At 47.6% G+C, this 71,461-nt stretch overlaps 2 protein-coding genes and 1 pseudogene across 6 annotated transcripts in view; 1 reads left to right on the forward strand and 2 right to left on the reverse strand.

Annotated features, from left to right (window-relative positions):
- Window positions 1-1,598: 1,598 nt before the first annotated feature.
- LOC308425032 (solute carrier family 22 member 4) lies at window positions 1,599-45,523 on the reverse strand (the record flags this gene model as incomplete). Of its 2 annotated transcripts, none has more annotated exons than XM_080922217.1 (10): window positions 1,599-1,722; window positions 4,493-4,628; window positions 6,505-6,687; window positions 8,083-8,297; window positions 9,679-9,773; window positions 13,207-13,333; window positions 14,505-14,676; window positions 21,477-21,631; window positions 23,619-23,722; window positions 45,131-45,523. In XM_080922217.1, the coding sequence occupies 10 exons, from the start codon at window positions 45,521-45,523 to the stop codon at window positions 1,647-1,649; spliced, it is 1,656 nt and encodes a 551-aa protein (XP_080778343.1). In that variant the 3' UTR covers window positions 1,599-1,646. The 2 variants fall into 2 exon arrangements, with proteins under 2 accessions (XP_080778343.1, XP_080778342.1); XM_080922216.1 differs by having other exon boundaries at window positions 9,679-9,779.
- Window positions 28,125-28,704, forward strand: LOC308426234 (large ribosomal subunit protein eL13-like; annotated as a pseudogene). The gene has a single exon. The product of its transcript is annotated as a large ribosomal subunit protein eL13-like (transcript).
- Window positions 45,524-63,062: 17,539 nt separating the features above from the next.
- PDLIM4 (PDZ and LIM domain 4) overlaps window positions 63,063-71,461 on the reverse strand; it is a 13,884-nt gene continuing 5,485 nt past the window's right edge. For 2 of the 3 annotated variants that reach the window (XM_080923135.1, XM_080923136.1), the window contains exons 3-7: window positions 67,954-68,032; window positions 64,224-64,405; window positions 63,887-64,050; window positions 63,484-63,601; window positions 63,063-63,365 (exon numbers count right to left, since the gene is read on the reverse strand). In XM_080923135.1, the coding sequence (XP_080779261.1) occupies window positions 63,161-63,365; window positions 63,484-63,601; window positions 63,887-64,050; window positions 64,224-64,405; window positions 67,954-68,032 (748 nt within the window). In that variant the 3' untranslated portion in view covers window positions 63,063-63,160. The remainder of the gene's footprint in view (window positions 63,366-63,483; window positions 63,602-63,886; window positions 64,051-64,223; window positions 64,406-67,953; window positions 68,033-71,461) is intronic. The other variant, XM_080923137.1, reaches the window with a different exon arrangement.

The following is a 71,461-nucleotide window of genomic DNA, read 5'->3' on the forward strand; positions in this document are numbered from 1 at the left end:
GTGTTTCACTCTGGGGATGGGCTTGGAGACACTCCTCCTAGCTGCCTGAGGATGCTCAGTTTGTTCCTGGCTTTTTTTGGATGAAGATGTAAAACTCTCAGCTCCTCCTGCACCATGCCTACCTGGATGCTGCCATGCTTCTGCCTTGATACTGGACTGAACCTCTGAACCTGTAAACCAGCCTCAATTAAATGTTTTTATTTATAAGACTTGCCTTGGTCATGGTGTTTGTTCATAGCAATAAAACCCTAACTAAGACAGAAAGCACTGATGTGCATTTAATTCTTATTAAAACTCACTAATTCTGCCCTTCCCCCCAAAAAAACTCACTAATTCCTGTCTTTCATACCATGTCTTGGAACTTCAGTGTGTATTTTGCCGGGCATTTCAGTTGAATCTAGTGAAGTCCACATTTAAATACGCAGCAGCTACTTCTAGTTTGTGGCTGCCTTGGTGGATGGTATTATTTTAAAGCCTTTGAAATTTGGGTTGTTACTAATAAGTTGAACATTACATGACACTCCTATCTTATGAAAGTGCATTTCAATGTTTTTTGTTGTTTTCTCCCATGGGCTTTTCTTTCTTTCGTTCTTTCTTTCTTCCTTTCTTTCTTCCTTTCTTTCTTCCTTCCTTTCTTTCTTTCTTTCTTTTCTTTCTTTTTGCAGTTTTGAGGATTTAGCCCAGGGTCTATGCATGTCAGTTTGCTTTTTTAAAAAAAACCAAAATAACATTTATGATTATATTTAACAAAGGCTGTATATCTAGCCTCCTCAAGTTTTGATATCACAACCTCATTCTCCATCATCACTTTGCTGACTGAGCCATCTTCCCAAATCTAGAGAGTTCTTTGCCTGCTGGTGTTATGTGACACAGTGTAGGGTCTGCAGATCATCAGTGGACTAACAGCACATCTACTTGATGTGGCTTTCAGACTCTCTAACACATCAAAGACTCATCAAAGACTCAGGACCCGCAGTCCAGATGATCACTTAGCTACAGCCCCATATGAGTTCAATTAAAAAGCTGCTCTTACTTTAAATGTGCTGGATCTTCTCTATACACACACACACACACACACACACACACACACACACACACACACACACACATCACATCACATATACACCACATATACACCACACACACACAAGCCCTGTTATCATCTAATAGTCATGATAATACAATGAATTTTATTTGGATAGCATTTATACATTCGGAGATGTTTGTTAATCTTCATGTGGATTTTGCCAATCCTTGGGTAACACATTTTCAAAAAGATGTTACCAATCTATTTCACTGAATAGTTAGCAATATAAGACCTTTTAGAAGTGTTTGTTCTTAAAAAACAAGACCATTTGGAAGAGTGGCCCAGAATTTATGAGATCTTGTGTTTTTCTCCACAAGTCTAGTTTAGTGCTCCCTGTTTCTATTAGTCCCTTTCAGCAGGAAAGGCGTTTGTTTTGTTCAGACAGGTTGCTTGTGGTAAGGCTGGACTCACTCTCCTGACATAGCCAAGGATGACCTGGAATTCCGGATCCTCCTGTCCCCATCCCTAGATGGAGAGCTGGGATTATGGGCTTGCTCCACCACCCCTGCTCATCGTACACCGTCTGGTTTCCAGTTTGCCAAGTGCCTTGGAAACCTTGTTAGAGTGCAGTTATTAGAACCTTGGGATTTTCTTCTCTGTCCACTGAGACTGTTGATTTTTTCCCACATCTGAACCTGAAAAGAAAGCAACCACTGAAGAAAATTAAACAGTGGGAACTCCCCTCCCTCAAACACCAAACTGACATCTGGAAACACTTCCCCATTCAACCAATGAAAAAGCATGTGAACTCTAATTAAAGAACCTCACATGTGCAGACCTTGTATTTTATGATTTCAAGAGACTAATCAAGCTACTTTCTTGATTAAACACAAAGCTTAAATTTAAGATCTTCAGTTTCCCTGAAGAAAGAATAAAGGGGTAGCAGGAAGCTCATAACGATATGAGTTGAAAGAAAAGAATTGTAATGATTAGGTAAACTTTTTTGTTGTTGTTTTTCAAGACAGGTTTTCTCTGTGTAGCCCTGGTTGTCCTGGAACTCATTCTGTAGACCAGGCTAGCCTGGAAATCAGTGATCTGCCTGTCTCTGCATCCTAATTGCTGGAATTAAAGGTTTGTGGCAGCACTACTCAGTGATTAGATAAATTCCTATCAAGGCACCTTTGTTATGGCTAGCCACAGCTAACACTTTATTTAATAGAACCCCCCAGACAGCCATGTGAAATATTCCCACGTAATAAATCGGAAAAGTGAGGGTTGAGAAAACTTAATATATTCCCCCAACTTTGTGCCCTAAGTTGGAAATTTAAAGCCAGGTCAGTGCAGCTCAGAATCTCAAATTCTTCATTGTGCCACAGAGGTTTTAAACTCGTCCAACTGGGTTGTCAAAGATGTTTGGTCTTTGCCTCTGGTACAGAGCTCTGAACTCTCCTGTGGCTTCCTGGGCGACAGAGGGCAACATGTTGCTTTGGTTCTTGGAGGTGGCTCTTAGCTAGCTTGAGCATGGGCACTGGTTGCCAGAAGGAAAAATCCTTGATCTAGGAGGCACAGGGCTTCATGGCTCTGCTTGCCCAACCTCTGCAGAGAACGGGGTAGGGATAGAGTTAATGACCAATCAAGTCCACCAGATGGAGAATCTGCAGTGTGGTTGGAATCTTCTGAATCGCTGACGTCTCACTGTCAGGAGAGTAGTGCACCCCAACCCACAGGAGCAGATGCCCCACACTTAGGGTCCTCCAGCACACACGCCTGCCCAGATCCTCCCTAAGGCTGTGCTGACAGCAAGGGAAGGGTTTCCTTAGGGTCTTGGAAGCTTTCTAGCTGACTGAGCACATGGATCGGAGCTGTGGGGACCCTGGCTTGGTGGCCAGGTAAGACAGGAGGGAGAGTGCCTTATGACTGAAAGGTCTGGGATTGGGCTCTTACACCTGCGGGATCTGATGCTAACTGTTGTGTCAGAATTGAACCAGATCGTAGGACAGCCAGAGGGTCTCCAAAAGATGAAAAACACATGAATCGCATAGTCCCCAAAAGACAATCTGGATTTAAAAAATTTGTGTGCGCGCTTGCGTATGTGTGTACGTGCATGAATGTGTATGTGGGTACATGGTTGGGGACATTCACCATTGCTCTTCAGCTTAGATTTTGAGGTATCTTCTATCCTGGAGCTCAATGACGTAATCAGATTGGCTGGGCAGCAACCCAATCAGGGTTGGCCTGCCACCACGTTTCTGATACTAGATTATAGATGAAATACTGGATCATACACAGATGCTCGGGAGCTGTAGCATTAAATAAACTCTGTCTAAGATGCTCCTGGTCATGACATTTAATCACAGCAAAAGAAAAGCGTTTAATACAGAGGATAGATTGAGGACATCAGTTCTCTCCTTCCACTCTGTGTGAATACACACAGGACTGGAACTCGAGTGCTCAGACTTGGTGGTAAGTGTCCCACTGAGCACCTCACAGGCTCCTGTATTTACACCGACGGATGAGTGCTTTGTTTTGCATGCATATGTTGGATACTTACCTTTTTATCTTCTTTAAGTAAATTTTCCTTTCCTTTGCTGGAAAGCCCCTTTCCCCACAGACTGCAGAAAGCTGGTGTCCTATCAGCCTATGTCCACATTCCTGCCGCAGATGTTTGCCCTGGCTTATGGACATTTGACTTTGGTTTTGTTACTGTGTTTTTGTTTGTTGGTTGGTTTGTTTGGAACTGGTTCTCACTATGGAGGATGGCCTTGAACTTTCGATCTGTATCCTTTTCCTTGCTCAGTCCACATTAAAAAAAATTGTTGTTCTTGTAGATTCATGATTTTGTATTTTAAGTCCTATCTTTTTCTTTCCAGAATTTACTTTTATGCTTTTTAGAAGTATTCGATTTTTTCTTCATTCAAAACTATCTAGCTGAATATTCCAACAGCTTTGAGTCCTCCCATTGATTAGTTTTACATGTACATGTATGTGTGTGTGCATGTGTGCACACACGGATGGATGAATTAACATTGAGGGTTCGTTATGTGACTCAGGCTGGTCTTGACCTCCTGGACTCATGTGGACCCCCTCCCTACCTTACCCTGTCTTATAGTTTGGGATACAGGTGTGTGTCCTGCTCTGCCCAGTGGATTTTAAGTTTATACGTTTTGTGTGTGTGTGTGTGTGTGTGTGTGTATGTGTGTGTGTGTGTGAGCGTGTCTGGCTTTTAAAAATCATATTTTGAATTCTCTTCTTTTCTCAGGCTTCATCCTCAGCTCTGTCTTGCTCCACTGCTGCCTGTTCCTACACTGTGGCTGAGGTGCTCCAACTGGCACTGACCAACGGTTTTCTCTAGCACCCCCTCCCCCATCTCCACTCAGTGCTTTTTCTTTTCATATCATGGTGGTTATCCCCCTGCATTTATTCTTCCCAACATTCTTAATTTCCTCCAATCATTTTGCTGCTTACCCTCTCACTTTCTGCATCTGCTCCAAGTTTTCCGGTAGAGTCACCCCAAAACTTTCAGGGAAGAAAAGCGTGACGATTCCAATGAGGACAGTCAGACTGCCCATGAGGATGTAGGGCAGGAGTCTGTTATAAGCGCCTGTAAAATACCAGACGTGAGAACATCAGTTAGATGCAAGCATGCTCCTGGGAGACAGTTTATCAAAGTGCAGACAGGCTATGACAGCAGGTTTAACCCAAGCGTTTCAGAAGAAAGCAAGGCAGCAAAATACCCAAAATACTCCACTGGAGCCCAAGGGGTTTCCCAGACGTCTGCCGTTATCTAGGTCTGGTTGTCATCAGCATGCTCTTAGTTCTAAGCCACTGCCCAGCCGTGCATGGCACGCTCCCTAGATAGACGTCTTCACCATCAGAGCTTCCTTAGGTGAGGACTTGGATGGGTGGTGAGAGGTAGCAGGGGATGGCTTTGAACATCTAATTCTCTCACCCTCGCCTCTAGGACTCCATCCGAGGTTAAAGCCCTGCTGGGGATCAAACCCAGGACTTTGTGCTTCTTCGTAGGCAAGGATTGTACTGACTGAGCCACACACAGCTCTTTTCTACTTCTCTGCATGGGGGCTACTGAGATAGAGGAATAAAACCCCTCATCTGCTTCTTTGCCCACAGAGAGGGGAGAAAAACAAACACCCATCCGTGTAGTTTTTGTTCAGTTTTTGTTTTTGCTTTTGGCCGTTAGGGTAAATACGGCTCTTGCAGCTTTTCAGTGGCCCTAATAGGAACAGCTTCTTACACTCAGTGCTCTTTCTTGAGCTCTGCTTCTTGGGCACCGGTACTGGGTCCAGCACTAGGTCATCTAAGCGTAGCTGAGAAGTGTAAGGAAAAATGGCTTCACCGTATGCTCAGGGATGTTGTACTCGGAACAGCAGTGTGGGGTGAATTAAGGTTAGGAAGATAGGTTTCATTCACTGTGTAGATTTATAGTGCATTCTTTCTGAGAGTTTATCTGTAGGCTGTGTGTGTGTGTGTGTGTGTGTGTGTGTGTGTGTGTATCTGAACTCATAGGTAACCGACGTGAGCAAGAAAAATAAGGAGGCATGTCAATGCCAGTCACATCTTAACAGAGGCTGGGCTCAGAACACTGAACAACATCCCACTAAAAGTTCCTTGGCATATTATTCCAGCATGATATACTATACAGAAACTAAAAATTTTTGCCTTGCAAAAAAAACATCCAAGTGTAAGTGATTACCCAGGGAAATATTGATAAAATGTATTCAGAAGGCTAACTCCTAACAGTATAAAAAACTCATACCCTCCACTGAATTACTGGGGAGGACTCAACAGCACCCACTGAATCCCATTCATCCTGTCTGCCTCTGCCTTCACAGCCCTCCCACAGTCAGGGTCCACCAAAAATAAAGAATCCTAACTCATGTCTGATAGTCAGAACCTCTGCTCTTTGCATCCCATTGCCTGCTTCCTGCCCGCACTGAGTTCAGGCCTGGAGAGATGGCTCAGCAGTTAAGACCTCTTGTCGCTCTTACAAAGAGTCTAAGTTCCATTTGCAGTACTCATATGGCCGCTCATCCTTTCCTTCACTGGCAATCAGACACTCTCCGTGGACACCAGGTACAAAAGTGCTACCCTTACATTCAGAAAAAGCTATCTTAACACATAAGATGAAAATTTTGTTCAATCTAACGAGAGAGAGGTGGGGGGAAGGGGATTAAACAGAGACACAGCAGGAAGACCCTTACTTTACTACTACAGTCCAAGGTGGTCACTGAGAATCATCATGGAAAGAAACCGGGCTGTGAGCTGCAATGTGCCTGCAGCGAGGCTGTAAAACTGAGCAGCCAGACTGTGGTTCAGCTACAGCGTGAGCAGCACAAGACCCAAACCAACTCCTCCGAAGAAGGCCCTGCTCACACACACAACATACATAAACCCACATGCAGGATGCACATAAATAAAAAAGCAAAACAAACTAAGGACGGAACAAATATGCATCTCACCCAGGTAAACGAAATAGGGGGCGATGATGCTGCCCACACGCGAGGCCATGGAGGTGATGCCCACAGCCATGTTCCTGACCAGGGTTGGGTAGAGCTCCGCAGTGAAAACATACAGCATGGAGAACGCAGAGGTGACCCCAAATTTCCCCAGCATCACCAGGCCAATGGACACAAAGTTGTAATCTGGAAAAGAGGCTCATGTCAGACAGGGTGCTCCTAGAATCAACACTTAACTCTTTTACTGTTTTTTTGCTGCCGTCTGATGGTTCCCACATAAAATACTACTGGATAAGATGATGGAAGGCGAAGGGGGGCCTCGGACTTTGACTACTCTCATTTTGGATTATGAATGCATCCTGGGATCTCTGTCCATGTGCTTTTATTTGTTAAAACGGTTTCCTAGTGAGTTGTTAGATATTAAATACAGTTAAATTTAGTCTATAAAAAGAGAGCCCAGTTCTTTCCCTCCTCATTTCTATTATTAAGAAATATAGTTCTAGTTGGGCTCAGTAACAAATGCTTTAAAAACCGTTTTCTTTTCCTTTGGTGTGGTGTGCACATATATTTGCTGCATGTGTGTAGCAATGAAAGATCAGAATTACAGAGGAATCATCGTGATTGGCAGTGTTTATGTGGGTTCTGGGATCTGAACTCTGGTCCTCATGCATTTTAATTATTGAGCCATTCCTCCACCCCCACCCTCCCCACACACCCCCGTGTATGCTAATAATCCCACTGGCTGAGACAGGAGAATTACAGATTCAAGGCTATGAATTGAGTTCAGAATGGGTCACTTAGCAAGATCTTGCCTCTACATAAAAATAAAGGTTCGGAGATATGGCTCCATGGTAGAGTGCTCTGCTAGTGCAAGACCCTGGGTTTAAGCCTCAGAACTGCAGAGGTTAAAAAGTTAAAGACAAAACCAAGCAGCACTGCTTGCATGTTACAATGTATCAAAAATATATCAACACGTAGTTTAACAAAAGCAGAAAGTTAGACACACTAAGAGAAAGGAAATACATTATTTTTAGTATTAGAGATTTTTGTCATTGTTTAGTCTTACTGCACCACCCCTACATTTATTTGTTTGTTTGTTTATTTATTTATGTGGCGAAAGTGTGTTTGTAAGAGGAAGAGATGCTGGAGACAGTCTTCTTCCTCTGTGTGGGTTCCAAGATGGAAGTCAGGTTCTCCTGCTTGGTCAAAAGCACTTCTACCCACTTCGAACCATTCTGTTGTCTTACTGTTTTTGTTTGTGTTTTGAGACAGTGATCCATGAAGCCTGAGCTGGCCTCAAGTTAGCTATGCAGCTGAGACTGGCTTTGAACTGGTCCTCCTGACTCTACCTCCCAAGTGCTGAGATTATAGGGACGGGCCGCCATACCCTGCTGGGACAGTTGTTGGGAACATGTCACTGTCAGCTGTTGTCTGCCTATTTGACTGATGAACGTTTGGTGATGTCAAGGATGTGTTATGGGGAATGGTGACTCATGTGAGGGTGGTCACCCATTCTGATACTCTTGGTCATGAAGGCATCTAGGTTTTCTGGGATGTTGTTAGCCTGGCCTAACTTCTTACCTTCAGGTACCACTTGGACCAAGAGAAGCACACCTCCTCCCAAGAACAGCACGCCAGCTATGATATATCTCCGAGGCAGGGTCCGCAGTAGCAGCCAGGCTGTGAAATAGGCTGGAACTTCAATCAGGCCAGAGAGGAAGCAGTTCAGGTAGACGTCTCCATGTAAATTAGGAACATTGAGAGACAGAGCAAAGTAACCCACTGAGGTTAGCATCCTGAAAGACAGACCAATGATAAAATCATAGAAAGATGGCCCATGGCTCTCTAAACTCCCTCTTAGTACCTGCATGAGTCTGGTGGCTACCATGACAGACGTCTTAGGGTTTTGCTGCTGTGAGCAGACACCATGACCAAGGCAACTCTTAGGAAAGACAACATTTAATTGGGGCTGGCTTACAGGTTCAGAGGTTCAGTCCATTATGGTCAAGGCAAGAGCATAGCAGCATCCAGGCAGGCATGGTGCAGGAGGAGCTGAGAGTTGTACACCTTCATCTGCAGGCTGCTAGTGGAAGACTGACTTCCAGGCAGCTAGGGTGAGTGTCTTAAAGCCCACACACACAGTGACACACCTACTCCAACAAGGCTACACCTCCAAATAGTGCCACTCCCTGGGCCGAGCATATTCAAACCATGACAACAGACATGGATTCCAAGCACTCGGTCTCTTCAGAAAGTGACCACTTTCTCAATAAACCACTAGTCAACAGTAAGATGCCCCTCCCTGGGAGGACATCTGAGTACGGCTGAAGAACACACATCTCTGAAGAAGGCTTTCAGAAACATGCTGGGCCTCTGTCTACCAGACCAGGTGGGAGCCCAGGACTAATCCAAAACACGAAGAAGCAAACTTTGTCACTGCAGAGATTCGGTGGCATTATTGGCTCCCCATTGCCATTGGCTACCATACACTGGAGGAGTGATATGTTCAGACAGCTGAGAAGGAAGACATCTGTCAGAGGCTGTGGTCCAGGATATTTCACACTAATACTTTTCTAATTACAAAACCCATGGTTCTAAAATATAGTCTGCCAGTTCTGGTACGCAGTCTCTCCCTCTCTCCCTTTCCCCTTCCCCCTCTCCTTTCCCTCCCCCCTCTGTGTTTTGGGGTGTTGTGAGTATATTCGTGCACGCATGTGCATTGTGTATTGTTATCTCTGGAACAGGTAAGTTGTTATTATTTTTCCTTCCTATCTCTTTGAAGATTTGTTACTAAATCTAGTTAATAAAGTCAGATCATGACTTCTGTGTCTTAAAATCATGTGTTCATTTGCTGCTGGGCGGGTTACACTAACTCCAGTGGTCAGTTCCAGAGAGCAGAGACTGAACACTTCCGCTTTGGTCCTCAGGGGCATCTGTAGCCTCAACACTTTCCATGGTGGGGCCCCTACACTGCAGACTTACTATTAGCATGTAAAATTCCCCCTATTTGGTCTTGACAATCTATCAGTTATAGACATCTCTGACGACGTTAGAATTGCACAATTCTTCTTTTGCTGTAGGGGAAACCTGGGCTTTGTCACATCCCTGCGAAGTAGAGAAAACCAGCTGCACACTTGTGTGTCACATGCCTGTGTTCCCTGATCACTCACTGCTTACCAGAGCATCACAGACATCACTGTTATTGTGGCAATGTTCCGAGTCTTGAACAGGTCCAGAATGAAGACTTTCTGCTGCTTCAAGGAGTTCAGCTCCTGAAGCTAAAATAACATATATGAAAGAAGATAAAGAGGCAGGCAGGAAGTACCTATGGGAAAAACCTTGGGCGTATAACTTATTTTTAAAATTTTATTTTAATTTAAATTATTATCATTAACGTTACTATTATTATTTCTATTATTATTTTAAGACAGGGTCTCACGTTATCTCAGGCTGGCCTTTAACTCACTATGTCGATAAATATGATCTTGATTTTCATATTATCCTTCATCACCCTGTGCTGGGATTACTGATACACATCACTCTGTGCTGGGATTACTGACACGAATCACCCTGTGCTGGGATTACTGACACGAATCACCCTGTGCTGGGATTACTGACACGAATCACCCTGTGCTGGGATTACTGACACGCATCATTCTGTGCTGGGATTACTGACACGAATCACTCTGTCAGGTCTGATGCTGGGTCTGAAGCTCTGTGTGTGTGGTGAGCACTCCATGCACTGAATTACATCCTAGCCCATTCACACAACTCTTACAGAACATTTGATACTTTCAAGTCCAGAAATCAAGGGCTGTAAGGACATCTCCTCATCTGGGTCTTACATTCTTTTTGCTCTCTCTTCCATGTTGTGTCCTCGAGTATCTAATGCCTTAAAATGTTGAATATAGCCCATTTTAGACAGAAGCCTTCAAAATAAATGGCATCTACACAGCTGATGATTGCTGACCAGCTTTTTCTTCACTCAACCTTAACATGGGTAGCCACTGAGCTGGGGTCCTTAAAGCCTATTGAGTTGAGAGGGCCATGCAGATTCATAGTGTTTGGGGGGGGTGAGAGGAGAGAGAAAAGAGAAGAGAAAGAAAAGGAGGAGAGGAGGAGAGGGGGAGGGAGGAGAGAAAGGAGAGATAGAGATAGATAAAGATAGATAGATAGATAGATAGAGAGAGAGAGAGAGAGAGAGAGAGAGAGAGAGAGAGAGAGAGAGTTTTAAGGGCCCTGGGCCTTGTGTATGCTAGGCAAATACTCTTCCACATTCCAAGCCATTCTTGTCTGTTTCTGGAATCAGGCATGGTGATACCTGCCTATAAACCCAGGTGGAGGCAGAATTGGGAGTTGAAGACCAGCCTTAGGTACATAGGAAGTTCAAAGCCGGCCTCAGTGACCTAGGGAGTACAGAGCCAGCCTTAGCTACATAGGGAGTTCAGGGACAGCTTGAGCTACACGAGACCCTGTCCTAAAACAGCAAACAAGAAAAATAACACATCAGGCTCAGGGTAGCTAAGGACTCGGGCAAATTACTGTTTGTCTCCTCTTGTAAGATGTACTTGGGAGTTAGGGAAGTTAAATGATTTCTAAAAAACAGCATCATAAATGCTCAGTATATCTTAACTGTCATTATTATCACTGCATCATGGGAAAGAAAGGCTCCCCCTCCACGGTTAATGGTAATCGTGCCTCCACCATCAGTCTTCACTTCCCCACAGATATTTATGTACCATGAGCTATGAATTTAGTCAGCTAGGCTGACTAAAGTTGAGCTAAAAACAATATAAGGCTGTGATGTGGTGACTCTTCTGGGGGTAAAGTAGCAGTCATGTGACCCTGTGCCATGTGTGCTGTAGTGAGAAAGGTGCTTCAGTTGGGAGGAAGTAAGCTGGTCCTTTGTAGTGGGTTGTCCTTGAGTGTCAGCGTCAGCCTCTCGGTTAATTAGGCCTGTGTTTGCACAGCTCTCAGCTGTGATGCTCCCCCCTCCCATTTTCATGTATGTGTGATGTGTGGAGTGTGTGATGCTCCCCCCTCCCATTTCCATGTATGTGTGGAGTGTGTGTGTTGTGTACATGTGCAGGCCCAAGGTTGATGCTAGGAACTGTCTTCAATCGCTTCAGTCTCATTTGCTGAAACCGGTTCTCTCAACCAAACCCAGGGCCTCTAACATGGCTCATACTGCTAGCCTGATTGTTCTGGGCATTCCATGTTTGGTGGTTTGGATGAGAATGGCCCCCACAGAGTCATATATTCGAATACTTAGCCTCCAGCTGCTGGAACTGCTTGGGAAGGATTAGAAAGCAAGGCTTTGATGGTGAAGGTGTGTCACTGGGGGCAGGTTTGAGGTTTCAAAGGACAGACTCTTTCCAGGGTGCTCTCGCTCTCTCTCTCTCTCTCTCTCTCTCTCTCTCTCTCTCTCTCTCTCTCTCTGCCTCCTAATGGTGGATCAACACGTGAGTTCTCGGCTGTTCCTGATGTTATGCATTTACTCTGCTGCCCCCAGACTAACCCTCTGAAACCAGTAAGATCAAAAAAATGATTTAAGTTGCCTTGGTCATGGTATTTTGTCACAGAGCAATGGAAAAGTAACTAGTACACCCTGTCTCCATCCTTCAGGGATGGAATTACAAGTGGTCCACCATACCTACAGGGGCTCTGGGGATCGAAACTCGGGTCCTCACACTTGCATGGCAAGTACTTTGACCACTGAGCCATCTTCCCAGAATTCATGGTGCCTTTTCTCTGCACACTGTGTGGAGGACTTACTTCTAGCAATATATAATATGATATGATATAATATAAATCTAGGCACAGAAACATCGAGACAACTATATTCTTAAATCAGTGATTGCCCCTGGTCTGGGGAGAGCCACTTATGTTTCTGGATTAGAGACGTGACTAGGTGGAAGGGGCTTCCAAAGCCAGGGAGCTTTTGGGTTATCCTTCAGGATGATGCTAAATGGCTTCCTGTCCGAATTAACATCACAGCCCCTGATATGAAATGGACCCAGAGAAACCCTGGAAAATCCCAGCAGTGTGATCACTGGAAGTCATTTCTCCATGCTTCTGTGTTCCTTCCTGTAAAACAAAGCCCGTAGACCTGGCAGTGGCTAATGTGAGCATCACATGAGTCAGGCAAGCTGCCTGACACCCAGTAGTGTCTTTACTGACACCCTAATGGGGTGTACTGGCAGGCACAGGCAGAGCAAACATCTCATAGAATGGAAGAAATTTTTTTTACCAGCTAATATCACAAAGAGTCACGCCAGTACTAAGAAGATAAAACTGCCAATCAAAAACTGAGCTCATGAATTGAATAGACAATTAAAAGAAAGAAGGAAGGAAGGAAGGAAGGAAGACAAATACCTAACACTCTTTTTAATTTATAGAAGTCCTTTAGGTAGATTTTATTCAGAGAGGTGATGTTTTACTAAGCTACTGAAGCTGGCCCTGAGCACCTGGGCTTTAGAAGTCCTCAGGTCCCACCTCCTGAGAAGGCAGAAAACAGGTGGGCGGCACCACGCCTTCTAAGATTTTACCTGAGAATGTGACCTGACCGTGATTCCATCCTGAAATCTAGCTCAGTGCCTGGTGCGTTGTGGGCACTTAACAGGTAGCGAGTTACATCAAATTCCATAAAAGAAAGTCTGCAGAGCTGATCTCAAAAGGGATGTCTGCACACAGGCGCTCACTCACCTCCAGAGGGTCGAATATCACTGCTGGTGCCACAATGCTGTTCATCTTGGCGGCTTTCCGGATGATCTGTTCTGCTTCTTTGAATCTCCTTTGGGATATCAGCCACCGGGGAGATTCTGGAATAAACCTGGAATTCATTGGCAATGGTTCATAACTTTTTATAAGCACAGGATTTGATGTTCGCAAACATACATAACAAAATGTCCTAGGTCATTTTAATGTTGCAAATACTCTATATGGTTTAAAATATATAAATTCTCTATATACACTTGTATATATTTATTGTTAATCAGCGGTAGAGTGATAGGGACACCAACCTACCAACAACACTTTTGACCCAAAATGTATCCTGCCTACAAGAAATGCAGGGATGGGGGATGGAGCAGACTGAGGGAATGGTCCAACTAGAGACTCATCTCCTGGACAAGCACTAATCCCAAAGACTATTAATGATACTCTGTTGTGCTTGCAGACAGGAGCTTAGCATGGCTCCGCCCAGCAGCTGACTCAGATAGAGGCAGAGACCCAGAGTCATTGGATGGAGCTGGGGGACTCTTATGGAAGAGTTGGGGAAAGGCTTGAGGGCCCCGAAAGGGATGGGAACTCCATAGGAGGACCAACAAAGTCAACTCAGCTGGACCCTTGGGTCTGAACCACCAAGCAAGAGCATACACAGGCTGGACAGAGGCCCTCCGCACACATGTAGCAGATGCGTAGCTCAGTCTGTTCCTAAAGCTATTGCCTGTCTGTGGAATTCATTCCCCTAACTTGGTTGTCTTGTCCTGCCTCAGTGGGAGAAGAAGTGCCTTATCTGCAGAGACTTGGTGTGCCGGGGCGGGGAGTGGGTAGGGTCCATGTTATCAGAGAAGAGGAGAGTGAGTGGGTGGGTGGACTGTGGACAGGAGACAGCGATCCAGATGTAAAGTGAATAATCTTTTTTAAAATGTAATAAAAAAATTTTAAAATTAAAAAAAAAAGAAAGAAAAAGGAATGTGCCCTAAACTGAGAGCAGAGTTGAAAAACAACCCAACAGTACCAGCTCCGCAGACAGCAAGGACATAATGGGCAGGAGACTGCACTGGGCGGCATCTGGAAGAAGGCTGGGAGTCCTGACAACCACCAGGCTTCCTACAGGGCACCCGCCCACTCACTGAGGTGCAGAAAGTGCTGGAAGTGTGGAGGCGCAGGGCAAGCAGCAGTCGAGAGCATGCAGATGCGGCTAGATGAGCGGTGGCCTGACTCTGGGTGCCTGCCTGCCAAGCAGCAGAGGGCTGGCTGGGAATGCCCGTTGTACTCACCACCACAGTGGGACACAGAACAGCCCAGGCAGCGTCAGTGCCAGCAGCAGCATCCTCCAGTCTCGGATGAAGTGCGCAAACAGCGGCAGTACCATGTAGCCGATTGCAAAAAACGTACAGACTCCTAATGTGGAGAAGAGGATGCGCACAGACTTGCTCAGGATCTCAGTTCCTGCTCAGAACAAGGGGCGGCATTAGCATTTCTGTTCTCTCGACATTTGCTTCCCAGTGCTGGGAATCAAACCCATGTATGTTTGATGATGGCTCTACCAATGAAAGTACTGCCTTCTGACAGTGCTGTTTTCAGGGGAAGAAACCAGCGTGAGACTGTCAGGTCCAGGACACAAGAAGTGGCTTTGTAAAGACACTGTGGAGTCAGGCTGTGGGTGTCCACAACATCTGTACATGAACAGTCACAGCCCGTGAGACAACAGTGACTCTCTCGGCTGTCAGGACACTGCCTGTCCTTGAACCCCGAGACATGACACTCAGAAACCAGCTGCCTCTGGAGTTTCCCGGAGCTGGCAGCCTGCACTGGAGCTGATGTTCCCCAGGCAGACAGAGTTCTAGTGTCCCTGTAGGTGACATGCACAGGTGCCAGGCACACTCCCAGTGACCAGAGCAAAGGCTCAAGGCCACATGCAGTTGGCACTGTCTGGGGAAGACCGAACTGGCATCTGGTTTCTGTCCCATGCAGCAACCTCACAGCAGGCCACTGAGCAGCAAGTCTTCAGAAACGGTGTCATTTAGGTCAGGACTTTAGCCCAGCCTTTGTCATGGACCATTAGCCCTTTCTAGAATCTACTTTGGGCCTTCTGACCTGAAGGCAAACATGTAGCCAACAGCTAGAGTTTTATTTTCATATAGGACTTGCCCATGCTACAAAACACTGGTGATGACGGTCATCTTGAAGGTCTAGAATCACCCAGAAGACATTGACCATCACCTGAGAGTTTCTGAATGGGGTTAACTGAACCAGGAACACCCTTTGTAAGTGTGGATAGCACCGGTGCATGGCCTGGGGTCCCCCACTCCTCAGTGGTTCCCCTTCTGATGATTTTCTTTCAGTTTCTTGGGAGAGCTGAGGCTGGGTATCTCAAGATCCTCACTGTGCAACCAGAGTCCTAAGCCCAGGGCCTTCCTTCAGCCTGCAGACCTGTCTGAGTATTCTGAGTTTCATGAATGTCATTTCCAGACATTTCCTTACTCTATGAATGAATGCTCCCCACCATGATCTGGGATTATAATATGGCAATGCATGGGTATGTAGTGTGTGTGTGTGTGTTTCCTAAGAAAAAAACCCAGAAGCTGAGAATTTGGTCAAGGAAAAGAAACACACACGGGACCCGTTTATGTGTGAGGCTAGGGTGAGAGACCATAGCACTGGGAGGAACCGGAGACTGAGAGCAGACGGTATCAGACTCAGCGTACTTTGGCGATGCACCAGGCACCAGGCAAGGACAGAGCTCTGCCAGCCCGTGGCTCATGGCAGACCGTACAAACAACTCCTTAATAGCTCCACTGTTCTGTGACTTTGAGGACCTCTCCCTTCCTTATGCACTGCTGTCATTTGAATGAGAAATGTCCCTCATAGGCGCATGGAGTTGGCCACATATCCTCAGCTGGTGGCGCCACTGGGGAAGGTGATGAAGCTTTAGGAGGTGAAGCCTTGCTGGAGGAAGTACATCTAGGGGTAGACTTTAAGGTTTTATAGTCTGACTCCACTTCCTTTTCTCTATGCTTCCTATGTTGGGAGAAAATGTTGTCATTTGTTTCCTGACTGTCATGTTCGACTCATGATCCTACTGCCATGTCTTCCCCACATGACAGACTGTAGTCCCTTGGAACTGTAAGCCAAAGTAAGCGTTTCTTTCCCTAAGTCTATTGTTGTCAGGGTATTATATCACAAGCACAGAGCAACAACCAAGATGTACATAATCACCATCATTGTCACAGTCATTGTCTTTATTACCATCACCACCATCATCACCACCACTATCACCATCACAATCACCACCATCACCACCACCACCACCACCATCACTACCACCATCAGCATCATCACCACCACTATCACCATCACAATCACCACCATCACCACCACTATCACCACCATCATCATCACCACCACTATCACCACCACCATCACCACCATCATCACCACCACCATCATCACCACCACCACCACATCACCACCATCATTACCACCATCACCACCACCACCACATCACCACCATCATTACCACCACTATCACCACCACCATCACCACCACCACCATCATCACCACCACCACCACATCACCACCATCATTAGCACTATCACCACCACCACCATCACCACCACTATCACCACCACCACCACCACCACCATCACCACCACCACCACCATCACCACCACCATCACCATCACCACCACTATCACCACCACCACCATCATCACCACCACCACATCACCACCATCATTACCACCATCACCACCACCATCACCACCACCACATCACCACCATCATTACCACCACTATCACCACCACCATCACCACCACCACCATCATCACCACCACCACCACATCACCACCATCATTAGCACTATCACCACCACCACCATCACCACCACTATCACCACCACCACCACCACCACCATCACCACCACCACCACCATCACCACCACCATCACCATCACCACCACTATCACCACCACCACCATCATCACCACCACCACATCACCACCATCATTACCACCATCACCACCACCATCACCACCACCACATCACCACCATCATTACCATCACTACCACCATCATTACCACTATAACCACCATCACCACCACCACCATCACCATCATCTTCTCAGCCAACACTTTTCTGAGCAATTCTTTAAGCCCAACTTCAGGGTAAAGGCTTCTATAAATGATCCCTTGGACCGTTATCTTACAAACATTAACTGAGATGTAGGGGTTGAAGCCACCTGTCTACATTCATGTATCTGTAACAGTGATACGAACTGGAAGTGACAGATCATAGTTAAAGTCCCAGAACCAAACAAATGAAAGGAGGAAGACCGGGAGCTCTTTGGCTGCATAAGTTCCTAGCTCAATGTCAGCCTGAGCTTTAAGAGACCATGTCTCAAAACCACAAACAACTGGGTGAGTTTACTCTGTGGGTAAAGTGGTGGCCAATCAAGCAAGGACCCGAGTTCAAATCCCCAGAGCCTGTATGAAAATGACGTGACTGCACACGTTTGGAGCTCCAGCACTTGGGGATGGGAGCAGGTAGATCCTGAGACCTTGCTGGTCAGCCAGTCTAGCTGAAATAGAAAATTCCAGATTCAGTGAGAGGGTGATAAAAGACATAGGAAATTAACCCTCAGTCTCCACACACACGAACAGAACCCAAACAAACACAAATAAACCCCAGTACAGTGATGAAGCCAGGATGTAAGCCGTCTTACAGATGTCTAGCCTTCAAGATGAAAATTCCCTGGGGCAAACCCTCTGTCTTATGGACCAGTCCTTCAGTTGGGATGCTAGTGGAGACACAAGGGGAGATGTGTCTTTCCCATCTTGTGAGGCAGAATGTCCTTTAGTTCTCCCTGGGCTGATCACTAAACTGGTTAAGAGACAGGCAGTTCTCTCTAAGGAATACCAGGAAAGGACCCCAAGCTTGGAAGATGCGAGAAACCCTCTGTTTGATCCTTAATATAAAAAGTACATTAATAAATCAGTGAAAAATAATACAAAACAAGCATGTGGCTGTTAAAGGCTGTGTAACTGCTGTAGTTAAATTTCAAATATGTCTGAGATCCCTGGTAGCCAGATTTATAAAACATGCCATCAGGGGTATGCTTATCGAAAGGGAAACATGTGGTCTGGAGGAAGCAAGCTTTAAACATGTCTAAAGAGATGTTATAGCAAGATTGGCAGGGGTGGGGTGGAGCGGGGTAGTGGCTGGGTGCTGATGTTAGAAGTCTGGAAAATACTGGATTGGTGGGTCCGTGGAGACGGGTTAGGTTTTCTGTAGACAGAGAACCAGAGGGCGCTGCTGCGCTGCAGGAAAACCAGCAGCCACCAGGTCTGACCTTCCAAGTCCTCCCTGGAAGAGAAGCGGTTCATTACTGGGGAAGAAGGGAAACCATGCTGGCATTTTACCCAGAAGTCTGTAGGCAGGTTGAGGGTGCTATGCCAGAGACTGGCATGGAGTCTAGAAGGCTGGGGTGCAAGAGTTGATTCTGACTTTGAGTCTCACTTCCCCCACCCTGGGAGGTGCATCCACCCTGTTGCTTTGAGGAGCATGAGTTTCGCTTACTTTTTATATTGCCCTAAGACTCTTGCAAGCCTGGTGAGGTTTTAAGAGCAGCCCAGGAAAAGGCTCATTTCTGTACTGCTTTGGGAACAATTCAGGCTCTGGAATCAATGCAAAGGTTAATTCCCAGGGTAAACTTTTAACATCCAAAGCATCCAGATTCTCAGAGCCAGGAGTATCAACGTTCAGGGAACTTCTCAAATGAAAATCTGTTGGGTTCAAACCTGGCTTCTGAAGGGGTTGTGGGGGGGGGGGGGGGGGAGCAACAAAAGCCTGGAAAGTAGCTATTTTATTCCCGAACCACCAGAGGGCGCTGCTGTGGTGCTGGAAAACCAGCAACTACCATATCTGTCCATCCACCAAGTCCTCCCTTGCAGGAGCTGCACCGGGTTCCATCTGTTCTGGGACAGACCAGTGACACTCTTAGATCTTTAGACCTAAGACTTAACACAAGTGCTATCCCAGAACCTAATGTTAGCAGTTTCCCTCCGAGCCAACTAGAACGAGAAAGTGGGTCCAAGCAGACAGGGAGCCATGTCTGCGGTCTTCTCTATTAATTGACACACCTAAGCTCCACCCTACCCTTGACCCGGCCCTCTTCTCTCTCCCCTGCACGTGAGGCCATGGCCACGTGGGGAGGAAGGAGGGCTGTGGAAGGCAGTGCCAGGGCTGTGGGGCTGGAGGGGGCAGCGGCTTGTGGCTGGGCCTGTGGATAAAGTGCTTGCCATACAAGGATGAGGAAGTGAGCCCAAATGCCCAGGGCCCACCTAAAAGAGCTGGGCACTGTGGAACACGCCTGGCATCCCAGTGCTGGTGGGGCAGAGACAGGAGGCCCTCTGGGGTAAGTCAGCCCAAGAGCTCTAAGTTAATGTAAGTACTTAGGCCATAAACCAAGGTGAAGGCTAGATGGTTGGCTGAGGGCCAGGTGCGATCAGCTGAGTTCACTCCCAGGGCCCAGCATGGCGGAAGGAGAAAATGAACTTTCACGAGTTGTTCTCTGCTTTTCACCGTGCGCTATGGCTTGTGTGACCCACCTCCACACACAAAATAAACATTCATTTAAAAAATAGACAGAGAACAATTGTGAAGGGCACCCAGTGTTTCCCTCTGTCTTAACCTGCCCACAGTCCCGTGCTCATACTTATGCATACACACAGACAGACAGACAGGCACGCATTCACACGCATTCACACACATACACACACACACACACACACACACACATACACACACACACACACACACACACACACACACACACACACACACAGAAGATGAGGCTGTCTGACAGAGACTACTCCTTGTTCCCAGCCTGGGCTTCTCTGGCTTTGTCAGAGGAAATTTCATGTCCTACTCCCCCTACCAGGTCTAACATCACCCACTGCTTGCAGCTCTTTTCTCTCTACACAAACTTCTCTGTCCTCTACAGAAATAGCAGTATTTGTCGCGGTGAGGTTTGGTTGTTGTTGTTTCGCTTTTATGAGACACGGTCTTGCTACGTAGCCCAGGCTGTCCTAAAACTGAACGTTGTCCTGTCTCTGTGTCCTGAGAACACAGGTGCATCCTCACAGATAACATCAGAACCCCCCCTCCCCACTCCTCATCCCTGTAAGGCTGAGAACTGCTCTCCTTATGCCAGGGCCTGCTCGACAGAGGGCCCATGTGGCCCCTGCTTACTCTATCTCTTCCTGTGAGTCCTGTCTCCTCAGACACGAGGCTGGGCCCGTGGCAAGAGGCCCTTCACCAATAATTAAAGGAATGGAATTTGGACAATTCCGCCTTGGCAACCTGACAGAGGGTGTGCATGTATTTGGCTAACAGAACATACCACGGCCAAGGCCAGTGAGTCACAGGCTCCGAGAGCAAGCAGAGCCACATAGCCAGGTGCAGGGACGGCCATTCGACTTCTGTTATAGAGTACAATCAATGGTTATCCCGGAACGATGGAAAGAAACTGGGATAATTCGGGGCCAACTAGAATGGTTGTACTGAATATTATAGGTCTCCTTGTTTACTGTATTGCGCTGTGTCCCTCTCAACGCCTCTCATCATAATGAGGGGGTGTCAGAGAGCATATTGGTGGTGGGGATCTCACTTTTGAGAACACCCCTGAACAATTTCCATGAAGCTCACCTCATTTCCTCCCTCAGCCTGGCTTTCCAACAGTAGGTCTGTTATCAGAGAGACACAGCTGCTCCGTGCAGAGCTCTGGGCATGGGCTCAGACTCAGGTCAGTGCAGATCTGTCCAGGTGGGACAAAATCCTGCCACCTAGCAAGTGCCTTTCCTTCTCCTGGATATGCCACATCAATCCCACTAAGTCCCTTTGTAGGCCACCAAGCCCAGACCAAGGACTGTTGTCTCTCCCCCAGGACCTCCTGTCCCTAGCCCCTTGCTCCTGAGAATGTATCTATAGCTGCTGTGTGGTTATTGTGTGGCTACTTGTTCCTAGCTCAAGTTCTCATATGTGGCCATATTCTGGCCCAGTACTGATGTCCCCCTGTGAGTTCCTGCCCTGCTGTGACTGGCTCAAGGTGCCCAAAGCTGCATCCCCCTCCACTGCACCTGTATCCAAGGTTGAGGACAGTTTAGATGAGCACTCAGTGGTCCCCCTCCTCCCTGGTTTTTTACAGGGCTGCAAGAAGGGGCATCAAAACTTTAAAGTCATTCCTACCTAGTATGAAGGCCACCACATAGTTGGAGATCTGGCCCATGCCCACGATGGCAAATAAGACAGTGAACATCTCCCAGTTGGTAGAGAAAATCTGCACGAAGCTGAATCCAGTCTGCACAGCCATGGTTGCAAAGAGGACTTTCTTCCTGCCAAACCTATGGAACACAACACAACACTGTAATTCAGGGTCAGTTGTAACGCCAAGCCTAGCTTCACTATAAGCTCTGTCTCGTGTCAGGACTGTGGCAGATATCTGTCTGGGTCTTTTATTTCCTTCCCTGTGACATTCTGTCAGCCTCCACCCCATGGCAGTATCCATCTGCCCAAGAACTACCTTCCAAGGCATCAAGCCTGGCTTCTGTGAGGATCATATTGACAAATATGATCGTTAGACAGGCCTGTAGGCGGGCTGGGGAGTGGGGTGCTGGGCTAGGCCTTTGTGAACAGAGTGTTTGCTTCGCATGAATGGCTTCGATCCCTAGGATGGGATAAACGGAGGGGGAGGGCATATCTGTAATCCCAGCCCTTGAGAGGTTGAGGCAAGAGGAACAGAAGCTTAGGGACACCATTAGCTACAAAGGAATTTTGAGACTACCCTTAACCATCCTGGGCCCGACTCAAACAAAACAAGCCTTCAAAGTGCATTTTGAAGACTCTTCTATCACCCACATGGGACTTCTGTATGTTTAGAAACTCCCTCCAGGACTATTGCTCCTTAACCCTGGCTGCACTCTGAACCACCCAGAGAGAGTGAAACGTGACAGATGGTTCTTGACTTAGCATGGTTCAGCTTAGGATGTCATGGCTTTACAATGGTGGGTAAGCCTGCACACTGGGTTAGAATCCCTGCTTTGAATTCTGCCCTTGGATTCTCCCACTCTCCCTGCTGGCCAGGGATATGGCCCGTGGGCCTCTCTCTTCTTGCTGAGCAGCACAGCTGACAGACCAGGGGAGACAACTGGTCCTCTACAGCTGGCTGTTTGCTGAGCTAGCATATGGTGTTCTGTCTGTGAAGAGTTTTTTTTTTTTCAATCTAACATCTCTTCAGTTTAGGATGAGCTTCTCAGGACAGGCCTTGGGGAAAGTTAAGGAGCATCCCCACTCATCCCAGTACCCCACTTTGCCCAGGTCCTATTTATCTGCCATGCTGAGTATTGGGGTTCGATGAAGTTCCCCAGTGTGTCTATGTATCTCTAACATTAAAAACAACTTTTTTTATGGTGAGATGTCATCCTCAGCCATGTCTGTTACATCACTGGTCAATTTAAGCTTTAAAATCTCACCGTGGTGGTGACCCATGGGCAGACGGAGGACGGGCACGGGCAGGGACTTCCTGCCTCATTCCCACTGGGCTTTAAAGCCTTGAGGAGAGTCAGATCCCCAGGGATCCTTCTCCATCACTGCCAGTCAGCACTCCTGCCTGCCTTGGCCACAAGAGAACATGGAGAGCAGGCAAACGTAGCTCGGGATACTGCAATCTTCTCCTCATGGAGCTTGCAAGCTCTGGAGTCCGAAAGCCAGCCTGGGTCAGTTCTGTGGCCGCAGGCCCAGCCATGGCTCAGCTCCCAGGCTCAGAGAGTGCATAGAAGGGGGCGCTTGGCTTGACTCTAGCTTTTGGCTGTTTGTGCAGCAATGACCTGTCACCTACCCACTGCCCTGTCAAGAGATGGGGACAGAGTGTGGGACAATGATGATAATAGCATCCTGTTTTGTGAAGGGGCTTGTGATCCAAAGGCTCTACTTTCTAGCGAGGCTGATACTTTCATCTCTTTGGCCAAAGCCACATGAGTTCAGTCTGGAGGCGTGACAGGAGTGGTCTTGGCAGGGTGTTGAGGCTAGAGTTACTGTTAGTACCACCTGTGAAAGAATTATTCATTTACTTTGCTAGCTTGCCACTCAGTGGATAGGCACGGTCTTGTCATGTAGGGGTGATACAGCCAGGTTGCACCGTAGAAAGATTTATTTAATTAGCTGGTCAGATAAGGTCTTGATATAGAGTCCCTGCTGACATCCAACTTGTGATCTTCTCGGGCGCTAGAATCCTAAGCCTAGGCTCCTCCTTTCATTACCCAGTGCCTAGAGGGTTCTTCTCTGTATATAATAAACGGCTACACCCCACCGCTCCCCATCCAGTGTCCTTACCTGTCTGACAGCTGCCCAGACACGAAGGAGCCACAGAGAACGCCTACGAAGAACAGGGAGGTGGTGAGGGGTGTCTTCCAGTCATCCTCACACACCAGATTCCACTGCCAACAAGACAGCATGCAGTGTGAGCCCGGTCCTCCGGCAGGACCCACCCGTGCCCTGCTCCGAGGAGCGCCAGATGGATGCCGGTGCACTGCCCTCCCTTGTGCCAGCCTACTGGTCCCGTGCAAAGGGCACAGGCTCTGTAGCTCTGGGTTTGACTCTGTTATTCAATGTGACAAATACCTTGGGGTGTGCCACTGTCCCCCACTGAGACACAGCAGCTTCCTCTTCAGGAAGAAGGAGATGGCTTTAATCTGCAGGCACGTATGTATGTATGTGTGTGTGTGTGTGTGTGTGTGTGTGTGTGTGTGTATGTATCAAGAAGGCCATCGAACCCTTAACCACAAAGCCGTATGAAGCAAAGGGATCCTTGTCCCCTTGAAGCATCCTAGCACAGGGGAGCAATTTGAAAAGCCAGAAAAGTAGGGCATATGACATGGCCATCTGGTCTAACAATAAAATGTCATCTCTTTTGCTGAAAATTGAAAATAGCCCCGGTGCTGTGTGAGTTTATTTTTTAAGCAGACTTCTCTGGAAAGTGTTGGCTCCCTAATCCCCTAAAACCTAGATGGAGCATCTGGCCCATTCCAGGGACCACCTATCCCTACCCACCCTTTTCAGGGGCTTTCCAAGCTACCTTCCTCAAATCCCCTCCCCTCTTTTCCACTCAGCCTTCCCAACAGTATGGCCCCTCCTAGTCCACAAGGCCCTGTGGGCTGCTACCAAGCTAACAAGTTCCTGCTGCTGGATCCATAAAACCAGTTTCAGCTCGAGTTTCTGTTCCCCGGATTTTCTCAGAAGTCAATTCAACCCAATCTCAAGGGAGGCTGCAGAGATTTCAAAGTGTGCCCAATGACCTTTGTTTATGTATTTTGGACCCGCAGTGTGTATGGGAACAGTGTGTCACAAGATGGTCCAGCTGAGGAGAAGGACCCTTGCCTCTGGCCTCTCCCTTGCCCCCGGATGAGCATCCTGCATCCACAGCTGCGCTCAGTGTAGTTGATTTCATTGATTTAAATTAATTCATGCACATGCATCATTCCATATCTCACCCTATGGTACAGAGAGGTCTTTCTAGAAACACAAATAATAATAATAATAATATAACAATAATGATAATAATAATAATAACCCCCTAAGCCACAAAGCTAAGGCAATCAGGGCAAACAGAAAGTCAAGGAGGTCATTAAAACTCAGGCCAGAAGTCACACCGGACTGTCCTGCTCAAGGGTCCGCCTCTGGCAATGGGGTTGTAGAGTTGTCTTTAGAACCTTTTCCTAGCATCTCGGCTTTAAAAGGGCCTCATGACCCACAGCCTTCTGCAGAACAGCAGCTGCTCTAAGTCCTGAGACTAAAGAATTAGTCCTTGAGACTTCCTTCCATAAAGGGTCACTCTAGACCCCTGATGCTGGTTGGGTTGTCTAAGCACGGCTCTGCAAAAGAAAATCTCGGACCAGGAAGTCAGCTCTCTAATTCTCAGAATTAACCCAAAGATCCATCCGAGGATGTTTAGACTGAGGTTGCCTCACCCCATGCTGTGGTGTGACTGTTCACTAAAACTCCGGGTGAAATTTAATCCCTACTGTAAGGTGTTAGGCAAGTAAACAGATTTAATTCAGCGATGGCATTTGGAGGTAAGGACTTGGAGTGGTGATTGAGGTTAAATGAGGTGACAAGGGTGGGGCTTAATCCAAAAGGACAACAGCTTCGGAGGACAGATCTAAGTTAACAAGTTTTCTGTCTCACCGATGCCCTGTGCAAGAAGGTTCACACCAGATGTAGCCACTGAACTTGAACTTCTTCGCCTTCATAACCTGGAGCTGAATAAGCCCTTATTTGTTATGTGGGTTGGTATGTGTGTGTGGTTTGTTATATATATTTATATGTGCGTGCTACATACATGTGAATGTGCAGTCACACATGGGGGGGGGGGAGAAATACATCAGGTGTCATTTGCCATCACTTTATGCTTTACTCCTTTGAAATGGGGTCTCTCATTGAGGCTAGCTGGCCAGTGCACTCCCAGGATCTGCCTGTCTCCAGCCCTTAATGCTGGGGTGAGAGACATGTGCAGCCATGCCTTTTTTTTTTTTTTTTAACATGATTCCTGGGATTTGAACTCAGGTACATAAACACCTGCACAGCAAGTACTCTTCCTCGCTGAGCCACCTCATCAGTGTGAACCTTCATTCTTTATAAATTACCCAGAAGTGGGGCCAGTGAGATGGCTCCGAGCACTGAGGTGCTTGCTGAGTAAGCCTGGCCACCTGAGTTCAACTCCTGGAGTCCATGTAAAGGTGGAAGGAAACAACCTCGCAGTGTTGTCCTCTGACCCTCACCTGCGCTTGGTGGTACAGCCCCCTCCCCATCAACCACCCACACTAATATTAATAAGTTAAATAGAGCTAAAAAATAATTACTCAGAAATAAAAATGGAGCCGAGGTTTCTGAAAGAACTCTGGGAGACAAGACAGACTTCTACTGCTGTCTAGCCAGGCTGCTGTGCTTTGTCAGCCTACGGACCAGAAGCAGTAGCGAGGTGTACCTGAGTGGATGGGGACCTACTACCAAAGCTAGCTGGCCGAAGCTTGGAAGCTTTGCGTTCTAACCCTGACAGAGAAACACATCCCTGTATCTCCAACGGCAGGGCTCGGAACTTCCATTCTTCCTGCAGGAATGTGATACCAGGAGACAATTGCTTAGGACTGTGGGGAGAAGGCTGCTGTCACCAAGTTCAGTCATGTACAGTACCCAGCAAATGGGCAGAGGTGTTACCATGGCAGCCACCAGCCATTGCTATTCCAGATGCCCGGAGGCAGCAAAGACCTTCCAAGTAGGGTGTTCTCTGCTTTGTGGCTTTTTGTTTTGTTTTGCTTTTAACTGTCTCACTCTCAGGATTTTGAGAGGCAAAGAAAGGACTTCGTGACAAGCATAGAGGCGCACTCAATAGTCGGTGAACTAAAGGAGGCAGAGGCGGGCAGATGTCTGAGTTCAAGGTCAGCCTGGTCTATCCCAGAATAGCCAGGACTACAAGAGAAACCCCGTCTCAAAGACCCAAGCCAACCAACCTAACAAACAAAAAAAATAAAAGGACTCAGAGACAGGAAGGAGAGAGATGGATCCGGACGCAGCATGAGCAAGAACAGTAGTGGGAGTTCCGAGTGACAGGTAGGCCCAGTGCAAACTGGACTTTCTGGAACCATGATTTAAAAACTGCAAGTACAAAATTTAGACGCCCCCTCTTCTCCTATCTATTTCTTAGTTCTCTCTCTCCCTCTTCCTTTCTCTTCCTTTCTTCTCTCTCTCTCTCTCTCTCTCTCTCTGTATGTGTGTGTACCTGTGTGTACCTGTGTGCACACATACATGTCAGAGGTCAACATCAAATATTGCACTTCAGGTGCTAGCCACTTTACTTCTTAGGACAGGTTCTCCCAGGGGACCCGAGACTCGCTAATTAGGAAAGGCTGGTTGGTCAAGAAAGCCCCAAGGATGTGGGGTCGTGGACTGTGAAAGGTATCCTGATTCCTGGTGGAGACAAGTCATAGCCCCAAGGACCCCAAGGGATGGCAGGAAGCTTCCTAATCTCCTAGGAGATCAGTCCCCTCTCACGCAGCTACAGTCCCCCACAGCCTCCTATAGAGAGGTTTGAGTCCTGAAGGTCACGCCCCAAGTTCCTCTTTTACAGGAGAGGACTTGACCATAGGTCACATAGGCTCAAGACAGACCAGTCTCATAGAAGCAGGACCACACCCCAAAAATATGGCTCTAAGGCCAAGCCAATAGGAAGTACGGGCTGCCAGACCCTGACCCATCCCAAAACTTATATAAGAATCCTATCCAGAAGGATTAAAAGTATGTAGGAATTATTCCATTGTCTGAGAACTTCTGTCATAAGAGCTCTCATGTGTGCATGTGCACGTACACACACACACACACACATACACACACACACCCTGTGTCTCCTGCGTAGACGGAGGGAGACAGAGGCGAGGGCGGGGCAGCACCAGCAGTGGAAGAGGTGAAAGCAGTCCTCTCCTCAACACCAAACCCGCTCACCTAGTGGGACCAGAGATCTCTATGTGAGGTCTCCGGAACACAGGCCCACACAGGGATCTCTCTGACTACCCCTTCCCAGTGCTGCTATAACAACCGTATGTCTACACGCTGAGCTTCACATGAGCTCTGGGGCTCAGACTCAGGTCACACTGTTCGAATGGCAAACACTTTATTGACTGAGTCATCTTCCTCACCCCTGAAATTGCCACTAGCCAGGCATAGTGGTACAAGTCTAGAGGAGCAAGAGTTTTGAGGCTAGCCTGTGCTACACAGCAATCCCTTGGCTTTAAAGAAAGAAAGAAAGAAAGAATTCTGCTTGGCTGTTCTCCTGTACAGGAGGCAGCCATGGCGCCCACCCAGAATGGTATGATCCTGAGCCCCACTTCCACAAGGATTGGCAGCGAGCGGACACTTGGTTCAACTGGCTGGCACGCATCTGGTCCCATCAGGCCCATGATGAGGAGCCCTACAGTTAGAAACCATACCAAGGTCCAGGCCGACAGGGGCTTCAGCCTGGAGAAACTCAGGGTGGCTGGTATCAAGAAAATGGCTCACACCATCAGCATCTCTTCGAACCCAAGGAGGCAAAACGAATCCATTGAATCACTCCAGGCCAACGTGCAGCGCCTGAAGGAGCCGCTCCCAGCTCATACTTTGCCCCAGGAAGCCTTCTGCTCCAAAGAAGGGACACAGTTCTGCTGAAGAACTTAAACTGACCACCCAGCTAACAGGACCTGTGATGCCCATCCGGAATGTGTATAAAAAGGAAAAGGCCAGAGTCATCATAGAAGAAGAGTAGAACTTGAAGGCTTTTGCCAGTCTTTGCATGGCCCGAGCCAATGCCCGGCTCTTTAGCATCCGAGCAAAAAGGGCGAAGGAAGCTGAAGATCAAATGTTGAAAAGAAGAGGTAATGCACAGTTGTAGAGTTGTGATAAATTTTCCACATAGCAAGAAACAACAACAACAAGAGCAACAACAACAAAAACAACAAACAAAAAAATTCAAAACACACAAGCAGAACAACATGATCAAGTGTGTCCCTGTGTGGCTATTACACAGGTTGCAGACCATGAAGCTTGCCTCGGGTGAGGGGATCAAACCTGTTCTCTCTGGCCAGGATGGATGCTGGGGTTGGGGGTGAGTTTGGACCAGCTTCCCTGCAACTCTCCTTCCCAGAGACCATGGCTGTAGGTCTCTTTCCCACTAGGAGAAGGAAGAGGTGCTCAACAAGGTGTCCTGACCAGCTATAAACACACAGTAGCCATTAGTCCCAGCTCCATACTGGGCACTGCGTGTCTTTTGGAATCTTGGTAAGGGTTAAACAACATGGCTGCCCATGGTTGGACCTGGGGCTCTAGTTTGAGGACTATTGTGTCGAGGGAGTCTCTTGGAAAGCCGTGAGGGAGGAGCTTGGGTTGCCAGACAAATCTTAGCTTCTGCTTGTGGGGCTATGGTCCAGGAAACTAAACAATAGTCCAAAGAGAAGCCCTTCCATCCAAAGGTGTATTGTGGGGGAAGCTACTTCCTGTGGTAGCGATGCTGTAATATATCTGTTGGAAGAATGATTTCTCTTGATGGGACCAAACTGCTCCCTACATGTGAATACACACATGAACACACAAATATGCTTCAGTTAGAGAACCAGAGCTTAAAAGCAGAAGCCTCAGCTAAGAGCTGGCTGGTATTACATTGGGGAATGAGCCTTTAAAACAAACATTATGTTTCCAAAACAGGCTCTCCATATCCTTTCTGGTGAAAGAGTGAAATGTGGCAACCATCTGGCTCAAGCTATGCAGGGGGAGGGGTACTGGATATGCACCCCCAGACCCTCAGGTCTAAGGCTGACGTTCCTACAGCAGGGTAGTGTGCAATCCACTTAGCTGGATCATATGCCCTTCAGTTCGGTTTCAATAGATAAAAACCAGGTCAGAAGGTGCTGAGGGACAGACTGCGGGTATAGATCAATGGTAAAGAGAGTGCTTGCCCAACAAACACAAGCCCTGGGCTCAATCTTACACAAACAACAAGAAGAGATGAAAGGTCACTCTTGGCTTCCCGTGCCTCCCAACAGTAATCATAATAGGAGTAACAACTGTAGTGGTTTTTTGTTTTGTTTGTTTGAGATGCGATCTCAAATAGCCCAGGCTGGCTTTGAACTTGCTCGGTATCTGTGGATGACCTTGAACTTGTAATCTTCTCAAGGGCTGAGTTTACAGACCTGTGCCACCATACCCAGTGACTGTAGTGTCCTGAATGCTTAGTCTACATGCTGCATTGCTTCAAGAGCTCTCAATGTTGTCTATGAAATGAATACTCCTTTTTTTTTCTTGTTTCATAAATGAATAAATAAAGGCATTGGAGGGATGAAGGGACCCATCCAAATTCTTTTTTTTTTTTTTTTTTTTTTTTAGTGGACTGATTAAAGGAATTAATTAATCATTTGTTCAGCTGACATTAAACAACTGCCCCAGGCCAGGGTACGTGTTAGGCACAGGACATAGCTCTTTCCTTCATAAAAGCTCAAGGTCGAGCAAGACAGACCAGCTATGCTCATGCGTCTGCATGAGGCCAGCACCCTGGTTAGTAGGCTCTACTCTGACCTACAGCATCCTTGCTCTCTAGCTAGAGGGAAAGAAAAAGGCAGCCCCCCCCCCATTCTCCATCAGAAGGATTATGCTCTCATGCCTGAATAATTAGCACAATTGTGTTTTAGATGCTAGAACAACATGGGGCTGGGCACTTGGTACATACCAAAACCGTTGATGTTTGAATAATGACCAAATTAGGAGTAATAGAAAAGTGTGGCTCTGGGGCTAGGGGGTACCTATGCTTCCTATACTTGAAAGACACCTTTGGTTTTGAACTCTCCCTGTAGTTCAAGCCTGGCAGTTTCAGCTTGTTCAAAAGCTATAAAAACCAGAAAGTCCTGCACAAAACGCAAAACCCCGCAAGACAGTCTGATGCTGAGCCAAGAACACAATCTTTCTTGGATCCTGGCACTTCTGATATGTGACCTCACCCCTCGTCCACTTTTAACAGCCTGCTTAAAAAATTAGTTGTATGTATGCATGTATTTTATGTAGGTACATAGGTACACATGTCTATGCATGTGCATGTGGAGGCCAGAGGTCTGAGTGGCTGTGTGTGTACATGTGGAGTCTTCCTCTACTATGTGTGTTTTGAGACAAGGCTTCTCACCAAACTGGCGCTTGCCATTTAGGCCAGTGGGATCTGCCTGTCCCCACCCCTTGCCAGCACTGGAGTTTCAGCACTACACTGTCATGTCACGCTTTTACGACAGTCGAACATTTGGCATCTGAAACACAGTCCCCATGCTTACTGATGGAGCCATGTCTCCAGTCCACCTGCTCCGCCATCTTTAAAGATGAGGCCCAAGTCCCTCCTGAGATGGGAAATGAAAGCACAAGCGAACTTCTTTAAGAAAATGTCCCTCTCAAACATCCCACGCCTTTGTGCTAAGGAAAGTCATGGCTTAAAGTTGTGCAGATGATAAAGTGTTTACCTGTGTGCCTGACTTGAGGAAAGAGATTCTTACAAATACAACTTCTTTCATCCCAGTATGAAAAAAGCTAGAAAAGCTCTTACCACAAGGTCTAAAATCCTTCTATAAACAGACTTTAATCCCAGAGGTGACTGTGAGTAAGAAACTAGCATCGGTCCATTTAAGAATGAGCAACGGGTCTCTACAGTGTCCTCTCAGGTTAGCCTCCTCCCGGGAGGAAAGGAAGAGACAACAGTTAACAACATAGGCATCCACCCCAGCTCTTTCCTTATAACTTGGCTGTGAAATTTCTTGACCATCTGCAAAAGAAACAAACAGAAACAAAGACCCCGGGTGCTTAATTCCTTTTTGTTAATGATAGGTTTGTTGAGATATACTTTTACATAACAGAAATCACATTTGTAAACTGTACAGTTCTGCAGTTCTTGGTGTAGCCACAAAATTGAGTGTGTGGTGTCTTCAAGCCTTTGTGAGCTTGTATGTGTGTGTGTATGTGTTCGTTTCTGCTTGATATAGCATGTGTATGAGTGTGTACATGCTTGTATGTATGTGTGTTTCTGTGTGATATAGTATGTGTATGTGTGCATGTATGTGTGTGTTTCTGTTTGATATAGTATGTGTATGTGTGCATGTATGTGTGTGTGTTTGTTTGGTATAGTATGTGTATGTGTGCATGTATGTGTGTGTGTTTGTTTGGTATAGTATGTGTATGTGTGCATGTATGTGTGTGTTTCTGTTTGATATAGTATGTGTATGTGTGCATGTATGTGTGTGTGTTTGTTTGGTATAGTATGTGTATGTGTGCATGTATGTGTGTGTGTTTGTTTGGTATAGTATGTGTATGTGTGCATGTATGTGTGTGTGTTTGTTTGGTATAGTATGTGTATGTGTGCATGTATGTGTGTGTGTGTTTCTATTTGATATAGTATGTGTATGTGTGCATGTATGTGTGTGTGTTTCTATTTGATATGGTATGTGTATGTGTGCATGTATGTGTGTGTTTCTGTTTGATATAGTATGTGTATGTGTGCATGTATGTGTGTGTTTCTGTTTGATATAGTATGTGTATGTGTGCATGTATGTGTGTGTTTCTGTTTGATATGGTATGTGTATGTGTGCATGTATGTGTGTGTTTCTGTTTGATATGGTATGTGTATGTGTGCATGTATGTGTGTGTGTTTGTTTGGTATAGTATGTGTATGTGTGCATGTATGTGTGTGTTTGTTTGGTATAGTATGTGTATGTGTGCATGTATGTGTGTGTGTTTCTATTTGATATAGTATGTGTATGTGTGCATGTATGTGTGTGTGTTTGTTTGGTATAGTATGTGTATGTGTTTGTATGTATGTGTGTATTTCTGTGTGATATATGTATGTGTACTTGTATGTATGCATGTCTGTTTCTGTGTGGTAGTGCTGGCGCCTGATTGCCATGATCCTTGTGTGGAGGTCAAAGTAGAGCCTGGGACATCTCCCCTTGTTGGAGGTAGGGTCTTTTTTTGGTTGCCATTATGTCTGCCTGATTTGCTGGCCCATGAGCTTCCACCTCCCATCCTTCCCTGAGAGCAGTGGGATCCCAGACACGTTAATAGTTCATCTGGCTTTATGTAGGTTCTGGGGATCCAAACTCAGGACCTCATGTTTGTGCCGCAAGCTCTTTACTCGCTGGGCCAGCTCCCCAGTCCAGCATCTACTTTTGGATATGTCGTCACTCTTGAACGAGCTCTCAAGCCCAATAGCAGGCAGCCCTGTTCAATTCTCTTCCCAGCCTAGACACTCTCATCCAGTCTCTGACCCCGTGGGTTTCTCTACTGCGGATGGTTCACACAATATAGTCTTTAATTCAATCGCTCTAGTTCTGTTTTGTAGTCCTAGGGACAGAACTGAAGACCTTGTCCACACCGGGGAAGCACTCTGACACCGAGCCACATTCTCAACCTGGCATGCTGTCTTTTACCATGGGCCTTTGCCATACGGCGTGATGCTTCCAGGGCTCATCACACTGTGAGAGCCCGGGGCAGTACTTCACGCCTTTTTACTGATGGATAATATATATTGATATAGTATAGACATTGCACTGTTTTGGGTTTGTGTATAATGTCATCATACGTATTTATGTAGATTTTGTGTAGACATATATTTTCATTTCCCTTAGGAAATGTAATATACTTCCCATAGTAATGCAATAATTGGGTTATATGGTAAATCTATGTGTAGCCCTTAGGGGAGCCCTCTTTCTGTTTTCCATAGTGGTAATTTCATTTTACAACCCCATTAAACAGTGAATGAGGTTTTCCAATTTCCTACAGCACTTGCTGTTTTCTACCTCTTTAATTTTGACCAACCAAGTAGGTGTATGGAGGTCTCTCATTGTGGTTTTCATGGCCATTTTCTAATGATTCTCAGTGCTGAATTTTTTTTTTTTTTTTTTTTTTTTTTTTTTTTGCATTGTATATGCTGATCAATTTGGGGACTATTGACTCTTGACCGTGTGTTTTCTGCTTCACTATCAGAACATGGCTGTCTTTTTCTCTATACTTTAATTTTCTTTAATGATATTCTGTAGTTTTCAGAGTATACATTTTGAAATTTTTTTGGGTGACATTTATTCCTAAATAGATTCCTTCAAATGTAGCCCTGCCGGAAACAGTCTTAATTTATTTTTATTTACATGTCTGTGCCTGTGTGAGCGCAGAGACATGGGAGCCAGAAGAGGAGGGTGGATCTCCTAAGGCTGGAGTTACAGGAGGTTGGTTGTTAGCTGCCAAACATGGGTGCCGGGAATCGAACGCTAGTCCTGGGCAAGCGCAGAGTGTGTATTCAACCACAGAGCCATCCCTCCAGCCCCTTTATTTCAGCTTTAGAAGATATCTTTGCCTGTCATAGGAAGCCTGGCTGAAAGCTGTTCTCTCTTAGCAATTAGGATGTCACCCCACTGTCAACGTCACCTCCTGTCATCTCTTATTTATGGACGTGAGAAGCTAATTGCATTTGGCTTCTCTTCTCCACGACAAGTCATGTCCTTGCTGCTTTCAAACTTTCCCCTTTTTGTTTGTCTTTTTTGTATTATTATAATGTATAAGAGTGCAGATTTCTTTGTCTTGTTCTACTTAGAGTTTGAGACTCTGAGATGCAGAGAGTAATATTTTCAGCAAATTTGTAAGAGGTTTTAGTCATTTCTTGGAGTATTTTTTTCAAGAATAATCCGTTTATTTTATGTACATGAGCACACTGTAGCTGTCTTCAGACACACCAGAAGAGGGCATCAGATCTTATTACAGATGGTTGTGAGCCACCATGTGGTTGCTGAAAATTGAACTCAGGACCTCTGGAAGAGCAGTCAGTGCTCTAACCACTGAGCCATCTCTCCAGCCCTTTTTGGAGTAATTTTTTTTCCTGGTCTTTTCTTGTTTCCCTCTAATATTCCCATTGTGCATGTATAGGCCTGCTTAGAGGCATCCCACATTTCTCCGAGACTCTGTATTTGTTATTCCTTTCCCCTACTTTGTTCTTTGAATTATATAACTTCCAATGGCAAGTTTGATGGTTCTTTCTTTTGCCAGTCCAACTCTTCACCAACACTCTTTTGGGATTTTTATTTTCAGCTCTTGCTTATTTTCATTGCTCTCTCTCTCTCTCTCTCTCTCTCTCATATAAATGAGATATGTATATATAATATATAAATTTTTATATATTTATATATAAATTTTATATACTATTTATATATTGTATAGAAAATATATATAAATTATATATATGTATATATATGTATAGAATCTGTTATCTCTTTCCTGGTTTATGATGGGAATAACCTTCATGACTCCTTTTATTTTAATGTCACAATTTCCTTTATCTCTTTGAACGTATATATCAGCGTTTCTATTAAACCTAACAGGTAGTCCTTCAGCTCCGCCCATGTTGCCTCCTTTCCTCTCCCCACTGTGGGAGTCGCAGTTTCCAGTTTCTCCTCCTCTCACGTATAGCCATCAATACATACAGGCAAAGACTCAGATCAGAGTTAAAGAAGCATTTAAGGCATTATTAAAATGGAAAATAATGCAAACAGGTAAATATTTTTGGAGTTTACCATTCAATCCGTTCATCTAAAATTGAAGAAGCAGGAGCTGGCAAGATGGCTTGATGGTTAGAAACAGATGTCAAGACTGATCCCCGAAACTGATCCCTGGTACCCTCGGATGGAAGGGGAGAACTGAGTTCCCCCAGTTATCTTCTGATTTCTACAGGCTCGTGCCGCACACGTGTGTGCACACACGCACACTAAATGAGTGACTGTAAATTTTGAAAAAAACTAAGAAGCAGAATTCTGGCTGACTTCTCTCCTTTGGTTTTTCAAGGCTGTGTCACTTCCTGGTGGCATGAAAGCTGATGTTTACCACTAAGCTGGGCCACCTCTGGTTAGGATACTGGGTGGAGTTGTTTTGAGGTTTGCTCTGACCTCACTCAGAAAGGCTGCTCTCAGCTGCTTTGTTGGGGGTTGGCTATTTCCTGGTAATGAGGCACTCTCTGGGTCAGCTGTGGCTCTAATAGGGATACTTTTGTGTTACGACAGCATCTCCATTTTTTTTCTGAGCCATCTTAGGCTTCTTCCGCAGTGTGCAGACAGCTTTGGTGCTTGGTGTTCTTTGAACCACTTCCATCCACCTTCAGAGCAGTGGGCAGGGAAAGTGACCCATTTCTCCCAGGGTGACATCTCTTCATGAGTGTGTACAAACACTTCTGGGGCATTTGGCTTGCCCCCCACCCTGTCCCCCCATCCTCTCCAACCCCAAAGCAGGGGTTCCTGCTTGGCTTGCTTTCTGGCTTGTATAGCACCCGTGATCCCAAAATTAGCAAGGAAGTCAAGGCCCTGGGATTCTAAACCTAATGGCTGGTGGACAGAGCTGCCTCTGTTTGCAGAGGGGCTGGGTGGGGAAGAATGGCAGCCTCTAATTTCCTGGCTGGCTTCACCAGAATTTTAGTCACTGCAGCGGGGAGCTCACGGGATGCAGGGACAAGGTGAGACAAGCATGGGTGGCTTTCTTGATGACACACTCTATCTTTGAGTGTGAGTCACAGGAATAAAGAACCGTTTTCTTGGCTGTATCCATCTGTCTGTCAGGGTGTGGCTGAGAAAATGGGTTGTGACTCTAACTTTTCTTTTGGTTGAGAGAGGGAGAGGGAGAGATTTAGAGATGAAAACAACCGGTCATGTCTGTTTCATCAAGAAGCAGACTTGAGGGGAATAATCACACTGCTGTTTGGGAAGTCTGAGAATTTTCACTTACTGATTTGTAAACCCTCTTTGTGGTGCAGAAAAATCCATTTTCCAAAATGACCAAATGGTTTGTTTCTCTTTTTTTGAAAGTTGGCCTTGTCTTTTCATTATTAAATAGTAAGAATTCTTTTGACATTCTGGATAAAAGTCCTCTATCACATACATAAAGGTATTTTCTATTTATCTATTTTTAATTCTTTATTTTCACATCACACACCCCAATCCCACTCATCTCCCTTCATATCTGCCTCCTGCACTTGCAACCTCCCCATCAAAAGGAAGTAAAAAAAAGACAAAATAAATAAAACAAAACATGAAAAAAAAATCTCATCATGGAATCTGTAATGTGTCACAGTGCGTCCCACAGTAAACACTTTTGTCCACACATCTTCACTCGCAGACATTCATTGCAATGAGTCATGGGTCTGGTTTGAGGCCTTGGCTTCAGCTACACTGTCAGTCCTGGTTCATCACTGCAACTCCGCTCAGGTTTCCTGTTGTTGCCCTATGTCATGGAGATCCTGCAGGACCGGCCCTTCATATGCTCTAGCTCAAAGCCCTGGATCTGGGACTGATTGGTAGCTGAGCTGGATAGCCCACCAGCTCACTCGCACCCACGCCACCAGGGTGAGCGCTCCAGGGCTGCTCTGGCTAGCTCACCCACTGTCTCAGCCAGAAAGGGGTAGGGCCACCTCTCCTGCCCTCATGCCCTCAGGGCAGGCTCCCTTGAGCCCAGGCCACCAGAACCAGTTTTACTGTGCTGCCTAGGCGAGGTGCAGGGACTGCTCTCTTGAGTGCTGCAGTCGGTTAGGAGTGGGGGCAGCTCTCCAGAATGCCACAGCCAATGAAGGGTGGGGCCATGCACAGCCCGGGCCAGGAACCCCAGCATGTTCTCTAGTGGTGATATGAGCCACAGACACTGACACAGACCCCTGCTGTTGCATGGTCACAGACCCAGACATGGCCCTCAGCAGAGCATAGCCTGGGACTTGACCAAGGCCTCAGGTGCCAGGGCAGGTCTGTTCTTCTCCACCCGTCAGCCTTCAGTTTCTCCTCTCTTCATGATGCTCAAACTGTTCTCTCTCTTCCATCTCTCCACTACATACTGCCACATCGTAGTGGCTCAGAAGGAGGCATCAGATCTCCTAGGGCTGGAGTTATGCATGATTTGCAAATATTTTGGTTCATTTCTTTCTTTCTTTCTTTCTTTCTTTCTTTCTTTCTTTCTTTCTTTCTTTCTTTCTTTCTTTCTTTCCTTCTCCTTCTCCTTCTTCTTCTTCTTCCTCCTCTTCTGATTTTTCTGAGACAGGTTACTCTGTGTAGCCCTGGCTGTCCTGGAACTTGCTCTGTAAAACAGGCTGGCCTTGAACTCAGAAATCTGCCTGCCTCTGCCTTCCAAGTGCTGCCACCATACCCGGCTCATATTTTTCTTTATAAACAACATAGACAAGAGTCTGCTGAACCTAATAATGTTTGCAAAGTCTTCCTTCCTTTGATTGGGTTAAAGAAAAAGCTGCGGTGGGTGGAGAGGTGCCAGTGAGGAGTTCTGAAGTTACCTGAGGCTGGCCACAACTAGAAGAAGTCTGGGGATGGACATCCATTTTGTAGTTACCGCACTCACCTCCTATGCAAGAGGCCTGGGGTATCCTGCCGCTACCCACTAAGTGCTGGGCTTTCAGGTGTGGGTTAGCACATCCAGTGTACGCAATGTCAGAGTTCAAACACAGCACTCAGCTGTTGACAGCACCAGCCTCCCATGGAGGTTTTTGTTCAATTCTTTCTGAAAATTACAATACTGCTAGAGGCGAGGTGGATATAAGCTAAGAAATTTTCCCTTTTGGGTCCAAAATTTTAAAGAAAACCATTCTTTTACTTTCAAGTTCTGGGTTAGAGCAACAGGCACAGGTCATGAGGGTCTGCTAACAGCTGTGACTCAAAGCAGTAAGGTTTGGGGACCCGAATCTAAATTTGTCCCTTCGGGGTCAGGGTCTAACAGGGATCTCTCAGGCCCTCCCCTGGGCCTATGAAGAAATCGGCTGGGTCTGTACTAGCACCTGCTCAGGGGTAGAACACTCAAAGGTATCAGTGAGTTTGGCCCAGGCTCAGTGATTTACTTATTTCTTTCTGAAGTCCAGGCTGGCCTCAAACTCGAAATCCTCCTGCTTCTGCTTCCTCAGTGCTAGGGTTGAGGCATAGGCCGCTCCACCTGCCTGCTTCCTAACACGTGAACACCAAGCTGAAGCTGCCAGCTTGGGCTACCATAGTTCTTCTAAGAGCAGAATGGGTAGGGGAACCTGTGGGTACAAAAGAAGTAAATCCATCCTTTCTCCCGATCCCCAGCCCCACCCCATTCCTCTCTACACTGACTAGGTTCTTGTCTTTCTTTTGGGGTCTGGAGACATGCATCAGGTGCCAACACAGTCCTTATACATAAGAATATGACCAGCCACAGGTTGGAACTGCAGTGGTGCCTGAGGTCTGTGGCGTTTGCCAGCCTGTTCCTGACCATCTTGCCTGATTTGTCACTGTTCCACCCTGGACTCTGTCTTTGGCTTCTGTGACCCACTGAGAGGAATGGACAAAGTCTATTTATCCTGAGTCTTGGCAGCAGGTGCAGGTGAAAGAAATAGCTTGAGAACAAAGGTGTGTTCTGACATCCAAGAGCCAGTTGTCAGAGGAACACAGCCTCAAGGTGTGTTCCAAGGTGACAAAGTAGCTTATAAACAAGGAAACACACACACACACACACACACACACACACACACACACACACACACACATGCTGGGGCTAGGGCTGTCCCCTGAGTTTTCCTCTGTTTGTTTACTGGCAAACATCCACTTTCTGAAGACTGACTGGAAATAGAGTCTCCTTGGGGCTGGCACACTGTCTTTGGACAAATCTGAGTACTGAGAGATTTAGTTAATATTCAAACCATCCTGAGAGCCAGGTTGCCGTTATGATGTCCTGGGGCCCATCGCTTTAGTCTAATGATTCAAGGGAGGGCACACATGTCTCATCCTGGCCACCAGCAGTATCGTGGTATAGCCATAGCACGGAATAGTATAGCAGACTGTTGAACCAGGGGAGCTGAAGAAATTGTAATTTTCCCAACAGTTGCTGGAAGAAGAAAAAGACTGGGATTCTGGTGTCAGCCAGAGAGCCTCCTTGTCTTCTAGAACTAAATCTCACACAGTTCTGACAAGCTGTCAGTCCACCCCGCAGGAGAGACTGCCATCCAGACAGTGATGACAGACAGGAACACACCCTGACCAGGACTGCTTAGCTGAGCAGACCTCTCGCCCTCTGTTTAGACCTGAGCTTTGAGGCAGAACCCCAGAGGTGGACTTTTGAGGTGGAGGTGTCACAGGACTTCTGCTCCCTCCCCTTGGTTTTTTGAGATGGGGTTTCTCTGTGTAGTTCTGGTTATCCTGGAACTCGATCGCTCTGTAGACCAGGATGGCCTCTAAGTTGCAGAGATCCTCCTGCCTTTGCCTTTCAAGTGCTGAGATTAAAGGTATGCACCTGGCTGTCACGGGACTTCTTGTTCCTCTTCCCAATGTGGCCTCACTGAATAATCTCCTTTTCCTGCTTTTCATCAGTACTTGCTGGTTTACTTGCTTATCAGGATCAATGGCTAAGCACAGCTCTCTAGGACTGCCAGGGCCCAGTAACAAGGGAAGAATGAAGCAAACTGCCTGTTACTGCAGGTCTATCCCTTGGCCAGGTCCACCTAGACCCCAGTGGAAATGGTCTGTATTAAGGTTAGCTACACGATGAAGTCTTTTGGAGTGGCCAACCCCATACTGGCTTAGTCCGTGTCTCTGTTTACTTCCCAGAAGCTCCCTATGAGCTTGGAATGGGATCCACAATATTCCTCTGGAAACCTAGCCTACCTTGAGAGTATGAGTGACATCAGTGTCCTGGTCCCAGGAGAGGTGGCGCAAGGCTGGTGCCTCCAGGGGCACAGGCTCTTTGCTGCAGGTTCTATCTGAATGAGTGGTTACACCTTTAGCCACCTCATCTCCAGGCTCCCAGGGATATAGGCAGCTGCGGAAGAGGATAAGGGTAGCCATGGCCAGACAGAAGCTCCATCTTAGGCTACTGAAGGGTCTATTGAGGAGGCTAGCCCTTGGGACACAGGGATTCCCTTGAGGTTTGTGAAGCACAAAGTCTAGGAGGATCTGGTTCTGGGGCACATGAGGCTAAGAGTTTTCAGTTTGTGGACTAAGGCAAGGCTGCCTAATGGTGTTCTGTGAAGAAAGAAGAGCAAGAGGAGTTCATGCTCAGACCTTGCCCTTGCCTGTCCTCCCTGCTCCTTCAGCCTCAGGACAGGGGGCATCTGAATTTACCCAGGGATGGCACTGGAAGAGGAACTCAGGACCCTAGACATAGGCTTTGTGGTGGGTCTCCTTTCCCAGCAGAACCTCGCCATCACAAATTCCACACATCCTTGCCTCTCTCTGTTCTTTCCCAGACATCACTGTATGGGTAACTTAGCTACTAAACAGGTCCATACTCCTCTCCCAGGGTGATCTCAAACTCTTCTAGCCTAGAGTCCAGAGACAGAAAACCCTCACCTTGTGTTTCTATGCTCTTTCCTTACCGCGAAAAGTAATTTGGTCCAAGCTCAGATAGCTAGAGCTACAGAATATTGAGGATAGCCTTAGACTTAACTGATTAGATGAAATAAGTAGGTGCGATCCCATGCTTTAATGAATAAATATATGAATATGAATTAATAAAATATGTGAATAGATATACACAGAAACAAATGGCTACCGAGGGGAGCATTTATGTCCGGAATAATCTCAGGTTACCACTAGGCAAATTCTACAGTTCTAGTCATCTTAGTGTCTAAAGATCTATACCAAACTCAGGGAGTAAAATTTGTATCCAAGTATCTCCCCTCACATATTTATTAACTACAAAAAAGAAAATAATAACAATAGTAGTGGAAAAATCCAGCACACACCAACTTAACCGGATGACTGATATTTATATCACTGGTAATCACAGATTACCAGCATTATATACCTGGCTTGATGCCCTGAAATATATAACACTTCTGTTACGTTCTCATCCAAAACTGTATAACACAATCTGAACATGAGGAAAGTTACATGGACTCAAGCTGATGGACATCCATGAAAACAACACATGAAAAACATCATGTCCACGGAAGATCAGGAAAGGCCTCACATTGGAGACAGGGACGTGACACCTAAGCGTAGTGGGATAATGGACTGGACCCGAAACAGAAAAAGGACACCAGTGGTACTTTGACCAATGTTAATTTCCTGGTTTTGATAAATGCATTATGGGTAACTGATATTCATAACATCAGAGCTGGGTGTGGTGGCATGTGTCAGTCACCCTGAGGGCCAGAGTCAAGGGGAGTCCAACCTGGATGACACAGTGAGTTCCAAGCCAGCCTAAGCTGTAGAGTGAAACTCGTTTCAGAAGGAACAACAAATACACTGCTAAAATGAGAGTAGCCTAGATGAAGGATGTATGGAAATGTCCTGCACTATTTTAACAACTTTTCTTTGACTGAGAAATTATTTTTAAATAAGGATAAGAAATTAGGTTCTTACTACACAGGATAAATGGCTTGTACCTCACACACAGCCCCTGAGGAAGGAAATGACCTTATGTGTAGAACACAGCACAAGGGAACAGATATATTCATGTGAGTCACAATCCAGATACCAGATTCCTATCCCCTGGCACCCATGAAAGACGTTTCTCTGGACTGACCCTGTCCTCCTGTGGAGGGGTCCCTGGGACAGTTTGGATGGGCTTTTGCCTTCTGGAGGATGTCAGAGTGCTGGAGGACTAGGCAGAGGTATATTCTGAGGATGGGCTTTCCATCCTTGTAAGCCAGAATGTAGGGACCTGTCAGGGGCCCTGGGCTTAGCCTGTAGGATGAGGTCACTGGCTAAGGACTCTGACACATGTCTCACTCTCAGAGTCCTGGTAATGTGTCTGTGGGGACATCCAGTGGATGTCATCACCTAAGGACATTTACTGAAAGCTTGGCTCCCAGCTTAAAGCTGTTGTGGCCTGGTGGGCCTGGTGGGCACTTTAAGAGGTGAGGCCCATTGGAAGGAAGCTAGGTCTTCTGAAGGGGATTTTAGGACCTGGCCTCTTCCCCTTCCTCTCTCTCTCACATGAGGAAAGCTACTTGGCTCTAGCACGCACTCCCCTTCAGGATGTGCAGCCTCACCACAGGCACCTAAGCAACAGGGCCATTTGGTCATAGGCTAGAACCTTGTCTCCTTATAAAATGCTTGTGCTGGGGCATTTGTTACAGTAACTGAAACCGAATGACACGTTCTCACCAGTAATGCATGGGGATTCCATCTGCTCCAAATTCTCCTCAGTTTCTTTGCTTAGTTGCCACTCAGAGTCTGAGTTCCTGCCCCCTCCCTTCAGAGAGCCACCCCCACTCTACTCACCCCACTTCTGCCCCTTCTCTTTTCAGCTACCCTTGCCTTTCAACTCCCACCAAGCCAAAAAGTAAGCAAGGGAGAGAAAGGCTGCTAAGCACAGCAAGTCACAGTGTGCACGCACGAGCATTTGAGACAGGAATCGCGAGGTGTGCCCATAGGCCCCTGGGTACAGCACACTGGGGCACTTATGGCTCAGGAGCTGGTAGTCACCCTGCCCTTTATATCCTCGGGCAAACAAAATCATCCAGGAAGAAGACAGCAGCCAGGCTAGACTAGCTGTTTGTGAAGGTTGTAGCCAGTGGGTCCAACCTCCCAACTCAGATGCAGGGAATAATTCCAGATCTGAAAGATGAACTAACTTCCAGTCTTAGATACCCTGGGGCCAGGGGTAAGTCCTTTTTAGGGGATCACAGGTGGACAGGCACAGCCAAATAGGACCCAAGACAGTCAGGGCGCTAGTGTGAGGGACCCAGAGGGGGTGCAGAAGCTGTTACTCTCCATAAGCCCTGCATCTTCCACAGCTGCCACCTTGACTAGGACGGGGGAGGGGCATCTCCTTGTAGCAGTGACTTCCACAGCTTTCTCCCAATCTTGCTTTCCACAGTAGCTTAGATCAAACTGTTTCTAAGAACAAGGGGCTTAGAGAGTTGATATTCACCAGTAATTCTCTATAGGAGGCAGAGGCAGGAGGATCCCTGTGAGTTCAAAGCCATCCTGCCTTGGTTATGCAGTGAATTATAGGTTAGACAAGACTCTTCCTCTATCTTAGAAGAAGAAAATAAAATCATAAACCTTAGGTGTGCTATTTCCACAGTCCTCAAAATATAGTCAGCTTTTCAGAACACCTACAAGCTGCCCTAGAGACAGCTCTAACCTCTTACCCCCCCCCCATACCACCTACTGTATCAACAGGGCTCTTATTCCCAGAACCAGCCTCATTCTTTGCTAGACAGGACCATCTCCTAGCTCCAGATTTGCTTCACATTTCGCTATTCCTTCCTGTTGTTGTATATCCAGTTCGAGCTAATCCACGAAGAGAAGGGAGTTTATTTTCCCAAAGTCACACATAAAACAAGCTAGGATTTGAATTTTGGCTCCTGAAGGCCAGCAGATAAGTAGGGTAGACGTCAGCTCTCCTAACAACACAGCTGGTATGCTACAGGCATCAGTACTCCCCAGGTGGGGCCCACACCCTAGCTCTCTATACCCTGGGGCCAGACACATTTTCTGTTGACTGCTCCTTAGCGCTGAGGGAAGGAGATAAGACACTGTGGCTGCTGTTCCCAGAGATCTGCTTGGGAGGAACTTAGTTGGTTTGTTTTACTGGCCCTGGGGGAAAGACAAAATAGAAACAGCAGTGGTAGGAAAGCAGACATTCTACCTGCCTGGCCAACAGCAGGAAATCAGTTCCCAGTTCCTGGTGATGCTCTTCCCAGAAACGGTGTGTGTCTTGAGCTAATATCACCTGCTCCTTAGCAAATTCGCAGCAGGAAACGGAGAGAGCACATGGCCACTTTCAGATTCTGGTGACTCAGGGAACTTGTTCCCAGATCACTTAGAGGCAAGTAAGTGGTCTCAGCTGGAGCCCCTGCTCAGCTTACACTTCCCACAGAAGCACTGGTCTCTCCTTCGGTGTCCAAAGGCCGGGTTCTAGTTTTGGCTCCTTGCATCCAACTAGTGTCAAGGGCCTGCTGCCTCCTTTTTGAGCAACTGGGGCCTCAACACGGGGGCCCTTCTGTCTCAAGATCCTACCCTGTGTCCATACCGCATATGTGTATCATCAGACCACCATAGCCCTACTCTGTGGTAAGGATAACTGTGACTATAAATCAAGACAGTCTGGGGTTTGGCCTGCCCAGGGAAGCACCGAGGCTCTTGGGAAACTGTTGTGAAACTCAGAAAGGAAAAGGCAGTTGGTGACAACACTCTCTTTTTCATCCCCCTCCATGCCACTCAGAAATTCATAAGCTCCGAGTCTGCGCTGAGAATGCACTCATCGGTGTGTAACATTGACCAGGCACTGTCAGGGGCTGTTGCGGGTACGGACACAATGGAGTCCCCATTCCCAATGTCCGACCCCAGCAAGGCACTATTACCTACCTCTGTCACGATGGTGGCCAGGAAGACATTCTTGCTGTACTCCCAGCCATCCAGGCAGTTCTCCTGCTCCAGCTGCTCCAGGTCCACGTCCCGTCCCGGCTCCAGCCCCAGTTCAGAGAAGTTAGCGATGGTGGCCAGTCGGTAGCGGCGGCATTTCTGAGGCACCTGTTGTCCGTCCTTCATCTCCAACGGGATGCTATGGTTGCGCCAGGCGCTGCTCAAGTTCACGGTGTGAGGCACAAGGCAACGGTGCTCCGGGGTCCCCGCCAGAAACACGACTGACATACCATTGAAGCCATTGGGGATGATGCTGGCGCTGAGCAGAAAGAAGATGAGGCGCTGGAAGGGCCCCCAATCGCCCAGGAAGGCGATCACCTCGTCGTAGTCCCGCATGCTTCCCGCCTCTCCTTAGCTTGCACGAGGGAGGTGGGTAGGGAAAAGAGGGTCCGAGGATTGCGGCGCGCTGCGAGGGTCTTCCCGGGTGGCTGCGTGCAAACGCGCTGCGGGTACTGCAAAAATCCCAGGGGTTGACGCGGAGCGCAGGGAAGCCGAGTCCTCTGGGACCACACCCCCGTGCGGCGACGCACCGAGGCCACCGCACTCCACCAATCTGGGCGGAGCTCTCGGGCGGGCTCAGCCTCCTGCTCCGTTCCCTGCACCCAGCGGCCTTCCACGCAGGCCTCCGGCCCGGGATCGGCCGGACCAACGCGCGTGCAGTCCGGAGCTCCGGCTTTCTCGGCCTCACGTGGGAGGGTGAGCGACAGGGAGGAGCCGTGTCCCGAGAGCCAGGCCTAGCCCGGGGCAGTAGTCCGTTGCTCCGCGATCCCAGCCTAAAGTCTGAGCTCAGGCAGGCGGTCAGGACAGTTAATCAAGTCCGCGCTCGCAGGAGAGCTCCGTGGGGGACAGGAGCGCCAGCTCTTCACACACACACCAGCGCGGGAGCTCTCTTAGGAACCTTAGTGTGACTGTAGTCAATCAGTATGGCTGTAGTCCATCACAGGACAGCGAAGACCTGAGAAGTAAGTGTCCTTGGAAAAGCAAGATCCTCACCTTGCAAAGAGGCAACTGTGGCCAAGGAGCCATGAAAGGATGTGCGACATCACGCTGAGTCAGAGATGCGCCCTGGATTAAAAAGGCTGGATCACAAGCTTCTGAGTCGCCCTGGTGTCTTTTCAGAAGATTCCCTGTGGCCTCTCTAGAGACACCAGAGGAAAGCCGGCCCACTGAGGAGGGAGCACAGAGTAGTCACCACTCCTGGGCTCTGGTGTTTGTCCTTTTGCACTCTCGGGGCACCCAGAGCCATTTATTGCGGCAGGGTGCCAAAGCCTTCTTGGACTGAAAGGCCTTCTATTTGCAGAAAGGCCCATTCTAGTCTAGTAAGCGAGGGAGGAGGGGACAAACTGGTGAGATTTGGCCCTCAGACCTGGCAGGGTGACCAAAGGCAGGATTGCCTTTTTCTCTGTGTTCAGTATCTACGTCTAAGGCCCTGGGGTCACTGTGTGCTCACCAGCCCAGGCTGGCTCTGGGCTCCACCAGCCTGGGCTCCACAATAGCCCAACACTTTGCACAGACTGACTTATCTCTTCGGACTCAGGCGAGGGACTGAAGGAGACTTCTACCTTTTGTTTGTTTGTTTGTTTGTTTGTTTGTTTGTTTGTTTTTGATAAGCTTCCAGTCTGACCTCTAACTATTAGGCTGGCTTCCCACCACTTGAAACCTAAAATTCTTTTCCTGCCATTCAAAACATGCCTTCTAACATGCCGGGACAACTCTAGCTTATGCCTTTGTTAGTTTGTTTGAGATAGGGTCTTTGTATGTAGCCCTGGCTGTCCTGGAACTTGTTCTGTAGACCAGGCTGCCTTGAGTTACAGAGATCTTCCTGCTTCTGCCTCCCGAGTGCTGGGATTAAAGGTGTGCACCTCTGTGCCCTGACCTGTGACATTAATCCAGTGAGAGAACTCACAGGGTTTCTTTACTTCTGACATTCGTGAGTGGTGTGTTGTGGTTGGAATCTCACCTAGGTTCTGTTCTTCTGCCTCCAATTGCTAACAAAACACAACTAGAGGCAAGAACTAGCCATTGATTTCTGAATGGTGATTCCCAAAGAGCAAGGCTGAAGGACTGAGGAGAGAGCGGTCAATGAAGGTGATGTCACCACAAGACAGAGCTGAGCTGGGCCTTGGCAGCCTGCAGGGTCAATGCTTGAAACCTGAGGTTGAATGACTGAGCAGAGCCATCCTGCCTCAAAATGCTGGCCCAGTTGTCAAGCATGTCGTATACACCTATAATGCCAGCCACGGGTATACCAGAGTAGGACAATCGTGAGTTCTGGGCCAACCTGAGCTACGGTAAGACCCTGTGTCAAAAAACTTTTTTGACATTTTTAATAACACTAAACATAGCATGACAATTATTAGATACTAATATTAACCAACCAAAAATTATTTGACTAACATTAAAATAGTAACACTATTAAAGCACTATTAATGTGCACCCCCACGTCTGTTTTATGCAGTGCTCGGCTTTGTGGGTGCTGGGTAAGCATTCTACCAACTGTGTAGATATAGATCATGCTAAGATGTCCAGGCAGGTCTTAAACGCCTCAGGGCCCAAGGGATTCTCCCACTCCAGCTTCCCAAATCACTGGGATAACAGGCACACACCTCTGTGTCCAGCACAGTTGGTTTTTGATCCCTGTGTTTCTTCGTGTCCCTTTCTGTGCCTCAGCAGCAGGAGCAACTGCTTCACCTTTTAATGTGCCTCGGTTTCATCTCGCCCTCCTTGCTATGGGAGAATGGAACTTGGTCCCTCTGGGTAAAGTAGGCAGAGTATCATAACTCTACCTCCATTAGAAGCCACTCCCTGACACTTATACACTGTGAGCCCTAAGCAAGGGCCCATCAGCTCAGCTGATGTTGACAAGTGTTGACAAGGATATATGTAAATCAGCCTATATCCCCTCTATACAAAAATGAATCCAAAGAGGGTACATCTTGGTATGCTAGAAGGAGTCCCGTCACCTCTAAGATGTGTTGGCAGTGACTTGTGGCTAGTATCAACACAGGAAGCTAACCGATCTGGGAACCAAGGCTGAGGATTTCACTCCCATCAGCCACTTGCAGAGAATGACCTCATGAGACCACAGGTCTGAGCTGAGGGAGGAATGCTGGTACGTCTGAGCTGGTGCCTGACATGCCCATGACTGACATACATGCACGTACCCTGCTGAGCTGCTTACACACGAGCCAGAACCAACCACTTCTGTTCTATGATGAATTGCTGACCAGCCCTGCTGATCCAGCTGAGAATCTGATGCTACCCAGCTCATCTGTGGCTAGCTCTACTACACAAACCTTGGATGGCCCTTTGCCCTGTTGCCAGTTTTTGTTGGTACATCAAGAGGGACTTGGATGGAAATATCTTTGGTTTGTCCGCAGTGTCCTATCTGGGGTAAACAGATATTTCTTCATATTTCTCCAGGAAAATAACATATCTCCTTACCAGGATGGGCCAACCCTTCTGACTCAGTGAGCCAGAAATCAATCTTTCCCTCAAGTTTATTATGCCAGGCATTCTGTAATAGTGACAAGAAATATAAAACAAAACACCATGGCCTGTTGTTCCCTTAAAACTCTACCTCCTGTGACCATCCTGATGTAACTGAATTCCAGCATGATTTTTCTTTTGGAGAGCAGGCATTCAGCCGTAGCCGTAGTTAATAAAGATTACTGAGAAGAATGGCTTTCACGTTGTTCGTTCTACCAAATATGATTTTACCTATGGTTTAATAAGTTGTCCAGAAATGTAGAGTAAATTTTGGGATCTCACTTGGTGTTCAAACTAATACTCTTGAGACCAGTGATCTGTCCTAGAAAAGGTTTCCCGAGGAATATATTATAGCCCTGGGGGGTTGCCCAGGATGGGGTTTAAGTCAGATTTTTAACATAAACTTTAAAAATGTATTTGATTGTGTGTGTGTGTGTGTGAGAGAGAGAGAGAGAGAGAGAGAGAATGATGCTGTGTGAGAACATATTTGTGGGTGTCTGGGTGAGACCAGAAGAGGGCACTGGATCCCCTGAAACTGGAATTATATTCAGTGTTTCAGCCTCCTGACTAGGAACTAAACTTTGGTCCTCTGCAAGAGCAGCAAGTGCTCTTAACCACTGAGCCATCCCTGTAGCCCTATCGTATTTTCATTGGCTTTACCTGTAGTACCTGACTGATTTCCACTATCTCTCCCCACCTTGCTATAGTTTAGATTCTAAAAATTTCCCACAGGCTATGTGTCCCCAGGGTAGCCTTGTTAAAAGATGGTAGGACCTTTAAGAGATAGTGAGGTAGAATGGTACGGGAGTTAATTGAGTTAATTGGAGAGATGCTCTCAAAGGGACCCCTGCTCTTTCCTTCTTCTCTTTTGCTCCTTTGCTTGATACAAATGTGTTTGCTCTGTCACACACTCATACAATGAGATACTTTCTTGCTACAGGCCCAAAACATTAAGGCTAATCACCATGAACTGAATCCTGCAAACTGTGAGTCTTTATTCTTTGTAAATCATCTCAGATTTTTTTTTATAGGGATGGAAAGTTATCTGGTACATCGCTCTGTCCCCTAGACTTTGCAATTACATTTAGGACACCTCAGAAACTTTATTTTATAGGGACTCATTGTACCAGTTTGTCTAAGAACTTCATGAATCGTCTAGTTCTCATAATTGGAGCTTGCTGTTTTCTTTATGCCACTGCCAGCAAATACCTGCTTGAAGTAGCTTCAGAGAGGTTTATTTGCCCTGGACAGTGGAGGTGCACATTTTAAGCCCCAGAACTCAGGAGGCAAAGAGGGGCTGATCTGTGAGTTCGAGGACAATCTGATTGATCTGTAGAGTGAGTCTCAGCACAGCCAGGACTACACGGAGAACTCAAGATGGAGAGAGAGAGAGAGAGAGAGAGACAGACAGACAGACAGACAGACAGACAGACAGACAGACAGAGACAGACAGACATACAAACAGGGACAGAGAGACAAGTTTATTTTTACTCATGAATCAGAAAACAGGCGGGAAGAAAAAGGCCAGACCGTAAGTAAGACTGAGCTAGAGACCTCAGAGGTACCCCCAGCCCACAGGACCTGCATCTACCTTGCCTCCTGCCTCAAAGTTATCAAAACAGCACCACAAACTGGAGACCTTATGTTCAAACATGTGAGCCCATGAGGGACATTTCTCATGCAAATAGTAACAGAAAACAAGATGTGTGCCCTACTGCAGCCTGGACACTAGCTCCTACTCTACCCCACAATCCTCAGGAAGGCTGGTTCTATCCCTGCCCTCACTCCCCCACCCCACCCCCACCCCCATCAGAGTTGTTAAAGTGACTGGGGAAAACCATGGGGGTGTATACTCTTGGATTCATTGACTGGTTTCTTTCAGAAAGGTTCCTGGCTTTAAGCAACAGGTTCTGAGTTAGAGAACTAGCCTAGATCTGGGAGACTGTTGAGCAAATGCCAGATACTACCTGCTCACCCGCTGATACACTGAACTCCTAGGCACACTGAGTTCTTGAAGCTGTTGCCATAGATAGACTCTGTGGTCATATTGCTGCTTCTGTCTACAGACCACACTTTCCAGCATCTCACAAAGGCTGCCCGAAGGTCTTATCTGCTGGGGTATGGCGAGCCGTTTCCTTCCAGACAGTCACGGACTAGAAAGGTGCTCCTCAACCTTCCTGATGCTGTGGCCCTTTAATACAGTTCCTCAGTTTGTGGCGACCCCAACCATGAAATCACTTTCGTTGCTACTGTTATGGATCATAATGTAAATATCCATGTTTTTGGAGGGTCTTAAATGACCCCTAAGAAAGGTCATTGGGGGTCATGACCCACAGGTTGAGAACCACTGCAATAGAAGCTCCTGTGATAAAGGCAGCAGATTTTGAAAGTCAGATGGAAAGAGTCTGGTCTGTTGTAACCTTCAGCTGCTTTTCAGACGGATGACCTTTGTTTCAAGATGCCTCTTGAATGAAAAGAAAAGTTATAGTAACTGTCTTCAAGGAAGGTGGCCAGCTAATAATGGTTTAGAGGAATAAACTGCTATCCATTTTAAGGAATCTGGCAACTTCTCCGATACACTTGTTGCAATATCTTTGTCATGAACGCATCAGTTAAGTGGCTTGTCTGGTAGACTGAGTGCAGTGTCGTTCACCAGGGCCTCTTGAGTTTATTTAAAGCCTCATAATATGGCTTCCATGGACCAGCAAGCTGAAATAAATCCTTTCCTCCCCAAGTTGCTGGTTTTTGTCATGGTGCTTATCACGGCCACGGAAAACAAACTAGAACCAGTGTTTTACAATTTATTTAGACACCTGCGCCTTCCACTTGGAGATCTTTGAGCCCTTTGCAACCAACAGGTTAAAGACTGTTACTATATCTCTACTCCAGGTCTCCTTAGATTAGCTTTCATTCTATTTCGTCTATGTAAAGGTTCATCTTCCCGACTGAATTATCATTCTTGCTCAAGATTTGAGAGTTTTTTTTTTTAATGTAATTTATCTTTTGAGAATTTCATACATTTATGTAATGATTTTGGGTTTTGTTTTGTTGGTTTGTTTTCATTTGTTTGTTGTTGATGTTTGGTTCTTCAAGGCAGGCTTTTTCTGTGCAGTCCTGGCTGTCCTAGAACTCTAGACCAGTCTGGTCTCAAACTCAAAGAGATCCATTTGCCTCTGCCTCCTGAGTGTGGTGTGCACCACTACGGCCCTCTTCCAACTCCTCCCAGACCCCTCACCACATTCTCCTTCCAACCTAATGCCCTCCTTTTATCTTTGGATAATTCACTAAGTCCAAGTGGCGCTAACCCTATGTTCCTGGATCTACGGCCATCCATTGGAAACACAGGACTCTACCAGCAGCCACATCCCTGAAGAAAACTCACCTTCCCTCCCCTAGTAGATAAAGTTCCAGGAGCTCCTCTGATAGGGGTAGAGCCCCTCCCTCATCTGTGCTGGAATGTTAACTGGCTTGAACCAGAACAGGTTCTGTGCAGGTAGCCACAGCAGCTATGAGGTCAGGTGTCCAGGAGACAGTTTTGCAGCTGTGCTCTCGACATCTTGCTCTTAGAATCTTTCTGCCCTCTTCCCTTTGGTGTTCCCTGAGATTGAGAGGAGAGAATATGATGTGTCCCTTATTGGGAGAGTTTAAGTCCCTGTTGGAACACGGTCCTGCAGTGTTTCAGATCCTCCCGCTTGAAGGCTAATAATTCAGAGTCCAGTGGGTCCCAGGAACCCTTTAAATTCAGGACAGCACTGTAAGTATTACCCCAGGAGGATTTGCCAGTAAAGCTTAGGGATTAGAAAAAAATTGGATGAATATTTTTTTTGTAATTTCATTTATTACTTACACAAGACCCTATAGGAACCTATATTTTCCTGCCCCTGGTTTCTTAAGATGACAATATTATCGGGAAACCTGAAGAAGCGTATTAAGCCTTACTTTAAAGACTTGTATAATTTTATGTGTGTGAATTTTTCTTGCATGTATGTATACTATCTGCATGTCTGGGGCCCATGGAAATCAGAAGAGGGCATCAGATTCTCCAGAACTGGAGTTGCAGATGATTGTGAGCTGTCTCGTGGGTGCTGGAAACTCAACCTGGGTCCTCTGTGAGAGCAGCCAGTGCTCTTGACCAACATGGAGTTTCTCCAGCCTTGCTTTAAAAGCTGATGAACCATAGGCCTGGTACCAGTTCAGGTTTCATGTTTTAAGCAGAGTGTTTTGGCTGTTGGCTTGTTCCAAGCTAACTTTTATGCTGAGAGTTTTTCCTACTTACCCTTGTATTCAGGCTTCACATGACTTGAGCTAAAGCGTGTTCAGAGCTTGGCTTCAGGAAAGGGACTGATTGTGTTTCATGGAGAAACACCATGAGCTAAGCAGCATGACTCCTGGGGAAGACCATGAGTTGCCCCTGGTTTGGTCCATACCCCTCCCATATTGGTTAGTTTTTTTGTCAACTTGACACAAGCTAGAGGCATCAGGGAAGAAGGAGCCTCCGTTAAGGAAAAAAAAAGTCTCCATGAGATAGGTAGGTCTACAGGTGTGTGTGTGTGTGTGTGTGTGTGTGTGTGTGTGTGTGTGTGTGTGTGTGTGTGTGTGCAGGGGAATTTCCTTGATCAATGATCGATATGGTAAGGTCTAGACTGTTATGCTCAATGCCACCCTTGGGCAGGTGGTCCTGGGTGGTATGAGAAAGCAGATTGTACAAGCCATGGGGAACAAATAAGCAGTCCTCCATGGTCCTGCTTTAGTTCCTGACTTGGCTTCCCTCAGTGATAGGCTGTGATCTGGACATATAGGCCGAACAAATCCTTTCCTCCTTCAGTTTCTTTTGATTTATTGTAACAACAGAAACCTAACTAGGACACTTCCCTAAGAGGGGTTGGGACAGCCAGGAACAGACAGAAACAGGTGCTAAAAGAGTCCATTCTGGGGCTGATGAGAAGGGGGTGCCTGCTACCAAGTCAGACAGCCTGAGTTTGACGCTTGGGACTAACACAGTGGAAGCAGAGACTCCCACAACTTGCCCTTTGACCTTCACATTTGTGCTGTGGCATGCCCCTTTCCCAAATCAATAAACCAAAATGTATTTTTATCTTTAAAAAGGGAATACACACCGTGAGTTGGAAGCTCAAGAAAAAGTTTAGTTTCATCTCTTCCCAGTCCCTGTCACATGCTTTTTTGGATACACCTGGAGTGTCCGATAAGCGCTCAGCTTCCCTCCAGCTATTTCCCAGGTGATCCAGGACTTCTTGGTGCACACCTCGATGGCATCAAAGGAGCCAGGCTGAGAGCCACTTGGCCCCATTAGTATTTTTTTGTTTGTTTGAGACAGGGTTTTGCTGTGTAGCCCTGGCTATCCTAGAACTTGCTAGACTAGGCTGACCTTGAACTCAGAGATCCACCTGCCTCTGCCTCCTGAGTTCCGGGTTAGTCTTTGTCTTTTCAGGAGAGACTAAAATGGATTGTTTTGGTTCCTACCTTCCCCTCGGAGGACAGTTTGGCTAATCCCTTTGCCAGTGTCCCTTCTGCATACAGCTTCACTGGGTGACAAGTCTCAGGGTAGAAGCCATGGGTTCTGGCTGAAGATGGCTTCCTTCTCCCTCCTGGGTTTTCCAGAGGGAGCTGCATGCATAAGAAGATTGCTTTACAAACCCTCCTTTCTCTCCCAATCAGCCACATTTCAGTTGCTCAAAACCCTAATGGCAGTTTCTACCTGTTGAGAAAGGTTAGTCCTTGAACTATAGACAATTTCTGAAATTTCCTCTAAATGTGTGAAGTTCTTTAGACATGAAATAGATGCCCAGTGTTATCTGAATGTTATTCCCTTAGGAATTTCAAGGGCTAGAATAAATATGCATATATATATATATTATATTTTGTGTGTGCTTATGGTGTGTTTGTGAGGGTGGTTATGTGCATGTGTTGTGTGTGCAGTGCATATGTTTCTGTGCGTATAGGGAACAGAGGAAGAGGTCCAGTATCCTACTCTGTCACTCTCCACTAAATTTCTTGGAGACAGGGTCTTAGGCTGTTAACCAGTAATCTCATTGATCCTCCCGACGTTATACAGTATGGAGGAATGTAACTTGAATGAGATCAAAGCCACATTTGACTTAAAGACAAAAATCAAATCTGGGTATGAGATTTGAACTCAGGTCTTCAGGCTCACTTGGCAAGCCCCCCTCACCCACAGAGTCATCTCACTATCTTCACAAGAGGTATGTTTTTGAAGAAGTTCCCTTGCATTTTCAGGAATGCTAAAGGATGCTTTTCTGGCCCCTGCTGATCCCTCCCCTCATTTATTTTAGCTAACTTTAGCTTTACCAGCTTGTAGCTCTTCTCACATCCCTTTGAGGACTGAATTGGTGACTTCTTTCTTTGCTGAACTATATATATGCCTGACTAAAGCAACCTGAGGAAATAAGGGGTCACTTTAGCTCATGGTTTAGGAGATTTGACCCATCATGGTGGGGAAGGTATGGGGTATTGCGTTGTAGACAGAAATCAGAGAGAGTTGAATCCACCAACGTGCTACTTTGTTTTCCTTTTAAAAATTATTTTGGGCTGGAGAGACAGCTCAGCGGTTAAGAGCACTGACTGCTCTTCCAAAGATCCTGAGTTCAATTCCCAGCAACCACATGGTGACTCACAACCATCTGTAATGAGATCTGATGACCTCTTCTGAAGTGTCTGAAGACAGCTAATTGTGTACATATATATTTTAAATAAATAATATTTTTAAAAGTATTTTAATTGTATGTGGGGGTAAGGAGAGATGAGGGAGAGAGAGATTGAGAGATGCAAAGTACAAATTTCACACTTTTTTGCATAGCTACATTTTCATCAATATTTTAGGACACTGAGATTATGAAATTACACACACATTTGAGCTTTACTAGAAAAACATTTGTGTGGTGGTTTGAATGAGAAATACCCCCCAAAAGCTCATCTGTTTGAATACTAGGTCTACAGTTGGTGGAACTAATTGGGAAGAATTAGGAGGTGTGGCCTATTGGAGGAGGTGTGTCATGGAGCCAGTCTCTAAGGCTTCAGAAATCTTCCACCATCCCTAGCACACTCTCTGCCGCCTGCTTGAGTTTAAGATGTGAGCTCTCAGATCTTCCTGCCACCAAACCTTTGTTTTACCATCGTGGACTCTAACCCTCTGAAAGCATATGCTCATTTAAACACTTCATCTTACAAATTGCCTTCGTTGTGGTACTTTTCCACAGCAATAGAAAAGCAACCAATACAACACATGTGTGAGTATTTTTCTTTAAAATGCATCCCATAGAACCAGCCAATAGGATCCCCAAACCACACTCTTCCTGTGGAGCCTCCTTGAATAGACAGAAATATTCTCTCAATCTTCCAACCTTAACTCAGAAGGTTGTTAGAACCGAGGAAAATCTTTCTTCATTGTTCCTAGCCTCTTTAGAGGCTTTCTATATTCCAACATCCCTGATAGGCCTCTAATCGGGACTGAGAGACCTTTTAATCTCCTGAGCCATTGGCATCAGCCTGGAGATAATCTAACCTCCAGTGGAGAGGCAGTCTCAGCCTATGGCTGAGTGTTATACACTGTTCTGCTCAGTCTGTCTCTTTATTCCGTTATCAAGATTCTGTTATGTGACTCATGTGTCGTTCTCTGGCTTGAGGATATTTCCAAATTACTACTCTGAGAAGCCACAAAACTTATGGAGGAACGTGAAAGACATGCAGGAGCACTGAATCAGGGCCCCAAAAAGATGTTTCCCTCCCTGGCTTGGAACTCATTTCCAATTGTGTGGCGTGCTGGCCATAGGGAAGCCCCCTTAGCTCACTTCCTCTTTTGTTGGGAGCAGTAAAACAAGTCCACAAGTGGTGGTCTGAATGAAAATAGCCCCTGTAGGTTCATAGGAAATGACATTTTTAGAAGTGTGACTTTGTAGAGAAAGTGTGTCACCAGGACTGGGCTTTGAGATCTCAGAAGCTCAAGTCAGGTCTAATGACTAACCCTCTCTTCCTGCTGCCCGAAAATGCAGATGCAGAGCTGTCAGCTCCCTCAACAATAACACGTCTGTCTGTATGCCACCAACAATACCACATCTGTCTGTGTATCTCCAACAATACCACATCTGTCTGTGTGCCACCATGCTTTCTGTCATGATGATAATGAACTAAACTTCTGAATTGATATCAGCCCCAGTTAAATGTTTTCCTTTATAAGAGTTGCTGTGGTCATGATGCCTCTTCACAGCCATAGAAATCCTAAGGCAGCCTTGAAGAGGTAATGTCACACCTGGAATATCGTTTTGTTCAGACTTTGTTTCCTATGGAGTAAAATAAGCACACCCATGAGTTAACCATAGAGGGATTCTTCACCTGCCGCAGGCAGAGGTAATGCCCCAGAGACACCCTCCTGGTGGTTGCAGAAATTTTGTCTAGGGAGCCTGAACATTAGTGATATGGGAAGTACTCTAGGAAGGTACATTTCCAAGCATGTGTAATATAAGATAAAGTATATACTACAAGAAGGGAAGGTGGACGAGCCTGTCATGGTGACACATTCCTGTAACCCCAGGCTAGAGCGTGAGGACCTGGCCGACCTGGACTGCGTCGTGAGATTCTTTTTTCTTAATTTTAGAAATCATTATTTTATTTGCACACACGTTCTGCCTGCATGTATGTCTTTGCACCAGGTGAGTGCTTGGTGCTCACAAAGGCCAGAAGAAGGCATCGAATCCCCTGGAACTGGAGTTATAGACAATTGTGAGCTGACAAGTGGGTGCTGGGAACCGAAGCTGGGGCTCTCGGAGGAGCAGCCATTGCTCTTAACCAGGAGGAGCAGCCATTGCTCTTAACCAGTAAGTCTTCTGTCTATTAGGACGCAGTGAAACCTTTAGGAGGCGGAAAGGAAGACCTTAGCTCATTAGGGGCATGCATTTGAAGGGAATTTTGGGACTCAGTTTCTCTGGGTTTTTTCCCCTGGACACCATAAGGTGAACAGCCACCCTCCACTACTCAACCATGATCTACAACACTGTAGTAGGCCCAAAACAATGGAGCCAATCAGCCATGAATGGAAACTATAAACCAAAAGAAACACCCCCCCCTTTACGTTCTTATTTCCAGTATTTTGTCATAGCAGCTGGAAACCGACTGAACCAAGACCGCATCCTTGACTCAGACCCACCTTCCGTTGTTCTGTGTTCCTGGCAGGTTGGGGGTTCAGGTCTGAGCTGAGTTAGTGCTGCTGACATTAGAAAGTCCATCAGCTGTTCTGAGCTCGCACACAAGACAAAGGTCATCTTGCTCCCTTTCAAGCTGATTCAGGGAATATATAAGGATAAGATCAAGTAAACAGGGAGGGATTGCAAGGCCTGAGGCAAATCAAACCTGAGGTACCATTCAGTACAATTCCTTCCTCTGAGTATGGCTGGGTGCTGGCTTCCCATGTGCCTAGATGAGAGAAACAGCCCAGACAGCAGTCTGTCCACCCACTCACGGATGCTTTTGCCAGTAAAGAAGCTGGCACATAGCGTGAGTACCTCTGAGTCTCCAAGTGGCTGGGGAGACAGGTATACTCACTGACTACATGGCTACTGGGGTTTCTGAGTGCACATGGCTGAGGCCAACCCTGGGCCCTGTAGGGGACCATTGAGACCTCGGTCCAAATGGGTCCGTGAACGTTGATGTCAAGGCGAGGCACAATGGGACAGTAGAGAGTCGGGTGGGATAAAGTTTTGGTAAGGTGGGAGAGAAGGAGAAAGGGGAGATCCAAGAAGAAGCAACATAGAGGCAGATGTAGATGGTCCTCTCTGAGCATCTCTATATGGATACAGGTTGTTAGGAATATTTTATAAGGAACGGAATTGTACAGGATGATCTATCTGACTTATCTAGGTGGGCAAATTGTTATACCAATCGGATCAGAGTATTTTGGTGTGTTTTTTGATGTGGCAACTTAATTGAGTTCAAAAGAGGGTGTAGCGGTGGGACACGCAAAGCCCACCACAGAGTTGGGATGTGTATGTGCAAGGCTTGGTGACAACAAGCCAAAGGAAAGTGGGTGAAAACAGCATGCCGGGACACCACCTGGACCAAAAGCAGCCAGAGCAGGCAGAGTGGACCACATGGTAGAAAAACAGACTGGGCACCCGGCTCCACACTGGAGTGGCTCCCGTGGAGTGAGACCGCGTGGGACTGGTAGCAACAGATTAATTTTAATATTTACTGCAACAGGTCCAGGTCAGACACTAGTAAAGATGAGGTCTGATTTCACTGGGAATCCAGACACAGCTCTCCACAGTGTCAAAGGGATATAGGACATTTCTTACTTAATACAGACGCCGCTTGACTACCCTCAAGCATTTTATAGGCTATTATTCCACTAAGTAACGTGGAGGGATCTGGGTGTGGTGGCCCACGACTGTAACTCCAGCATCTGACCCAGGTGAATCAGGAGCTCAAGGTCATCCTTGACTACACAGCAGGTCTTATGAAGGCCGGCCAGCCTGGCAGGGTCCTTGTTTGGAGGAAGTGTGTGGGTACTTTCTGCCCTCGCCCCTCTCTTTGGTTCTTGGGGAATAAGCGGTGATAAAGCTTGTTGTTCATTCAGAGACGCAGAAGGAGGATCAAGAAAGCATGGGAGAATCTGTAGAGCTCTAGGGGTGTAAGTGGGGGGCAGGAGGGATGACCTCACCAGGCCTTCTAAGCAGAGATTGGGGTTTTAGACTTTGTCTATGGCAGTGAGGAACGATGGAAGATTTAAAGACAGAAGTATTAGAGCACTGTCATTTTCCAACTCCTTGTTGTTATTTCTGGACACAGGTAGGCCAGGCTTTTACAGAGCCTGGGCAACTCAACTGGGGCAGCTCCAGAGGTGGAGGGATGTGGGCTAGTTAGCAATTAGTCAGGGATGGGCTCAGTCATGCTTCCTGCTCCCACCTTTGCCCCTTAGAGTAGAGTCTTCCTGCAGCAGAGCCATCCTGTTTAAACGCTAAGTCCAGATTATGCCAGGCCTCTGGGATACGAGCCAAAATCCTTACCTGTGTTTACAAGGTCAATACAGTCAACACAGATTTTTCACCCCGTATCACCTGACCTTACGGCTATTCGGCCACCTCACTCATGCCTCTCCAGACACCATTCACTGGTCTTAGATGCCGAGAACACAGCCTCTTCCCTGCCCTATGGAAACCCTGTGCATTTCTTACTTCTCCCAACTGGAATACAACTTTCCCCAGCTAGTCAACAGGCGCTCACCACCATCTCAGGCGCCTGCTCATGTCACCTGCTCTGTGAGGGCTTTCCAGACCCCTCACATAAAGCAAGTTATATAAATTCCCACTGAGCAACCTCATTTTCTCCATACTGCTCTTCATGGTTTGTACTTGTGTGTGTGTGTGAGGTATGATCTTACCATAGTCCAGGTTGGCCTAGAACTTGCTACATAGCCAACGATGGCCCTGAGTATCCTATTCTACCAGCATTGTCCCCAGAAGTCCTGCCCCATCTGGGAATGACAGGTGTGAACCACTACTCCCATTTTATGCAGTGCTGGGAATTGAACTCAGGATTTTGTACTAGGCAAGCACTTTACCAGTAGAGCTATACCTCCAGCCTCTTCTGTTTGTTCAAAATGTTTTCCTAATAACGCATCTGGTCAACATTTGATTGAAGGCATGAGCTGAGGTTGGAGATGCAGGAATTGGGCAGATGTTCCCCAGGACTTACTGCCCAGTGAACACTTATAGGCATTGGAGTGAGAATGAAGACAGCAATGTGTGTGTGTGTGTGTGTGTGTGTGTGTGTGTCCATGCATGAAAAAGCACACATGTACATGCTAGAGTAGGTGCTGACCCTAGAGTTCCTACCCCCTCTGGAGTCTGGGTAGGACAGAGGTAGTTCCAGGGTGGGCTCAAGGAGAAAGCAAGTAGCCCCCAAGGCACAGGAATAGAAAGAATGAAGTGGAGGTTGTAGAGAGAGAAAAACCGACTTTCCAGGGATGGGAAGGGGAGCTCTGGAGGAACGACCTCTCTGCCAGCTCTCTCTAGGTCCAGGGAGTGCCCCAGTCATGGTTCAGAGATGTTTGTTTTTCCAGCTCAACACACCTAGTCACTGACTACTGGAAACGACTGAGCCCACCTCTGACATGTTTGTAAAGGAAGAAAGAGGTGGAAAGATTAACTGCTAAACACAGTCATGATCAAAGCCACGTGATATCATGGGAACAGCAAATGGATCAGGGGAATAAAATCCAGCTGCAGAGCATCTGAGAAAAGTATGGAAAGTAGGAGGGGAGGTGCTCACTTGGTAAAGGGGACCTGAGTTCAGACCCTGAGGACCCATGTGAAAAGCCCTGAATGGTGGCACACACCTATAATCCCAGTGCTGGGGAGGTGGGGCGAGGCAAGGCCCGGGAGCTGCCCTGCAACGTGGCCTCACGGAACCAGTGAGAGACCCTGTCTCAGAACTTAGGTTAGAAAGCAACAGAGAAAGACATCCAACATCAGCCTCCGGTCTCCACATGCCTGTGCACACACAGGGACAAAAGTTAGAGGTATGAAAAATGCCTACCATTTATTGATAAGAAGTTATATAAATCCAGGATAAATGGGCAGACAGTTTAGGGTAATTCCTCTGAGAAATTCTCTAAGGGAGGAAGGAGAAGGACACTTTCTCGCTGTCACTTCAAGCACTGGTCACACAGCATGCACGCAGGAAACCACAGTGGACTCCTCCTACCTGCTGCACCTCACTTACCAAATAAAACTGTGTGAAAACTCTCAGTGTCAGAGAGTAGGAGGAAGCGGGTGGATCTTGTCCCGTGCAGATGGTTAGGATGGGAACTGATAACAGCCTCCCGGTGGAGTGCACATCGCAGACATTATTCAGGCTCATTAAGCAAATGAGCCGAGGGAGTCCCTCACCCAGAGCAAGCGGCAGGATCCAGGACGGCTGTGGGTTCGAAATGCACGCCATAGGTACAGTGCTGTGTGCTGTTTGAGTTCATCGAGAAGCTGACTCTGGCATCAGGGTAATAAGGGCTGCTCTCCTCTCCACCATTTTAGAGAACCCCAGCTTGGTGTTTGGCCTGCATGTCTGTATGTGGATATCTGATGCCCTGGAACTGGAGTTGCAGACAGTTGTGAGCCACCGTGTGGTTGCTGGGAATTGAACTCAGGACCTCTGGAAGAGCAGCAGCCGGCGCTCCTAACCGCTGAGCAATCTCTCCAGAGCCCTGTCAAAGTACCTTCTCAGGCCCCCTGCCAGTCTGTGAATAGGCTGCCCCTCTAATTCTGTGACAGAGAGGTGACAGCTGCTGGCCGTGCAACTCCACCGGAGCAGATGTTACGATTGTGTCTCCCATGGTGCGAGAGGGCCTGCATTGGGAGGTGCGGAAGCTCAGAGAGCTCACACAGAAACTTTAGTTGCTGTCTCACCTTCCACAGTCAGCTTCGACCAGATGCTGTGGTTGTCTGTTTGATGATGTCATCTCTACCTGCTGCTGTTTGTCCTTTTATTGGGAACCTTCGATGGAGGGAATTCTCTTCAGCTGACTGCCTAAACAGGCTTCCCTAGTATTCCTATTGGACATTTGGTTGCCAAGTTGAAACTGTTTTGCTTCTATCCATCCATCCATCCATCCATCCATCCATCCATCCATCCGACATTTATTCTTTTAAATTTACCTTACTGTATGTTTAATAAATTCACTCATCCAAAACCGAAGTGTGAACACGGCTATCAGCCGTCATTCGTCAACCTTGTGACTTTTATAGTTTTAAAAGTGAGTGTCTGAATAGGTTTATGTAACCAAAAGGTGCAAGGCAGACCTCACTTTGAGTGAACTGGGGCGCATCCGAGGCGTGTAGGATTTCTCAGTGGAGGACAGAGGCCCAAGCCTCTTAGAAGGAAAGGCAGCATTCAGGTGTAAAACGCTGCCTTTTGTCTCAAGGAAAAGTCAAGCTTGCCCCCTAGTGGGCAGAGGGAGGAAGAGAAGAAGAAAAAGTGGTGATGATTGTGTAGCGGGCACTGCCCATGGAGGTCACTAGGGGCCACACCGATCACATCTGCACACTTCATGCTTCCCTTTGCATAGCTCCTGACTCGGTAGAAACTCTTGCTTCCCTCAGTCTCTTGATTCTCAGCTATCAGCTTTCCTGACCAATCCCAGGCCAGACTCCTCGGTACACCACAGTACCAGACCTTAGTATAAACGATGGTATCCCTACAGCTTACTCTGCCATCCAACCCAAGCTGTGGGAACAACATGAAACCTGTCTGGCTCACCGCTGAGCCTAGTTTCTAGAGCAGACCCTGTACCTGAACTGATCTTACGGGCGTGATAGCCTGTACTGCAGGTTATCAGGCCAGACGCCAGCTAGTCACGGGACAAGCAGAGGGAGTTTATTAGAAAGGCCAAGAGGACATATATTTACACAGGCCATGGGGGGGGGGATTAAACGAAGCAGAGGCGAGACAGGATTTCCCAGCTCAGACAAGTTCCACCTTGGCATTGGGGTAGACAGCCACCACATCGTACCCCTCTGGTGGCTTAACTCGAGCCTTGGCATGGTTCTCGCAGTACAGCCGTTCGTCTAGGAAGAAGTACCCGCGCTGCTTGAGATTCAGGCCACAGTCGCTACACATGAAGCACTCGGGATGGTAGAGCTTGTCCCTCGCCTTGACGATGGTTCCCCTGTTGTGGGGGACAGAGGGACGGGTGACTGACAGATTCTAGGACAAGCCTCTACCCCATGGCTTTGGAAAACAGAAGGAAAGTCATGGTGGTGCCGGCGGGCAGACTGGGTACTCACACGATCCCATGGCCACAGCGCGTGCACTCTGGGAGCCCCTGCAGGCCACTCAGTGGAGCACCCAGCTTGCTGGCTGCTGGCTTGAGGTTCCGGAGACCACCAGACCCAGGCCGATCCCCTGAAATCCAGAGTGTAGGTGGTATGGATGGGGTAGGTGAGATAAGAACCCAATTCCAGCACGATGTTGCTTCTGGACCCTGATGACCAGAAGCCTAGAGAAGTTCTTGGTTTGTATGAGAGCCACGGGGTGGTGGAGTAGAAATCAGAAGGCGAAGACAGTCACAGTAAAGGCACGGAAAGGAGTTGAAGAGGGGTGGACAGCTAGAAGGTGTGAACTGGTTGGGGTGAGCTGGACACTGTATGGGGAAGGGGGACAGGGGAGGTAAGGTGTCGGGAGTCTTACCGCTTTCGCCAGCCTCTAGCATGCCTTGCAAGTAGCGGAAGGATCCAGACTGTTTAGGCTCTGAGGCTGCTGGCTCTGCTGGTTCCCTTAGCATCCTGTATACCTCTGAACCCAGGTCCACCCTGCAGTCCCGGTTCCGAGGGAGAACCCTGGCTGTGTCAGCACTGGGAAGGGGAGAGATAGAAGGCTAACATGGTAATTCCAGCCTTGGTCCTGGCAGCCTTATAAGTCAAACAGTAACTATGTGAGCCTCTTAGGGGCCAGGATGGGAACTGTGGAGATCTGAGGGGTTCAAATTGATCTGGGTGTGGTATCAAAGGCCTGGCCTCTGTCCTACCTGGGAGGTGGAGACACATGCAGAGCGCTCATCTGGGCTGGCAGGGTGAAGTCATTGCTGCTGCCATTTTGAGGGACTGGAAGGCGAGGCGGCTGACCATATGGAGATCCCAGGCCGGATCTGCTGTCCTCCAGACTAATCCCGGAGACCGAGGACCGCCTGCTGGTGGCTGGACTGCCATCCTGTAAGAGTGAGGCCTGGAGGCACGAGGAGGCCCTCTGACCTTTGACCTCTCCTGTTGACTGTCCTCTTTGACCCAGCTATGGCAGGCCTCTATGTTGACTAGCTACCTCTGTTCTGAAATTTCCAGGCTGTGAAGCCCACCCAGCAAAGGGGGTGCATGGTTGGAAATACTAAAGAAACCCTTATCCTTCAGTCAGCAAGGGTCCTTAGTGCTTTCCTGAAGGCCCTTCCGAGGGAAATCTGAGGTGCAGGGCTATTGCCCTGATGTCAGCTTCTCTGGGCTGCATTCTATTCCTGGTCCCCAGGGAAGCAATGAAAGGAAGCTTTCTTGGGGCAGAGCAAACACGGAGCAGAGCCTGGGCCTCACCACCCCATAGCAGCCCAGCATCCATGGCTGGAGGTGAAGTGGCTCAAACTTGCCTCTCAGCTTATAAGGACATGGTAGGGGCTCTGTGGTGTGGGTCTGACCTGGGTCTGGGTGCCTGTGTTCATGCAGAGTCCAAAACTGGGCTGACCTCAGCCCCAGGCATGCAAGCACACTCACGGCAATGTGAACAGGGGCACACATACTCTCACAAGTACATTTAAAGACACGTACATGGGTAAGGACAACACACACACACACACACCAATCTCCTTACATATGCCTATCCATGTATACAAGGTCTCACACACACTGAGAGCTACTGTTAGTCATCCTGGGAAAGGCCATTTGGCTAAACCTGGGTTGGCATGAGAATGACTCATTTAGGGGATAAGACTCAAGTTCAGGCCATGGGTGTGTCTCAGCCTGGGGGATGTGTACACACACACACACACACACACATATTATATACATATATATATATATACTATATACATATTATATATATATGCATATATATGCCTTTCTATTCTGTAATGGGAAGACCCTTTCCCAGCAGGAAAGAGACAAGCTTTAAGGCTCTGCCTTCATCACGCCCCCACCCCTGATTAAGGTACCACTTTGCCCTACAAATCCAAACAAAAGCAAGAGGCCCCATCAATGCTGCTGCAGGGGCAACAGCAGCAGCAGCAGGACCCCAGTCCCCCATCAGGCCCAGTGAAAGCCCCTAGAAATCTGAGCACTCACATGTGTCTGCAGGGTAGGCAGGCAGGCTGGGCTGGCCTTTAATGGGGACCAGATGGGTTGTGGTCGGTAGGGGTGGGACTGGGGAGGGGGTGGGGCTGGGCTCTGCATGAAACTTCAATGGAAAAAAAGGAATGGGAGTCAGGAACCAGGGACTGGGAGGATGGGGTCCTCACTCCCCCACACCCCCAGCAGGGTGTGGGAGCTGACTGCAGGGTCACTGGTGAGCTGTGGTTTCTCCTGTGGCCACCCATGCAGCAGCTTCTCTAGGCCTGAACTCAGCGGTAACCTCAGTGTGTGTTTGAGTGACAGTTCTATCACTAACTGGTGACTCTTTCATCTCTCTGAACCTGTTTCAGAGAATGTGATGGTCTCATGATCAGGGCTCCCCTGCAGGGAAGGAAGTAAGATGGCCGACCACACACCAAGCGCTTCTCTGGATGGCTGTTGGTGGGAATTCCTGCATGCCCTTTTCTCTCTTTGGGTGGCAGTGTACCCACCATTCAACCTTATGTTCCCTGCCCCGAATGACAGCCCGGTACTTAGGGTCAGAAGAAAGCCAATGAAAGGGGTGACATAGGACACGCAACTCGAGAGGAGGCGGTCGCTACATCCAAAAGAACAGGTGGTTCTCTTCTAGGCTGAGTCTCAGCTTTCAGCAGTCTGAGTGTTCAAGGCCCCCCTACTCCAGAAAGCTTTCCTTAGAACTATGCTTCCCCCACCCTGGGTGGCCCGTGTGCCTTCTGTCCCTTGTGAGCCTTAGGAAAAGAGTGTCCCTCTGTGGCCTTGCTGAGTACTTGGTACTACAGCTGCAGTTACCCGTTCCCCTTGGGGATTTGTGCCAGGCTTGCCCTGTGTTGGCCTAGGGCTAAGTGTAGTTTTCTTCTCCCCAGATGGTTCCAGCCAGCCCCACCCCCACACTCAGAGGTGGGGGCAGTAGGGGACAATGAGCCCTGTGTCTGTATTCCTGGGGACACAGCCCTGCAGGGGCCTTAGGGTGTTTTTGTCGCCACCCATGGAGCCTATGACCTTTTAAATACAAAAGGGGGACAGCAGCTGGGGGACTGCTCTGTTGTTTGTGGAAATTCACTCCCCTTACAGTAAGGGCCGTCACTGCTGGCCTTTGAAGAAAAACTGTGAGAAAAAGAAGGGGGCAGGAGGAGCCCCTCTGTGGCGCTAGCCTCTAGCTGCCAGACTCTCAGTCCCAGCTCCCAACTCCAAAGGGAAGCCATTCTGCCAAGCCAGCTTTCAAACGCCATAGGGGAGCTGCCTGGGGCCCACTGGCTCTGAGTCTCTGTGAGTCGACTCCCCTTGCTCCAAACTTTGTCTGCCCTGTCCTTCCCGAACTGGTGCTGAGAGGAGCAGGCGTCTCACAGGAACCGCCCGCCTTCTGCTCCCTGTTGCTTGTATTCTCTGCCAAATCTGTCCTCTTCTCCCTGCCTGCAGAGCCTCAGACAAAGCAAAGCAAGCTTCTAAGATACAGATGTTTCCCAGGATGAGCTGAAGTCTGAGACAAATACCCTAAGACCCTCTTGGTAGCTGTGCCTCACCTCACCCAGTGCCTTCGCCAACCCTACCCTGTCACTGCTCTGACCCCATGGCACACACACACACCCCTGGGCTTGCAGGTGCTCGAGGAGTACATTTCCTTTTCCTACCCCTCTTCTGTCTAGGTCCTAAGGTTTAGGCTTGCACACCCTTCCTCTGGGGAGCCCTCTCTGACTTCTTATCAAAATTTCTCTCTGCCCTGGTCCTTTTTCTTCCATTTGGAGAGAGCAGAGAAAAGCAGGCCCAGAAGCCACACCTGTCTTGTTGAGTACTCTAGATTATGCTACATCACGAATTAGCCCAGGATTGACCTTGTCCAGGGGTGTGGATCAAGGTCTGGGTATCTGAATCTGGGGCACTTAGCTACTCTTCTCATGAGAACAGACAGCAGCCAGGTTTGTCTTCTTGAGGACAGGGCAACACCTGCAACTTCTATGTGACACAAAAAGGGACCTCTCCAGCCTCAGAGTGCATAAGAGTCGCGCAAGACAGTGGCCAAACCTTATATTCCTCACAGCTTGAGGCCGCCACCTGCCTACTCTCTCTCTAAGCCTGTTTGATTGGGTATCTCTGGGTATGGGAGTAAACTTCAGCTCCGTGTGCAAAAATCCGGAGCCAAGACCTAGCCCAGCCTCATCCCACCACAGGCACCCTAGCCAAGAATGCAGATAGCCTGGAGTTGGGTCAAGCCCACTGCAAGTGCTCATCACCTCCAGGGTAAGGGACAGAGAGGCAGGCATGTCCCAAAGGAGCTGCCTACTTCAGGATGGCTGTCCGACTATCAGTGTGAGAATTTCACTGGTACAGATGAAGTCCACGGGCCATGCCTGCCTCCTCTTTCCTAGCGTCACTCTGAGCCAGCTGGGCCAGGCGAGCAGGGTCTACACTTACCTGGGACTCAGTGTCAAAGTGGATCCTATGTGCTTGAGCCTTCTCATCGTGGGCACTGGGCCAGCTCTTGTTCTCGGGCCTGTAGCAGGAATTGGGATGGTGAGATATGTCTGCTTATCAGCCCCCACCCCATACCTGGAACCAGGGACGGGAGGGGTTAGATGGGGCTCAGAGGTAGGAGAGCAGAGCAATGTGTTTAACACCCCCCACCCCGTTAGTATAGTGGAGGTCATTGCTTTCCTGGGGCAGGGCTGTGTTCCCTTTTCTGCTTGTGGCCTCCTGCCTTTCTGGTCTCATTCCTGAAGAGCTCGCAGGAGAGGTCTTGCAGCTCAGACACTCCTCCCTCACAGTGGCCTTCAGAAACTCAGATCACGGCAAGGCAAGCCAGGCCTCACACATGGATTAGCCGGGAGCTAGTGGGACCCGGTCCGTTCATCCTCCGACCTTCATGGCCTCTGGCTGGGGGCTGGGTGGCTCTTAGGGAGGTGAAATGGAGGCTGTGTGGGAGCACCTCCTCTCCGGCTGCCTCCACCCACTCAGGCAGAGTCATCACTGTTGTCTGCCCAGCCCAGATGGGAAACAGGCCATTAGGAAATTCCTGCTTCGCCATAGAAACCAAAAGCCAAACACCACTCAGGAGGGAGAAAAACATCATAAACCTGCCATAAGCAGGACAGGCAGGCCCAAAGGCTATGGGCCCAGCCCTGCCACTCAGTAGCTCTATGAAAGGCAAGCCAGGAGGGTGTGTAGACCCTGGCTTGGCAGGCAATGTATACAGTAAGGCTGGTTAGAGTTTGGAAATAATATTCCTCAACCAAGAGGCCTCCTGGGGCCCCTCAAAGTCTCACAACTAGGGTAGACGCTCACTCATCTCTCTCTCTCTCTCTCTCTCTCTCTCTCTCTCTCTCTCTCTCTTTTGGTTGGGTCAGGAAACCTTCACCCCCCCCCCACAAGGTCTCTCTTTGTAGCCCTGGGTGTCCTGGAACTCACTCTGTAGACCAAGTTGGCCTTGAACTTACAGAGATCCAGCTACCTCTGCTCCCCAGTGCTGGGATTAAAAGTGTGTGGCACACTCTACCCAGATCAACAGCTCAGCGATCTAACACTATGTGCACATAAACTCTGTGCTTTCATCTCTGTTCACGTTGTTGCCCACGATCTTTTGGGGCCCAGCCCCTTTCCTCACAGCCTTGGCTCTAGCCACTCAGCTAGACTCCTGAGTGGATCCTTTAAAGTATCTCTAACCATGTCTTCTGCCTACTCTGGCTTCCAGTATGACACACCAGGGATGCCCTGTTTTGGCTGTTTTGCCTTATTGTTTTTTTTAAATACCTGCCCTGAATGGCACAGACCCATGGTCTAAAGGTCAGAGGGCACAAAGCACTCTGAGACATGAGAGTGGCCCAATCTGTCAGGTAAGAACGGAGAGCTCAGTCATACAGTGAGCTCTACTTCAGGCTCTGCAGATGAGTAGCAAGTTTGCCCGTGTTTAAACAAAAGAAGAAACAAAGGTTGGGCTGTGCTAAGCACCAAGCGAGGGCAAGAAAGTGTATTCATGGCAGAAGTTGTAGTTAATATGAGGAAGGTCCTGATCTATAGTACAATGTGATCTGACTTGGACTATTGGATGCCTGGACGTTTGGCTCCATGGAAAATGAGTCTAGAGGGAAACCAGGCCGTTCCTGCATGTCTCAGGTTGTGGGAGAGTCAGTGGGGGAACTAGGGGCAGGGGAACTGTTCTAAGACTGCTAAGGTCCTCACTCTAGCCAAGTCATTAGGCTGACTCTCTGCAGAGCCTATTAAAGAGGTGGAGGATGGCCCATGCACAAGCCTAGAAGGATGGGATGGACAGGGAGAGGGACAGAAGCCTTGTAAGTGGGCCCAATAGAAAGAGGGTTGGGTTGAGGGTCTAGTCTAGGTAGTCACGTACTAAAATCCCCCCCCCCCAAGTCTGGTGTGTGAGGGAGGATTGGAGATGGCAGAGGGAGAGTCTTGGGGTCTTATTCTGACCGAGAGAGTCTGGTACCTCCTTACTACTCAGTGTCAAGACCACAAGACAGCCCCCGATTTCAGACTGACGAAGTTTGGGGCCAGGGGTAAAGTACTTGTTGAAGGCAGACGGCACTGTGACATGGACTAGGCAATTTCATCTGTTCCGTGACCACACGGCATTCTGGGGCTGTAATTCCCCATAATGCAACATTGCAGTGACCTTCTGGCTCCATCCATGCCTAGATCGGAAGAAATGACTGGGGAAGGAAGGAAGGAAAAGGGACCTCCACCCTGCCACCATCCCTGACATCATTCTCTTCGGGAATCTCCTGACTCAGGACCCTTTGAGCCTCCCCACAGCTTGCCATCCCTAGGGCTGCCCTCATTCAGCTGTAGAACAAAGCCAGAGGTGAGTCAGGGCCCAGGAACCCAGCCAAGCTGGGAGGCCTCAGAGGCTACTTGAGAGTAAAGCTTTCTTTAACTAACCATGCCACAGGCTGGCAGAGAGTAAGGAACTGGATGTATGGGAAAAGAAACCCGGGCTTACTCTTGTGGGTACTTAAGATGGAAGGGTGGAGATAAAACGGAGGAGTCCTTGCTGTGTGCCCAATAAAGTAGAGGCTGGCATCTGGGCTGCTCAGAGCCAAGAGCACGTCCAAGATTCCTGAGCCCAACGGGGACCTGGTTACGGGCCAGGCACAAACAGGGACTACCTTATAACTTCTTGTCATGTTTAAAGGCTCTGAGCCGATGGATCTATCAGGCATGGGTTAACTGGGTTGTGGTTTGGGGATGGTTTCCGCCTACACAGAGCCACAGGGGGTCGTGGAAAGTCCCAGTTAGCAGCGAATGTGGCAAAACTGAGTTATGTCCTCTGGACCCAGGCAGGGAAGGCAGACGGAGATCTCACTCAGCTAGAATTAGGCCAATTGCTAGTGGGAACTGATTTAAAAAGCCAGGGCCCGAGCCCAGCAGAGGCCTGAGTGTTCACCACAGCACCTTCATGATGGGATACGCAGTCCGTGGAAGGGAAGCCTGTTCCAAATCCAGATTTAACCAGACAGAGTCATAGGCCCTGGTAAAGACAGCTGTTGAGGCAAAACAGCTGTGGGACTGGTCAGAAAGGTTGGCAGCCACTAAAACAAGAGAGGGAAGGAGGGTTGGGAGAAGGAAAAAGAGGGAGGGGGACAGAGAGAGGAGAGAGAAGAGTATGCTCACTTACTCTTTATTCCTGGCTATGCAAATTTAAGTGTCCTCTACCTCACTAGTTTCTTCTGTAAAGTAGGGCCTACACTACTAGGTTTTACATTTTTAAGTCAGTTTGAAGATGAGCTACTCATCAAACTGGTCCCTTGGAGGAGGCAAGAGGACTTGGAGGGTGGGGGTGGGGGATTGTGTTTGTTTTGAGATACGATCTCACCAGGCAGCTCTGGTTAACCTTGAACTTTTGCCTCTCCTAGCTCAGCCTTCTAAGTACCCGGACCACAGGTATGCACCGCCCACTCTAAGATCTTGT

The sequence above is a fragment of the Micromys minutus genome, assembly GCF_963924665.1.
Source record: "Micromys minutus genome assembly, chromosome: 10".
In the NCBI taxonomy this organism is placed as follows: Eukaryota; Metazoa; Chordata; class Mammalia; order Rodentia; family Muridae; genus Micromys; species Micromys minutus.